The sequence below is a fragment of the Hippocampus zosterae genome, chromosome 10 (assembly GCF_025434085.1).
Source record: "Hippocampus zosterae strain Florida chromosome 10, ASM2543408v3, whole genome shotgun sequence".
Taxonomy (NCBI): domain Eukaryota; kingdom Metazoa; phylum Chordata; class Actinopteri; order Syngnathiformes; family Syngnathidae; genus Hippocampus; species Hippocampus zosterae.
The window spans coordinates 6,266,453-6,338,541 of record NC_067460.1 but is presented as its reverse complement, the minus strand read 5'-3'; the positions used below and the strand labels follow the sequence as shown (position 1 = coordinate 6,338,541).

Here is a 72,089-nt window from a genome sequence, read left to right as displayed (position 1 = left end):
TTTCAGCCAGAAATAGATTTACTCCCATTCATGATGTTGACCTGGAGGAGCACGTCAGAAGATTGGACAGTCAATTTCCCAGATCAGGCTCGGAAGGAAGCGTTCTGCTACATACTCTTGTCCCTTCATGTACCGTATTTTTACGACTATTCGACGCACCGTACGGTTTGGCGCAGTCTCATTAATGGGTGACATTTCTGTATTTTACACATATACAGACCGCACTGTACCAATGGGCGCAGTTTTACAGTGGTAAAACATACGCCAGCTTAAACATACGGCATGCATGCGCGCACGCTAACACGTTAGCTTGAAACATACGGTAGCATGCCAAGACATACAGATACACGCTAAAAACACGTTTTTAAAAAGGCAACGAAAGCAGAACTGAGTTCGGGTGTATTTTATTTAGCCATCGTACAATGTTCTCACGTTTTTCGATCAATCATCACCCAGAAATCCATCAAAGTCGTCATCCTCTGTATCAGAAGCAGAGGACTGCACATCCCAGTTGTCATTGAACGCATCACATGCTAGTGTGAGTTGCTACGCATTGCCGAGCGGAAAGAAAGAGCAGCAACAGCAAAGTCAACATTTCTCTCGTGTGAAGCTTTCCCGCATTTGAAAGTAAAGAACAGAGCGAAACATGGTGGTGGCAGTGCGTGTGCCTCTTTCATCTCAAACTGCTTCAAACAACCAAGCGTGTGACGGAAAAGTGGTTAGGACTGCACGACTGTCCATGTTTTATGTTATGTGTTGTGTTTATTATTTTACTTTATGTTAACTGTTTTGTAAAGCGCTTTGTAGCAGCTGCCACTGTTGTGAAAGCGCTATATAAATCAGCATGTATTGTATTGTATTGTGTGTGTAGAAAGAATTGAACAATTGTGCAAGTACCGTAATCCATCAAAAACGCCGCGCTCCCTCTCGTTGTTGCGTATTGTGGCGTAACTCGCCAAGCGCTGCCTCTCACTCTTTGTAAAGTTGTGTTTGCCACCGATCATCCATTGTTCCCATGCCGTTCGCAACTTTACTTTGAACGCCCGGTTGATGCCAATGTCCAGCGGTTGGAGTTCTTTAGTCAAGCCTCCGGGAATAAGGCAAGCTCAGAGTTCATTTGCTTGACTTGGTTTTTCACCGCTGCTGTGAGATGGGCACGCATGCCAAAAGCATAACCAGTGGCTTTAAGTTTGAACTGAGCTTCGTAGGCGTGTCTCTTTGTCGAATTTATTTTCAGGGGTTCTTAGAAACCAAAACCGGAGTTGTTTTGCAACAATGCACATTGCCACACTCTATACAAGTGTTGGTACTGGCTTGCGGCATCCCTTTAGCGTCCACTTACACGCCCACCCTTCACCATTCATTGGCGGACTGATCCCCAGCTTGCCTTTTATTTTTTCCGATATGTGGAAAAATTCACATCTTGCACCTTGGACACCTAATGCAATGTGACCAGACAAACTAAACACTCACCTGGGCTAGTATTAGAAGGGTACGGTATGCATCTGTCACTTGTACAATCCCAAATCCAACCGCTGACGCAAAGTTTCCTGGAATTCTCGGCCTCTGAAAGCTGTCCAATCAGAGAACAACTGAGAAAAAAAAGTAGCCTACATTCATACAGCATGTACATCAACCATGGTTTATATCCATTTGAGAGCCTGAATTGACAGTTTTCAGACTCACCCACTGCCCCTGTGAGGCTGAGCATTACGTCGTACAATGGCGGGCTCCATGCATTTGCATTCTGTATGATTCACAACTTTTATCAGCACAGGCTCTGATACAAACTTGAATGGAATCACGCTAAGGACCTGAAATGCACGGCAACATAAAATGTATTGGATTTAATTTGCTCAAGAGCACAATGTCATTGAGAAATGCACTTACCGTTTTGTTGACCAGCACTGTACTTGTGTTTCTGCATGTGACACCTTCTTGATTGCAGCAGCCACCACACCTGTCAGCAGGAAAATGAAAACATCGGTGGAATAACGTCTGTCCAGTCGTGCACCGAATTGTCTTACTAGTGTGGACCAAGAATGTTGTAGTACATGGACCTCTCGCCGGATATCAAGGATGGCAGGTAAATGATGGGTGATCCATACGACGGTGAATATCAAGTGAATGACGTGGAGGCGGTTTTGTGATAGACAAACCTGTGGACGGACACACAAGGTGGCTTGAAGAACATGGATGGGTCAGTACCCAGTTCTTTGGCCACATCCACACAAGTCTCTCTTGGCATGCATTGTGTCCGCTGCCACTCCTCATCTATGGCTGCATGGGAAACACAACACGCTATGAGGGGCCGTCAGACACACAATTGACAAGTTTCTCTCTCTCTCTCTCTCTCTCTCTCTCTCTCTCTCTCTCTCTCTCTCTCTCTCTCTCTCTCTCTCTCTCTCTCTCTCTCTCTCTCTCTCTCTCTCTCTCTCTCTCTCTCTCTCTCTCTCTCTCTCTCTCTCTCTCTCTCTCTCTCTCTCTCTCTCTCTCTCTCTCTCTCTCTCTCTCTCTCTCTCTCTCTCTCTCTCTCTCTCTCTCTCTCTCTCTCTCTCTCTCTCTCTATATATGTATATATACACGCCCACCCTTCCCTGATTGGCCGACTTCTTTCCCGCATGCCTGGCCACAGTCACTTCCGCCTTTTCTCTATATAAACAGCGTGTCGGCTGTCAGTCAGATTCTGGAACTCAGCGCATATAAAGGACGCTCCGCACCATAAGGCGTCCTGTCCATTTTGGAGAACATTTAAGACTTTTAATGGCGCCTTATAGTCGTGAAAATACGGTATATATCATTATATTCATTGTGAAAGTGTACTTTCTTTATTGTGTTGTTTTATGAACCTGTTGCAGATGATGAGGGCATACCTGCGTGCTGATGGTATTGTCGTACAAAGAAAAAGACCTTGAGAAATCCTCAACCGTATTGACCCAGCTGCTGCAGCCCAGAGATGGAGCCAGACTGTGGCTAGAAGAACATACATACTATGTGCCATTCCCCAATAGTTTATGGCACATAGATGGGCATATGCGTCTCATTCGGTAATAAGGGATCATCTTATATTTGTACTCGTGGGAGCATTAGAAAGCCATATTGTATGGACAGCACAGATTAAATTGAATTTTATCATATATCATTATATTTTATCATATATCATTATATTCATTGTGAAAGTGTACTTTCTTTATTGTGTTGTTTTATGAACCTGTTGCAGATGATGAGGGCATACCTGCGTGCTGATGGTATTGTCGTACAAAGAAAAAGACTTCGAGAAATCCTCAACCGTATTGACCCAGCTGCTGCAGCCCAGAGATTGAGCCAGACTGTGGCTAGAAGAACATACATACTATGTGCCATTCCCCAATAGTTTATGGCACATAGATGGGCATATGCGTCTCATTCGGTAATAAGGGATCATCTTATATTTGTACTCGTGGGAGCATTAGAAAGCCATATTGTATGGACAGCACAGATTAAATTGAATTTTATCATTTGTATATCCAAGTTACACAAACTCCAAATTGCCTCCATGTAGTCTTAAGTGCACAGCAATATCATCTCTACCGAGATGATATTTCAAACAAGAACTACGCAACTATTCGACGCACCGTACTAATGGCCGCAGTCTCATTAATGGGTGACATTTCTGTATTTTACACATACACAGGACGCACCGTACTAATGGCCGCAGTTTTACAGTGGTAAAACATACGCCAGCTTAAACATACGGCATGCATGCGCGCACTCTAACACGTTCGCTTGAAGCATACGGTAGCATGCCAAGACATACAGATAAGCTAGAAACACGTTTTTAAAAAGGCAACGAAAGCAGAACTGAGTTCGGGTGTATTTTATTTAGCCATCGTACAATGTTCTCACGTTTTTCGATCAATCATCACCCAGAAATCCATCAAAGTCGTCATCCTCTGTATCAGAAGCAGAGGACTGCACATCCCAGTTGTCATTGAACGCATCATATGCTAGTGTGAGTTGCTACGCATTGCGAAGCGGAAAGAAGGAGTAGCAACAGCAAAGTCAACATTTCTCTCGTGTGAAGCTTTCCCACATTTGAAAGTAAAGAACAGAGCGAAACATGGTGGTAGCGCGCGTGTGTGTAGAAAGAATTGAACAATTGTGCAAGTACCGTAATCCATCAAAAACGCCGCGTTCCCTCTCGTTGTTGCATATTGTGGCGTAACTCGCCAAGAGCTGCGTCTCACTCTTTGTAAAGTTGTGTTTGCCACCGATCATCCATTGTTCCCATGCCGTTCGCAACTTTACTTTGAACGCCCGGTTGATGCCAATGTCCAGCGGTTGGAGTTCTTTAGTCAAGCCTCCGGGAATAACGGCAAGCTCAGAGTTAATTTGCTAGACTTGTTTTTTCACCGCTGCTGTGAGATGGGCACGCATGCCAAAAGCATAACCGGTGGCTTTAAGTTTGAACTGAGCTTCGTAGGCGTGTGTTTTTGTCGAATTTATTTTCAGGGGTTCTTAGAAACCAAAACCGGAGTTGTTTTGCAACAATGCACATTGCCACACTCTATACAAGTGTTGGTACTGGCTTGAGGCGTCCCTTTAGCGTCCACTTACACGCCCACCCTTCACCATGGGCGGACTAGCTTGCCTGTCCTCTCTCTCCCTCTCTCCCTCTCCATATATGTATATATACACGCCCTGCCTTCCCTGATTGGCCGACTTCTTTCCCGCATGCCTGGCCACAGTCACTTCCGCCTTTTCTCTATATAAACAGCGTGTCGGCTGTCAGTCAGATTTTGGAACTCAGCGCATAGAAAGGACGCTCCGCACCATAAGGTGTCCTGTCCATTTTGGAGAAAATGTAAGACTTTTAATGGCGCCTTATAGTCGTGAAAATACGGTAATCATTATTCTTTTCATGTTTGTTTTACAGGTGGGGGTTTGTGACACATGCTGGCATTGATGGGAATTCCAGGCTAATAATGTACCTCAACTGCAGCACAGACAACACAGCTTTGACAGTGTTGAAATATTTTGTCCAAGCCACCTGCCTGTATGGGTTACCCTCCAGAGTAAGATCCGACCATGGTGGTGAAAACACTGGTTGCTCTTTTAATGACCCTACTGCAGGGATGGTCCTTTCCTTTATGCAGATATATTATGCAGCAGGAATATTTAAAGGGGAAGTCTTTTTTTATTTTTAATGCCTTTACAAACATACATTCATACACACACACACTGGTCTAAACATGGTATTCAGATTAATTTTACCTTTGTGGAATATGAATTATGCAGAAAATCTCACTTGTTTTTCTCCAAATCAGGGGGCTAACATTTTGTACTTGCTATAGACCGAACAGTACATCACAGTTTCTGTGAGGACAAAATTTCTGGTTCTGTCACAGTCCACCGGAAGCAGAAATTGCTTTCACATCGCGCAGGTGTAACTTGGGCCGATCACAAGTGCTGCTTAACTTTGTTAAACTAAATGAAGAGATGCCTCCGTGCAATACTCAGAGTAAGATGACGTGTAAAGTATGTGGCATGATGTATAGAAGTTAATGGAGTGCTGTGTCTGTCTCCTAAATACAATAAGGACTTTTTAAATGGGTTTTCAATTTTTCTTGCAGGGAAAAAAAAAAAAAATTTTATATATATATATATATATATATATATATATATATATATATATATATATATAAGAATCCTCGTCTCACCCCTCAGGTGGTGTCCATCCCTCACTCATCGGTCATCGGTATCATCATCGGTCTCATCAAAGACGGCGACGAGTCTGCGTACCGCCAACAAGTGGAGCAGCTGGAGCTCTGGTGCGGCCGACACAACCTCGGGCTGAACACGCTCAAGACTGTAGAGATGATTGTGGACTTCAGGAAACATTCTTCTCCTCAGTTGCCCCTCACACTATCCAACTGCCCTGTGTCAACCATCGAGACCTTCAAGTTCCTGGGAATCACAGTCTCCCAGGACATGAAGTGGGAAGTCAACACCATCTCCATCCTGAAAAGGGCCTGACAGCGGATGTGCTTCCTGAGGCTGCTGAGGAAGCATGGCCTGCCACAGGAGGTGCTACGACAGTTCTACACGGGAGTCATCGAATCAATCCTGTGTTCTTCCATCACGGTTTGGTTTGGGGCCGCCACATAAAAGGACAAAATCCGACTTCAACGGACAGTTAGGACGGCAGAAAAAATCGTTGGCACCGCCCTACCCACTCTTGAGGACTTGCACACTGCAAGAATCAAGACAAGGGCACGGAAAATCCTCCTGGATCCCCCGCACCCTGCCCACCACCTTTTTCAGCCACTCCCCTCAGGCAGACGCTACAGATCCATGCGCACCAAATCCAGTAGACACTTAAACAGCTTCTTCCCTCTAGCCATTAACTCCTTAAACAGTCACTGACATAGTCACTCTTCTTGCACCACAAAATGGTACTACAAAACTACTGGTATACTCTAAAATGGTTCAATGATTTTGTTGTTTACGATGATACTAGTGCAGCGTGTTATACCGGAGACAAATTCCTTGTGTGTTCTACATACTTGGCCAATAAAGATGATTCTGATTCTGATTCAGCTGGGGTCCTCTACCAGAGGCCAGGAAGCTTGAGGGTTCTGCGCAGTATCCTTGCTGTTCCCAGCATTGCACATTTCTGGACTGAGATGTCCGATGTTGTTCCCAGGATCGGTTGTAACCACTCATCATCTAGTTTGGGGGGTCACTGCCCCGAGTGCTCCGACCACCACAGGCACGACTGTCACCTTTACCTTCCAGGCTCTCTCCAGCTCCTCTCTGAGCCCTTGGTATTTCTCGAGTTTCTCGTGTTCCTTCTTTCTGAGGTTTCCATCACTTGGGACCGCTACATCCACTACAACGGCTTTCCTCTGCCATTTATCTATGATCATGATATCTGGTTGGTTCGCCATTACCATCTTGTCAGTCTGGATCTGGAAGTCCCTGAGGATCTTCCCTCTGTCATTCTCCACCACCTTTGGAGGCGTTTCCCATTTTGACCTTGGGGTTTCGAGTCCATACTCCGCACAGATGTTTCGGTAGACTATGCCAGCCACCTGGTTATGGCGTTCCATATAGGCTTTCCCTGCCAGCATCTTACACCCTGCAGTTATGTGTTGGATCGTCTCAGGCGCCTCTTTGCACAACCTACACCTTGGGTCTTGGCTGGTGTGGTATATCTAGTCAAGTCAAGTCAAGTCAACAGTATTTATAGAGCACTTTCAAACAGCCATCGCTGCATACCAAGTGCTGTACATGGAGCGATTTAACATATACAATAAACAGTAAGACGAATCAGTAATAAGTAATAAGGCGGTAGAAAGCACCAAGCAGTAAAATCAAGAGCAAATCTAAGTCATGCTGAGTCAAACGCCAAAGAATACAAGTGAGTTTTGAGGAGGGCTTTAAAGATGGGCAGCGAGGAGGCTTGCCGAATGTTCAGTGGGAGGTCATTCCAGAGAGATGGACCAGCAACAGAAAAGGCTCGATCCCCTCTGAGCCTCAGTTTAGTTCTTGGTACGTCTAGCAAAGACTGGTCCACAGACCTGAGGCGCCGGGCAGGGGTGTAGGGGCGTATGAGCTCAGAGAGGTAAGGTGGCGCGAGATTATTCAGAGATTTGAAAACAAAGAGGAGGATCTTAAAAATAATTCTAAAATGAATGGGGAGCCAGTGAAGGGATGCCAAAGTAGGAGTTATATGCTCCCTCTTACGAGTACCAGTCAAGAGGCGAGCAGCGGCATTCTGTACCAGCTGAAGGCGCTTGATGGAGGACTGGCTGACTCCAAAGTACAGGGCGTTGCAGTAATCGAGCCGGGATGTGACAAAGCCATGAATTACTGTCTCAAAGTGTTCATGTGAGAGGAAAGGTTTTATTTTGGCCAGCTGTCTAAGGTGAAAGAAGCTGGATTTAACAACGGCACCAATTTGCCGATCGAGTTTGAAATCACTGTCCAGTTTAAGTCCCAAGTTTGAGACCGTTGATTTCAGATAAGGAGATAGGGGGCCCAAGTCTACAGGATGGAATGTACAAGGTCCACTGGGGCCAAACAATATCACCTGTCTTCTTTTCGTTGAACTTCAAGAAATTTTGTGCCATCCAGGTTTTGATTTCTTCCAGACAGGATAGGAGTGGCCTTAATGAGAAGGTGTCTTTCTTGCTCAGTGGGACATAGACCTGGCAGTCATCTGCATAGCAGTGGAAAGGAATACCATGTTTCCTTAAGATGGAACCCAATGGGAGCAGATACAGCGAGAACAGCAGAGGCCCCAGAATTGAGCCCTGTGGAACACCACATGACAGGGGAGCAGTGCGTGATTCAGAGCAGCCAAGGCTGACACAAAAGGTCCTGTCAGCTAGATAGGACCTAAACCAATCAAGAGCACTCCCGCCAATGCCCACCAAGTGCTGCAAACGAGTCAGCAGAATACTGTGATCCACTGTATCAAATGCTGCAGTTAAGTCCAATAAGACCAGACACACGTGGTCTCCAGAGTCATTTGCCAGGAGGATGTCATTAGAAACGCGTAACAGGGCTGACTCCGTGCTATGCATCGTCTTGAAACCTGACTGGAAGACCTCCAAGATGTTATGTTCATCCAAGAAAAGTTTCAACTGCATGTGCACCACTTTTTCCAGAATTTTGGAAATGAAAGGCAGTTTGGAAATGGGTCTGTAACTTGACAGCTCATCTGGATCAAGACCAGGTTTCTTGATCAAGGGTTGGACCACAGCATGTTTAAACTGTTGGGGAACTACACCAGAAGAAAGGCTGCTGTTGATGATATCCAAGACCGATGCACCAACACTCGGGAGAACCTCCTGAAAGAAGCGTGGGGGAAGAGAGTCGCAAGGGGAGCCAGATGGCTTCGTCTGGCGAACTACATCCTCCAAAAGCGCCAAGGACACAGTATCAAAAGAATTTAGGACAGCTGAACATGGAACATGGACAGAGGGGTCAGATGCGGTATTTGGGACCGGAATCCTAGCTGTAGAGACCTTATCAATAAAGAACTGAAGGAATCTGTTGCACATCTCGGCTGAAGAATCCGAGCAATGAGCCTCAATGGCTCTGGTGCTCAGGGCCTGCTCCTGAGCAGCCAGGATGAGTGCCTCTGTGCTGTCCTTCAGGCCAGCCCTCTCTAGAACTCTGATAGGACTTCTTGAGATTGGCCACGTCAGTTATTGTCCGGTGGTACATCCCTTATAGGGGCTTGTCCTCCCATGATGGTCCCTCTTCCAGCACCTCATCTTCTGTTCCCAATTGTCTGAGACATTCTCTGAGTACATAATCCATTGGTGCCTTCTCCTTGATGTATTTGTGGAGCTTGGATGTTTCATCCTGGACAGTGGCTCTCACACTCACTAGTCCCCGGCCTCCTTCCTTTTCCATTTTTTTTATGCAGGTATGAAGAGGAACAACCCAACATCCCCGTGATGGCTCTCACTGTAAAGCACTGAGTGGGGAGCAGTTCAATTTGATCCCTTGTAATGTCAAGTGCTGGTCTTCCTCGTCTACCTAAAGTATGGAAATAAAAGGATTAAGGAATTCAAGCAAATGAATCACTACGTGTTTTTTCTATACTGTATACAGTACAGGCATATAGACACAGATGTACATAAAAGTATATGCAGCTTCAAAACCACGAACAGCTATTTTCTCTAACCATTTTACTCAAGAAAAAAATAATTTAAACGTATAATTGAATAACTAAAAGATCACTAGTTATTGCTTAAAAGTGTATAGCCATCGCGTTACTTAATAGTCTACTGATTTGCAGGAAAACAAGTGGTATAAAACGACGTTTGACAGGGTGATAGAAGGTAAGTCACAGCAAGTCGTCAGTAAAACCCGTGTGTAGTTCGAATAAAAATACATACAAAAAAGCAATGACAAAAAAATGGTAGCCATTTTACCTGTGTGCAAACGATGTGCCACATGGGAACAAACACGTCCACCATAAGGAGCGGGTCCCGCAATGATGACAGATCGGAGATCTATTAGACTTTGAATCAAATTTTGAATAGTATCAGCGCTAAACTGGTCACTAACTCTTCTTAAATTAGCAATTGAAATGTTTATCGCGCGTGCTTCACTTTCACCGGCAGACCCTTGACTACAGGCACTCTCTATCGCCCTGCACCTTCGCCGAATACATCTCGGACGCTGTCCGCCATTGTTGTTCTAAAAAACTAAGTGGGCACAGAATTTCCAAAATCATGAGCCCTGACTGGTGGGATGATACTATTTTGAAACGTACAGCCATCCGTCCAGAAATGTGCAGTGCTGGGAACAACAAGGATACTGCGCAGAACCCTCAAGGTTCCTGGCCTCTGGTAGAGGACCTGAGCTAAATGAGGAACGGACACCACCCGAGGGGTGAGATGAGGATTTTTTTTTTTTTTTTAGAGTACAGTACTGTATATGTTGCTCTATGTGACTCGCTGTGGTTTTTTGCAGCTTCTCGCGGACCCTTTGCGGACTTAAATTTTTTTTTTTTTTTTTAACCTGTTTATGTTATTTGGACGCTACTTCGTGAATTTTCGTTTATCGCGGGTGGTTTTGGTCCCCATTAACCGCGATAAACGAGGGATTACTGTATCTCACCAAAACATTAAATCAATTAACACAGCACTTTGACATGCGTGAAGTCCATGAAAAACAGATGTAACAGAAGAAATCCAGTCATTTTTCAAACTAAAATATTTTTCAACTTCACATAAATAAACTGTCAGTACTGTAAGGTTTTTTTTATCTTATTTTTATTATTTTATATTATTTTCATTTGCGTGGCGGGACCGTTTCTGTAATGAGTATCCCACGAGAGCTCCACATCATCTCTCCATCCATCTATCCATCCATTATCTGAGCCGCTTATCCTCATGAGGGTTGCGGACGTGCTGGGGCCTATCCCAGCTGTCATCCAACAGGAGGCGAGGCCCATCCTGAACTGGTTGCGAGGCAATCGCAGGGCACACATTGACAAACAACCATTCACACTCACAATCACACCTATGGACAATTTAGAGCACAAGTGTCAAACTCCAGTCATCGAGGGCCGTTGTCCTGCATGTTTTCCATCGCTCAACTGCTGCATCACACCTGATTCAAAGGATCAGAATCGTTACCAGGCTCCGACAGAGCTTGCTGGTGAGTTTGGCAGCTATGGTTGAGAGTGATCAATTAACTTACCATGCAGCTTTTTGGAATAAATGTGTGTGTGTGTGTGGTTGTGTGTCTGTGTCTGTGTGTCTGTGTGCGTGCATGCGTGTGTGTATATATATATATATATATATATATTAGGGATGTGAATCTCAGCACTGAGGACGATTCGATACACATCTCGATGCACTACCAGCGATGCGATACTTAAACGATACATGGAATTTTCTGGCGACACGATTCGATACGTTTCACCGTCTTCACGATGTGATACGACGCGATATACATTTAGTTCAAATCAATGCGATCCGATACGATACAGTACAATTTGTTGTGATATTGTGTGTGCAATTAAACATGATGCAAATACGCAAAGAAAAAAAGTTAAAAAAAAAGATGGAATTCAGTATGGTATTGCAAAAAGTAGACCACTTTATTCCTTATAAATAGTAGAACGTGTAAAACATTTTAGCATTTAACATTTAAGCCCTTTCACAATTGGGTTTTGTGCAAAGAAAATGCAAACAATTTGGCACCTGAGACTCACAGCTGTTGCTGTAGTGTAAACACAAACAGACTACTCACTGAGTGTCTTATATGAAATATCCATCTCCATAGGACAGAAAAAAAATACAATTGAAACAAGGTGGCAGTCACAGCCTCAAAGCTGCTGTGTGTATTGTAGCGTACACAGACCACTCTCACTGAGTGTCAAAATGAAATGTCCAAAAGAGTCATCCATATATAGTTTTTCCTTGCGCGGTCACAGTGAGCTGCAAGGGACCCCCAAAATATGTCCAACGAGGAACTGGATGTGGAGGCGGGGGAGGTAGCGGGAAACTTGTCGGTGATCTGGTGCCATCGTTTTAAGTGGTCTGCATATTTGTGGTGCTGCCGTTGTATGGCTTCGTAGTGCGACTTTCTTTGCAAATTACGGAGCTTTTATCAATCTTTCCGTCTTTCTTTTCGAAGCCGTAGTATTTCCAAACATAAGATCTGAATGTTGCGGAAGCATTAAATACAGTAGTTTCCTCGCTGCTGCTTGCGCGAACTTCGTAGTGTTTCGCTAGTTGTGTACTGGACTGTATGTGACGCACGGCTACCGTCCGTATTCAAAACAAAACGCAAAACAATGATGGTGCATTCATAGCGCCTCGGAATGGTCAGATAGATGACGTTTAACATGAATAAAACGGCGCTTGAATCGGATTTTACCGATACCCACCAATGCATCGTGATGAATCGCGATTTCACCCGTCAATCGCGTCGTACCCAGTGAAAGAGCCGATGCACTCGCATCGCGCACGTGCGCATCGATGTATCGATTAATATCGATTATTTTCCACACCCTTAATATATATATGGAGTGGAGTCGTGTCTCTTAAACCTCTTTACCCAGATAGAGGGACACAGAATGCATCATATCAATAATTAAACTACAAAAATGGAGAAGGACAAAAAGAGCAACAGGAAGCGACGGAGAAAGAAGAGTTAAAGGTCAGAGAAGCTGATTAAAATAAAACATGCTTAAAGACATCTGATAGATGTCAGAGGTACTGCATAATCATGAAAAGTAACACTTACGTGTTTCATTGATGTTATTGAGAAGAAGCAAAAAAATGAAAAAGACGACCTGGACCTTTATTTTAGGAAGGTGACGAAATGACAACCTGTTTGCTGTATGTCATCTGGTGATCAGCCCATTGTCAATCAGATAGATGGGCAGCAAGGGGGCTTGCAGAATGTTCAATGGGAGGACATTCCAAAGAGAGGGACCAGCAACGGAAAAGGCTCTGTCCCCTCTGAGCCTGCGTTTAGTTCTTGGTACCTCTAATTATGTCTGGTCCGCAGACCTGAGGCACTGGGCAGGTGTGGAGCTCAGAGGAACTCAGAGAGGTCAGGTGGAGCGAGGTCATTTAAACATCCATCCATCCATCCATCTTCCGAACCGCTTGATCCTCACTAGGGTCGCGGTGGGTGCTGGAGCCTGTCCCAGCAGTCATCGGGCAGTAGGCGGGGGACACCATGAATCGGTAGCCAGCCAATCACAGGGCACACAGAGACGAACAACCATCCGCGCTCACACTCACACCTAGGGACAGTTTAGAGCAGGCATGTCCAAAGTCCGGCCCGGGGGCCAAATCCGGCCCGCGGTCGAATTTCATCCGGCCCTCGGCCCCCGTCATAAAATCAGTGCCGTCTGGCCCGCAGGTTGGACGCAATGGAACACGTGTTGCATTGACTGAGGTCTCGTAGACTGGTGAGTGATGTTTCATAGATGCTTCCCTCTAGTGGCTAAATGAGTAATAGCATTCACTAAATGAGTAATAGCATTTAGACACTAGAGGGCATCACTCACGAGTTAACAAGACATCACTCCGTGATTATATTGACTGATATGTCATATTTAAATTGATCCTTGCAGTTGTAGATATGTGTATTGCTTCTTCATTTCCCCGTTATTCGAGTCAAAGGTTTTGTGACTATTGAAAAGTCATGCTGATACATTTTATGTTTTAAATCAATCAATTTGCACTCAGGAGACTTCTGTTTAAGAAAAAGTCAAGTGAATAAGCAGTTGCATGTGATATACCTGTTTCAAATGAACCAAAAGAAATTCTTAAGATTGTTGAAATTAAAATAAAAATGGAAATGTGAAACAGACTGGCTTACTAAAATTTGTTGAACAATATTGTTGTTCAATGTAAAGAATGTCAGCCAAGGTCGGCCCCCCGACATTTTACCACATAAAATCTGGCCCCCTTGGCAAAAAGTTTGTACACCCCTGGTTTAGAGTGTTCAATCAGCCTGCAACACATGTTTTTGGAATGTGGGAGGAAACAGGAGCACCCGGGGAAAACCCACGCAGGCCCGGGGAGAACATGCAAACTCCACATAGGGAGGCCGGAGCTCTAATCGAACCCGGTACCTCTGCACTGTGAAGCGATGGCTGTTTGAAAGTGCTCTATAAATACTGTTGACTTGACTTGAAACCGACGTGCTAACCACTGGACTACCAGTCCGCCCTACCAGTACAACCAGTTACGGGATTATTGAGAAATATACATATGTCGATAAAATCTCACAGATTTACCTTAACCTGGAAAAATATATACAGTATTTGTAGTCTTTTAATGTCTCTGAACCAGTCCCTGCTGCGAATAGTAAACATCCAAAAGTAATCGATGCCCTTAACCCCTCAAGAAAGGTTTAGATTCCACAAGATAGTGGCATAAACAACTCCTCTATTAGACAGGTCAGTTGTGCGGCTAACTGAAGCTCCTCTGCTCACTTCAAGTTAGTTCCTTGGCATCGCTGTGCCACAAGATGGAGTCAAAGCAATACTTGACTTGACTTGAATAACAGAGGACTGCGAATTTGTGAATGCCGAAAACGTGACAATTTGGAGGTTAATGTATATTATTTCAAAATCCATATTTGTTCAGGCTAAAACATCTGGAATGAAAAACTGTGTGAGGTTTGAGCTCATTTGAGCATATGTAAAAAACAAAAACAAATAATATTCAAGAAGGGTTTTTACAAGTAAAACCATTCATAATCATCCTCCAACTTTAGGACATTGAAAAAATATCTTCACATTAATTTTGTTGAACTTCGTGTCTATCTGGTTGGCACCGATCAATTTGTTAAGGTCATGGAATATCGAGCAAAAAACAAAAAATGTCAAACATATATTTAGAGATGTTAATCATTTGAGTTCAAATTTACCTCAAACATAACGGCAGCATAAAAACAGTATTCGACACGTTCCTCATTTTAGTTATTATAAACTTCAACATTTATTTGTATTATTAAAAGCTGGTGGTAATTTGGTAAGCTTTGAAGATAAAGTAAGCTTTCATCATGTGTTTTTTTTTCATGCTCACCTACAAACTTGCTTTTTGCCACAGATTGGCATGGCATTTCTCCTCTAAAATTCAGCCCAATAATGTTGGAAAATAATTACTTGCAGATCGCCAGGTTTCAGTCGCCCTGAATGGCCACAGAAGTCTTCATGGGCTATGGCCCCTTCCAACACATATGTTACCTGTTGGGGGAACAACACAGTGAAGGTGTAGAAGACAACACGGCAAATGTTGACGCGGCAACAATCTACTGCCCTATCAATCTTCCTAAAACTGAAAAACGGTCAGCAGAACAAGCTCACTTGACAGATAAGACCTCCACCATCTGGAAGATTAAAGGAAGTTTCCTCTTTATCCTGAGGGCAGTTTCAAGGGAACAAAATGTCATAACATCGAACATAAGCACAAAAGGCGGCTTTCTCAGTGAGCTTGACCGATGGCGATGGAGAGGGAGTCAAAATATCGGAAAAGTAGGTTCTTGAATTTGCGCTCTGGGAAAGAACTTGAAGTGTCCCTCGTCACTGCTGGTGCTGCAATCACAGCAGTGATGGGATAAGAGCAGTGGTCCAGTTTCGTGAAAAAGGCAGGATCTGATCTGAGCGCTTTCTCTTTCCAACAACAATAAAATGAAGACGATTAGAACACACCTAATTTTATTAAAATGCTATTTTTAAGTATTCGTTATGACCTGTTCACACTCTTTCTCGCATAGTTCTGCACATAAGTGCCAAAGCGTGTTTGTTTCTTGTTGTTTCTAACTCCCATTTTAAAATGTATATCACATCACTGACACACAAATCAAAAGAGAATTACAGTTTAAACACTTGTAGGTTCAACCAGTCACACAATGTAAACATCAAATCTGGGTGACAAATGGTGTTTTTCTGAGCTTTGTTCTCCATCCATCCATCCATCCATTATCTACCGCTTATCCGGGGCCGGGTCGTGGGGGCAACAGCTTTAGCAGGGAAGCCCAGACTTCCCTCTCCCTAGCTACTTCTTCCAGCTCTCCCCGGGGGATCCCGAGTCGTTCCCAGGCAAGCTGGGTGACATAGTCTCTCCAGCGTGTCCTGGGTCTTCCTCGGGGTTTCCTCCCGGTGGGACATGACCGGAACACCTCACCGGGGAGGCGCTCAGGAGGCATCCGAATCAGATGCCCAAGCCACCTCATCTGGCTCCTCTCGATGTGGAGGAGAAGCGGCTTGACTCTGAGCCCCTCCCGGATGACTGAGCTTCTCACCTTATCTCTAAGGGAGAGCCCGGACACCCTGCGGAGAAAACTCATTTCAGCCGCTTGTATCCGGGATCTCGTTCTTTCGGTCACGACCCATAGCTCTTGACCATAGGTGAGGGTTGGGACGTAGATCGACCGGTAAATTGAGAGCTTCGCCCTTTGGCTCAGCTCCTTCTTCACCACGACAGACCAATACAACGTCCGCATCACAGCAGACGCTGCAGCGATCCGCCTGTCGATCTCTCGCTCCCTCCTGCCCTCACTCGTGAACAAGACCCCAAGATACTTAAACTCCTCCACTTGGGGCAAGATATCCCCCCCCCGACCCGGAGGGGGCACTCCACCCTTTTCCGACTGAGGACCATGGTTTCAGATTTGGAGGTGCTGATTTTCATCCCAACCGCTTCACTGCGAAATGCTCCAGTGAGAGTTGGAGAGCCCCGTTTGAAGGAGCCAACAGCACCACATCATTGTCACGTTCCATGCCGTGCCATATTGCACCCGCGCTCGATCTCGCTATTGTCAATTGACCCGTTGCCTTTTTGCCTTACGGCCGTTATTCGCGTTTTGCTCCTAGTTGTTGTATTGCTCTTATCTCCGCCAAATTCAGGTCCTCCTCGCGTCGTGTTGTTTTTCCGCGAGCGTTTTTTGTTAGAGTACCCTTCTTGTTATTTCCTGGTCCTTATTTGACCAGCGTTTTGTGTTACCGTTTTTTCCCTGTCGGGCTCTTTCTGTTCTTTTGTCATTAAAGACACTTTTTCGTTGACAAGATTTTTTCGTTGTCTGTTCTCCGGGGATCCAACCTTTATTTCATTTGTTCTGCACGAAGCGATAGCTATCGCTTCGGACAGAACGTGACAGAATTCTCCGGCCACCATGGATCCCGCAGATGTCGAAAAAATATTGTCCGCTCTTGCACGACAAGAGCAACAGATGAGTCAGCAGGGCCAAGCCATTTCGGAACTCCGAGGCGCGGTCTCCATGCTGGCTCATCGGCTCGACGATTACGAGCCTCGTCTAACACGGGTGGAGGAACGGAGACCCCATTCCTCCGGGGGCCATCCAGCCACCCCGGAAGCGTTCCCCTCTCATACCATTATGTCGAGGGAACCATCGCTTCCACACCCCCCTCGCTATGGGGGTGAGCATGGGCAGTGTGGTCACTTCCTTCACCAGTGCTCACTCGTATTCGACCAACAGCCGTCTGCCTACGCTAATGATGCTGCCAAAGTGGCCTATATCATGAGTTTGTTAACAGGTCCGGCGGCGTCATGGGCGATTGCGACCAGCGAATCCAAGCCGAGTCTCCGATCATCGTTCCCTGAATTCGTGACAGCCTTTCGCCGGGTGTTCCACCATCCCGTGCGGGGCCGAGAGGCAGAGGGTCGGCTACTTGCCCTCCACCAGGGAAGACGATCGGTCGCCGACTACTCGATCGAGTTCCGGATTCTGGCAGCACAGAGCGGATACGGTGATCGAGCATTGTGTGGACTGTTTCGACGCGGCCTGAACTCTCAGCTCAAGGACGAGCTGGCGACCCGCGACCACAGCACCGACCTGGAGGAGCTGATTGACCTCGCTCTCCTCATGGACAATCGCTTGAGGGAGCGGGGCCGGGAGCGTGGGGGAAATCGTTTCCCGTATCGACACTCTCCACATTGTGAGGAACATCGGGGAGTATTCCGGGAGACGGCACCCGCGGCGGAACCTATGCAGCTGGGTGGCAAGGACGTTGGCGGAGAGGAAGGAAGTCGCCGTGCCAGCCGTCGTACGACCAGAGACAACACCCAAACCTCTCCTCACGCCACAACCAGCCTTCCGGGATCATCTTTTCACGGCTATCCCGAGTACTGTGAGTCACGATCCCGCGCGTTAACCCCCGAGCCTAGACAAGCCGACGCGCGATCGGGACACCCCAACAGACTGGAACTTGAGGGGGAGATATTTGGTGACTCCCGGTCGAGGCGGGTTCGGGCCCTGGTAGACTCAGGAGCAGACGATTGTCTGATGGACACCGAGCTCGCCTCCGAGTTGGGTTGTTTCTTGGAGGAGCTTATTGATAGAAAGCGGGTTCGCGATCTCGATGGGCGTCTCCTGGCGGTCGTTACGCACAGAACGGAGCCATTGAAACTGCAACTTTCGGGTAACCATGTCGAGCATCGGCGTTTTCTGGTAATGCGGTCCCGCAACGCTCCTATTATCCTTGGGTTACCCTGGCTTAGGGTACACAACCCCGTAATTTCCTGGGCGCGCCCAGCAATAGATAGTTGGAGTCCGTACTGTTATCAGCACAGTTTACAGTCAGCCGTCGGGGGGTATAAACGCGTCACACCCCCCGAGGATATCTGCCTTGACGGAGTGCCGGATTGCTATCGGGACCTCAAGGGGGCTTTTAGCGAGGACCGCGCGCGCTCCTTACCTCCACACCGCCCCTATGATTGCGCAATAGACCTGCAGGCGGGCGCTCCGTTGCCGACCTCGAGGCTGTATCAGGTGTCTCGGCCTGAACGCGAGGCGTTGACGGAGTACATTAACAGCTCGCTCGCCGCAGGTCTCATTAGACCTTCGCGTTCACCGTTAGGGGCGGGGTTTTTTTTCGTGGGAAAGAAGGACAAGTCCCTGCGACCCTGCGTCGACTATCGTGGGTTAAACGAGATAACCATAAAGAATAAATACCCACTACCTTTGTTAGATTCCGCCTTCGCCCCATTGCAATCCGCCACCATTTTCTCCAAGTTAGATTTGCGCAGCGCTTATCACTTGGTCCGTATCAGAGAGGGAGATGAATGGAAGACCGCTTTCAAGACCCCTCTAGGCCATTTTGAGTACTTAGTGATGCCTTTCGGTCTCACTAACGCTCCTGCCGTCTTCCAAAACCTCATAAATGACGTGCTAAGAGACATGATCAACATCTTCTGCTTTGTCTACTTGGACGATATATTGATTTTCTCCCGGTCGTTACAGGAGCACAAGCAACATGTTAGGCGGGTGCTACAGCGCCTATTAGAAAACCGGCTCTTCGTCAAGGCAGAGAAGTGTGAATTCCATGTTCCCGTAATCTCCTTTCTGGGGTTTATCATTGAGCGGGGTAGGTTACGAGCAGACCCCATCAAGACACAGGCAGTCACGAACTGGCCGGTTCCCACTAATCGTAAAGAACTGCAGCGTTTCCTGGGGTTTGCCAATTTCTATAGACGGTTTATCCGGGCCTATAGCCAGAAGGCGCTCCCCTTGACCCGCCTGACGTCTATTAAGACCCCGTTCAAGTGGGATTCCACCGCGGACGCTGCGTTCACAGACTTAAAGGCGGCGTTTACCAGTCCCCCTGTTCTTCAACATCCTGACCCTGATCTTCCCTTTATTGTAGAGGTGGACGCCTCGGATTCAGGGGTGGGGGCGGTGCTGTCTCAACGCTCGCCCATCGACCAGAAGCTGCACCCCTGCGCCTTCTTCTCTCGCCGACTCACAGCGGCCGAATCCAACTACGACGTGGGCAACCGCGAACTGTTAGCTGTTGTCTCCGCCTTGCAGGAGTGGCGGCACTGGCTCGAGGGGGCAAAGGAACCTTTTACCGTTTACACCGACCACAAGAACCTTGCTTACCTCCGTACCGCCAAAAGACTAAACCCCCGTCAGGCCCGGTGGGCCTTGTTTCTCACCAGGTTCGACTTTATTCTCACCTACTCCCCCGGGTCGAAGAACACCAAGCCCGACGCCCTCTCCCGTCTCCACGACCCCACGGGAGGGGACCGGCCCCCGGAAACCATCCTCCCAGCTCAGTGCATCGTGGGGGTCGTCCAGTGGGAGGTTGAGCAGCGGATCCAGACTGCCCTGGAGGGGGTTCAGGTGCCGGCGGGGTGTCCGGCGGGGAGACTGTTCGTGCCTCCGTCCCTGCGCTCGGAGGTCCTGCAGTGGGGGCATGGTTCCAAGGTGGCATGCCATCCGGGGGTGAGCCGGACGGTGCAACTCGTCTCCCAGCGGTTCTGGTGGCCGGAGCTCCGGAGCGACGTGACGGAGTTCGTCAGGGCCTGCACCTCCTGCGCATGCGGCAAGTCTTCCCGTCAACCTCCGGCGGGATTGCTCCAACCGTTGCCCGTTCCGCCACGCCCCTGGTCCCACATCGCTCTGGACTTCGTCACGGGCCTTCCCCCCTCCCGGGGCCGTACGGTCGTGCTCACGATCGTGGACCGCTTCTCCAAGGCGGCTCATTTTGTGCCCTTGTCCAGGTTACCGTCGGCGCTGGAGACCGCCGACCTCCTGGTCGAACACGTTTTCCGCCTCCAAGGCATTCCGACGGACATTGTGTCTGATCGGGGGCCCCAGTTCGTGTCTCGCGTCTGGAAGCGGTTCTGCCGGTCCCTCGGAGCCACTGCCAGCCTGACCTCCGGCTACCACCCCCAGTCTAACGGACAGGCGGAGCGCGCCAACCAGGATCTGGGGGCGGCCCTCCGCTGTGTGTGTCTCCACCGTCCCGCATCATGGGTCGACCACTTGCCATGGGTGGAGTATGCGCACAACACCCTCGTCTCCTCCGCAACCGGCCGGTCACCGTTCATGTCTGCCTACGGCTACCAGCCGCCGCTGTTCCCGTCACAGGAGGGGCAGGTGGAGGTCCCTTCCGTCCAGCATCATCTCAAGCGGGCCCATCGTGTGTGGAGGGAGGCCCGGGCGGCATTGTCCCGCACGGCGTCCCGGAATCGTCAAATCGCGGATCGTCGTCGGCGCCCGGCCCCCTCCTATCTGGTGGGGCAGAAGGTATGGCTGGCTACTCGGGACCTTCGCCTGGCCGGCTCCTCGGCGAAACTGGGTCCTCGATTCACTGGGCCCTTCGAGGTTGAGGCCGTCATCAACCCGGCTGCTGTCAGGCTCCGTCTACCTCCTACCATGAAGGTCCACCCCGTCTTCCACGTCTCCCTTCTCAAACCCGTCTCTTCCAGTGGCTTGGCTCCTCCTCCCACGCCGCCGCCCCCTCCGCGGGTCGTCGACGGTGACCCGGTGTACACGGTTCGTGCCATCCTGGACTCTCGGCGCAGGGGCAAGGGCTTCCAATACCTGGTCGATTGGGAGGGCTACGGGCCTGAGGAGCGGCAGTGGGTGCCTCGCTCCTGGATCCTTGACCCGTCCCTTCTGCGCGACTTCCACACCGCTCACCCTTCCAAACCGGGAGGTCCGCCGGGAGGCGTCCGTTGAGGGGGGGGTACTGTCACGTTCCATGCCGTGCCATATTGCACCCGCGCTCGATCTCGCTATTGTCAATTGACCCGTTGCCTTTTTGCCTTACGGCCGTTATTCGCGTTTTGCTCCTAGTTGTTGTATTGCTCTTATCTCCGCCAAATTCAGGTCCTCCTCGCGTCGTGTTGTTTTTCCGCGAGCGTTTTTTGTTAGAGTACCCTTCTTGTTATTTCCTGGTCCTTATTTGACCAGCGTTTTGTGTTACCGTTTTTTCCCTGTCGGGCTCTTTCTGTTCTTTTGTCATTAAAGACACTTTTTCGTTGACAAGATTTTTTCGTTGTCTGTTCTCCGGGGATCCAACCTTTATTTCATTTGTTCTGCACGAAGCGATAGCTATCGCTTCGGACAGAACGTGACAATCATCTGCAAAAAGCAGGGATGTAATACTGAGGCCCCCAAAACGGACCCCCTCAACGCTTCGGCCTCGCCTAGAAATTCTGTCCATAAAGGTTATGAACAGAATCGGCGACAAAGGGCAGCCTTGGCGGAGTCCTACCCCCACTGGAAACGATTCCGACTTACTGCCGGCAATGCGAACCAAACTCTGACATCGGTGGTATAGTGACCGAACAGCCCGTATCAGGGGGTTCGGTACCCCATACCCACGAAGCACCCCCCACAGAACTCCCCGAGGGACACGGTCAAACGCCTTCTCCAAGTCCACAAAACACATGTAGACTGGTTGGGCGAATTCCCACATACCCTCAAGGACCTGCTAAGGGTGTAGAGCTGGTCCACTGTTCCACGGCTGGGACGAAAACCACACTGCTCTTCCTCAATCTGAGGCTCGACTTCCTGACGGACCCTCCTCTCCAGCACCCCCGAATAGACCTTACCAGGGAGGCTGAGGAGTGTGATCCCTCTGTAGTTGGAGCACACCCTCCGGTCCCCCTTTTTAAAAAGAGGGACTACCACCCCGGTCTGCCAATCCAGAGGCACTCTCCCTGTTGACCACGCGATGTTGCAGAGGCGTGTCAACCAGGACAGCCCCACAACATCCAGAGCCTTGAGGAACTCCGGGCGGATCTCATCCACCCCTGGGGCCTTGCCACCGAGGAGCTTTTTAACCACATCGGTGACTTCAACCACAGAGATAGGAGAGCCCACCTCAGAGTCCCCAGGCTCTGCTTCCTCCAAGGAAGGCATGTTGGTGGAGTTGAGGAGGTCTTCGAAGTACTCTGCCCACCGGTTCACAACGTCCCGAGTCGAAGTCAGCAGTGCCCCATCCCCACTGTACACAGTTCTTAGTGGTGCACTGCTCCCCCCTCCGGAGACGTTGGATGGTGGACCAGAATTTCCTCGAAGCCGTCCGGAAGTCGGCTTCCATGGCCTCACCGAACTCTTCCCACGCTCGGGTTTTTGCCTTGGCGACCACCGAAGCCGCGGTCCGCTTGGCCAGTCGATACCCGTCAGCTGCTTCTGGGGTCCCACAGGCCATAAAGGCTCGAGAGGACTCCTTCTTCAGCTTGACGGCATCCCTTACTGCTGGTGTCCACCAGCGAGTACGAGGGTTGCCCCCACGACAGGCACCAACCACCTTATGGCCACAACTCAGATTAGCCGCCTCAACAATAGAGGCACGGAACATGGTCCACACGGGCTCAATGTCCCCCGCCTCCCCCGGAACATGGGAAAAGCTCTGTCGGAGGTGGGAGTTGAAACTCCTTCTGACAGGGGATTCCGCCAGACGCTCCCAACAAACCCTCACTATACGTTTGGGTCTGCCAGGACGGACCGGCATCTTCCCCCACCATCGGAGCCTACTCACCACCAGGTGGTGATCAGTTGACAGCTCCGCCCCTCTCTTCACCCGAGTGTCCAGAACATGCGGACGCAAATCCGATGATACAACTACAAAGTCGATCATCGAACTGCGGCCTAGGATGTCCTGGTGCCAAGTGCACATATGGACACCCTTATGTTTGAACAAGGTGTTCGTTATAGACAATCCGTGACGAGCACAGAAGTCCAATAACAAAACACCACTCGGGTTCTGATCGGGGGGGCCGTTCCTCCCAATCACGCCCCTCCAGGTATCACCGTCATTGCCCACGTGAGCATTGAAGTCCCCCAGCAGAACAAGGGAGTCCCCAGCAGGAGTACTCTCCAGCACACCCTCCAAGGACTCCAAAAAGGGTGGGTATGCTGAGCTGCTGTTTGGTGCATATGCACAAACAACAGTCAGGACCCGTCCACCCACCCGAAGGCGGAGGGAGGCAACCCTTTCGTCTACCGGTGTGAACCCCAATGTACAGGCACTGAGCCGGGGGGCAATGAGTATGCCCACACCTGCTCTGCGCCTCTCACCGTGAGCAACTCCAGAGTGGAAGAGAGTCCAACCCCTCTTGAGAGAACTGGTACCAGAACCCAGGCTGTGTGTGGAGGCAAGTCCGACTATATCCAGTCTGAAATTCTCTGCCTCACACACCAGCTCGGGCTCCTTCCCTGCCAGAGAGGTTACATTCCATGTCCCAAGAGCTAGCTTCTGTAGCCGAGGATCGGACCGCCAGGATCCCCGCCTTTGGCTGCCGCCCAGCTCACATTGCACCCGACCCCTTTGGCCCCTCTCATGAGTGGTGAGCCCATGGGAAGGTGGACCCACGTTGCCTCTTCGGGCTGTGCCCGGCCGGGCCCCATGGGTGTAAGCCAACGAGCCCCACCTCCAGGCCTGGCTCCAGAGGGGGGCCCCGGTGACCCGCGTCCGGGCAAGGGAAACCTAGATCCATTTATTTCGATCATCATTGGGGTCTTTGAGCCGTGCTTTGTCTGGCCCCTCACCTAGAACCTGTTTGCCATGGGTGACCCTGCCAGGGGCATAAAGCCCCAGACAACTTAGCTTCTAGGATCATTGGGACACACAAACCCCTCCACCACGATAAGGTGACGACTCACGGAGGGGTGAGCTTTGTTCTGACATTGAATATACATAGAAGCATTTTAAAAGCATTTTTTTAAATGCTTGAGCTTTGTTCTGACATTGAATATACATAGAAGCATTTTAAAAAAATATATATAATAATATTACTTTTTAATATCCAAATGAACAAGCCAACAAACTGAACCTTTGTTGGAGAGAATCACATTAGGTGAAGTGTCATGTTTTAGGTCTTGTTCATGCAGATCGTGCCGCATGTGTTTTGCGTGTGTGCGTGTGTGTGTGTGTGTTCTTTTTGGCTGCTCCAGTGGCCAAGAGAAGAGCTGAGCTCGGGGTCGGGAATTCAATAGGGAAAGAATTTAATGGGGAACATCTGAAAGCTCGGCTTCCTACTGCGAGCCTCCTGTGTTCTTTCAGCACAGCTGTATCTTCTCCAAAGTCACGAGCATATGAGCAAACACACCTGCAGAAAGGCATGCTGGGAATACAGCCCAAAACACCCACACTGGGAGATTAATCTGGAACGTTTGCTATAAAGCTGTTTTAAGTTTGTGTTTGTAGATCTAGTGAACCCCCTTGCATGCTCACTAACCATTGCCACAGTGATTAATGTCCAGCCCATAAGGCTTAGAATTAATAATAATAATTAATAACAATCAATTTGATTTGCAATGTACTTGACATTACAAAATGCTACAGAGAATTTAAAGACAAAGTAAAAAACAGAAAAGGCTACAGCTGATAACTGGTGAAAATAAAAGCACACTTGGAGTCAGGAAAAAAGTTGAGGTTTAACATCTAAAATGAATGGAAAGGTTTTTAGCTTCCTTTTGAAGATCGTCAAAGTTTGAGGAGCCCTCAGGAACTCAGGGAGTGCATTCCAGAGTCATCGTGCCACAGATTTGGAAGGCCTTCTCTCCCATCATGATGACCTTAGCTTAGACCGGAGGCTCCTTGTAGAGTGACGTGGGCTGAAAAGCTTGCTCAGGTATAAGAGGGCATTTCCATGAACACACTTGTGGGTAGGAAGGTAGAGTTTCTAGTGGAATTGGGAGAAAGCAGGTAGCCAGTGGAGAGTCTGGAATAGGCGTAAACTGGTTGTATTTATGAGTCAGGATCCTGGCAGCGCAGTTTTGTATGCGCTGGAGTTTGAGACCCAGACAGGAAGTGAGATGCAGTAGTTCAGTCTGGATGAGATGAAGTCATGGACCAGTTTATTAGCATAAGACAAAGAGAAGAAAGGGTGGAGTTTGGCAGTGTTGAGAAGAAGGAAGGAAACTCAGGTGAGATGGCGGATGTGGGTGTCAAAGGAAAGATGAGAATCAAACTTGACACATAGATTTGTGGCAGTGGGGGAGAAGAGAATGTTGCGGCCAGAGATAGTGATGTTTGTAATGGGGAATGACTGACTTTGGCGCTCTTTAACTTGAATGTCAGCCATGGCTTCATCTCCTCCAGGCCAGAACTGAAAGCAGTTGTTGTGGCTGAGGGTGATAAGCGATAAGATGAGGGTGTCATCAACACAACAGTGATAGTAAACACCATGCCTGCTGATGAGCTGACCCAGGGGAAGCCTGTACTGTAATTGGTAAAAAGGACTGGCCCGAAAAATGAACCCTGTGGCACCCCACCCATGCGGCAGTGTAGGGTAAATTATGTGCCACTATTTCTCTGCCTCCAAAAGGATTGGTCTGCAGGTTGTCATACTTGCTGCTATTTGGGCCACTTGCATCTGCCATTAGGAGAGAGAAAACATCCATGCATTAGGACACAAGTCCACATGGGAACCTCTCTTTGTGTAAAAGTCCCATGCGTTTCATACCTGCAGGAGAAGGGGTCAAAATATTGACGTCTGTGAGAACAGATGGAGCTGTTGAGGTGACACCGTAGGACCATTCTTAGTTGGGGAGTTGGATCAGCTTGTGGAATACAGTCACAATGATCCACGTCGATCTCACAGTTGGGCATCCATGAAGTCATTGGAAAATCTAAACAGGAGGTAACAATTATAGTTGCAAGTCAGTGATGAGAAAGCCAATTTGAATATTTATTTGATCCGGTTTATGTGGTTCTGGTGACTGTGTTTGCTTTTATTTTTTCCGATATGTGGAAAAATTCACATCTTGCACCTTGGACACCTAATGCAATGTGACCAGACAAACTAAACACTCACCTGGGCTAGTATTAGAAGGGTACGGTATGCATCTGTCACTTGTACAATCCCAAATCCAACCGCTGACGCAAAGTTTCCTGGAATTCTCGGCCTCTGAAAGCTGTCCAATCAGAGAACAACTGAGAAAAAAAAGTAGCCTACATTCATACAGCATGTACATCAACCATGGTTTATATCCATTTGAGAGCCTGAATTGACAGTTTTCAGACTCACCCACTGCCCCTGTGAGGCTGAGCATTACGTCGTACAATGGCGGGCTCCATGCATTTGCATTCTGTATGATTCACAACTTTTATCAGCACAGGCTCTGGTACAAACTTGAATGGAATCACGCTAAGGACCTGAAATGCACGGCAACATAAAATGTATTGGATTTAATTTGCTCAAGAGCACAATGTCATTGAGAAATGCACTTACCGTTTTGTTGACCAGCACTGTACTTGTGTTTCTGCATGTGACACCTTCTTGATTGCAGCAGCCACCACACCTGTCAGCAGGAAAATGAAAACATCGGTGGAATAACGTCTGTCCAGTCGTGCACCGAATTGTCTTACTAGTGTGGACCAAGAATGTTGTAGTACATGGACCTCTCGCCGGATATCAAGGATGGCAGGTAAATGATGGGTGATCCATACGACGGTGAATATCAAGTGAATGACGTGGAGGCGGTTTTGTGATAGACAAACCTGTGGACGGACACACAAGGTGGCTTGAAGAACATGGATGGGTCAGTACCCAGTTCTTTGGCCACATCCACACAAGTCTCTCTTGGCATGCATTGTGTCCGCTGCCACTCCTCATCTATGGCTGCATGGGAAACACAACACGCTATGAGGGGCCGTCAGACACACAATTGACAAGTTTCTCTCTCTCTCTCTCTCTCTCTCTCTCTCTCTCTTCTCTCTCCTCTCTCTCTCTCTCTCTCTCTCTCTCTCTCTCTCTCTCTCTCTCTCTCCTCTCTCCTCTCTCTCTCTCTCTCTCTCTCTCTCTCTCTCTCTCTCTCTCTCTCTCTCTCTCTCTCTTCTCTCTCTCTCTCTCTCTCTCTCTCTCTCTCTCTCTCTCTCTCTCTCTCCTCTCTCTCTCTCTCTCTCTCTCTCTCTCTCTCTCTCTCTCTCTCTCTCTCTCTCTCTCTCTCTCTCTCTCTCTCTCTCCTCTCTCTCTCTCTCTCTCTCTCTCTCTCTCTCTCTCTCTCTCTCTCTCTCTCTCTCTCTCTCTCTCTCTCTCTCTCTCTCTCTCTCTCTCTCTCTCTCTCTCTCTCTCTCTCTCACACACACACACAAACAAACAAACACACACACACACAAAAATGAAATGCTGCACACAGAGCAATGAAACACTCTCATACACAGTACTGAAAACCCTTCCACACCAAATTAATGAACTGCGATCATCTTAATGGACTGAAATATTCATTTCAGTTACGAGTTTAAAAGTAGTTCCATGAGAACGTTTTAGTAATATACAGCATAGGAACCAAAAAATTACAACTACAGTGTGACAGTGATTCAGAAGTCTGCCTTAGAATTTTATTAATGGATGATGTGAGCTTTTCAGTAGTCTGCACGAGAGCATTTTAGTCACGTGTGTGTGTGTGTGTGCGTGCGTGCGTGTGACAGTTTCAGCAGTGTGTAAGAGAACATTTCACTGGTGTGCCAGAACATTTCATTAGCGTATGAGAGTGTGAAAAAAGTCAGTGCGGTGAATGAGAGTGATTCAGTAGTTTGCGCGTGTGTTTCATTTGTGCGCATGAGAGCATTACAGCAAAGTGTGAAAGTATTTTAGTAGTGTATGAGAGCGAAAATAATCAGTAGTGGCTGTGAGACTGTTTTAGTAGAGTTTTTGTGAGTGTTTAGTGGTTTTGTGTGAGAGCATTGCAGTAATTATATGTGCTCAAAAATTCAGCAGCGTGTGAGAACGGTGTTAGTAATTCGAGCAAAAATCAATCAGTGCAGTAAATAAGAGAGTTTCAGTAGTTGGCTGCAAATATTTGATTACTGCTCATGAGAGCATTCCGTTATGGCCTACATCATTTTCGTAGCGTATCAGAGCAGGAAAAAAAAACTTGTGGTGCATTTGAGAGTGTTTTAGTAGTAGCTGTGAGTGAATGCGCAAAAGCAAATTTTATTCAGATGTGTGTGAGAGCCCATTAGCAGTGTGTGGGAGTGTTTTAGTAATGTGCTTGAGAAAAAAACATTTAGAGTGTGAGCATTTTACTAAGGTATATGAGCGGGAAAAAATATCATTCAATAGTGTTAGCGAGTGTTCTGTTGATGAGTGTTTCAGTAGTTAGTGTGACGATGTTTGATTTGTGTGTGTGTGAGAGTAGATCTAAAATTCATAGCCTACTTGTACACAAGCACTGGACATGACTTGCTGTCCTACCTTTGAGTATCTCCAAGCTGTATGATTCTGCAGCGTAACGTGTCGAGCGGTGGGAGCCGGCCGAAGGTGGCGAAAAAAGAGAGTCCGACTGCTGCAGTCTCATGCTGCACTTCCACAACTTCCAGTCGGGGAAGTCTGCAAGTCTGAGCAGCTCGTCAAGGCTGGAGGCTGAGCGTACCTTCCTCTCCCACTGCTTCATTACCTGTAAAGACTGCACTCTGTCATCTTTTCATTTACGGTACATGGTCACATATATGCTAAAACCTGAATTCATACAAGGCCTCAAGATTATGTAAAGACTAAATTAATGTCTAAACTCAAATGTCTGACTTGTATTAAACCTTTATTGATTGTTTTGTTGTTGTTGTTTTTTTGCCTGATAGTAAGAAACAGAAAAGAATCAAATCCCCCACTTCCAATGAAGTTGAAGACAAAGATGATTCGGGCAACATTAAAGGGTGAAAAGAAACAGCATCTGGCTGGGAGGGAAAATAAAAACAGATTACAATGATTTGCAAATCCTTTTCAACTTGTCTTCAATTGAATACAGAAGAGGACAAGAATTGTTGAGTGTTATTGCTTTTTGGAAATATTCTCTCATTTTGAATTTTATGTCTTCAACATATTCCAAAAATGCTGGAATAGGAGCAAGAAAAGCTTTGGAATTGACGCAAAAAAACGCCCCTTTTGGAACATTCCACAGGTGAACAAGTTAATCGGAAACCAGTGAGTGTCAGGATTGGAATATAAAAGGACCATTATCAAGCAAGGATGGGGTAAGGTTCACACAACAACGTCTTGAGCAAATAGTCCATTAATTTAAGAATGATTCTAAATGCGCAATTTAAGGAAATTTTGCTATTTGGTCATCCATCGTCCATAATACCATCAAAAGACTTGGAGAATTTGGAGAAATCTTTGCACGTAAGGCCGAAAACCAACATTGAATGCCCGTGACCTGTGATCGCTCAGGCATCATTGCGTAAAGGACTTTGCCACGTGGGTCAGAAATGTTTCAGAAAACCACAATCAGTTATCATGGTTGGTCGCTACATTTACAAATGCAAGTTAAAACGCTACAATGCAAAGCGAAAGCCATAGATCAACATCGCTGGCTCCTTATTTGAGAGGAACTGACACAAAGTGGAAAAGTCTGCTGTGGTCTGACGAGCCCATGTCAACTTGTTTTGAGAAAAGAAACCATGTGGGTTAGTTCAAAAGCCAGCATCTATGAGGGTTTGGAAGTGTGTTTACGCCCATGGCATGGGTAGCTTGCACATGTGTGAAAATGGTGAAAGTTGCAGAAATGTTTTGGAGCAAGATATGTTGCCATCCAAGCATTGTCCTTTTTAGGGACATCCCTGCTTTATTTCAACAAGACAACGGCAAGCCACATTCTGCACATGTCCTGTGTGGCTTCGTAGTAAAGGACTGGACAAGACTTGCCCGCCAGTAGCCCAGACCTGTCTCCCATTGAAAATGCACTATGACAATGGAGACTACGGACTATTGAGCAAATAAAGATGTACATCAAACAAGAATGGGAAAGAATTCCACCCACAAAGATTTCACCATTCGTGTCCTCAGTTCCAGATTGTCTATTGAGTGTTGTTAAGAGGAACGGAGACGTAACAAAGTGGTGAACATGCTCCTGTCCCATTTTTGTTGCAGGCATGAAATTCAAAATGAATGAATATTTGAAAAAGGACCCCCCCCCCCACCCCCAAATGATCAAGTTTAAAATGAAATTTCTTTGTAATGTATTTAATTAATTCTAGGTCGAAAATGATTTCCAAATCCCTGTATGTTTTACACAATGTCTTAACTTCACTTGAATTGGATCTTGTCAATTTGCATGCACGCACAAGGCTGAAACAATTTATCTTTGAGGGCTTGGTCAGTACTCCGAATCTCACAAACGTGCAGCCAAGAGTCTGGTCTCCAGTATGTCATCACCTTCACAGCTCACTATGTCGACACTCTCGTGTTGCGTGTGCGCACTTACATAACACAATATAACCTGTGAGGCGGAGACAGCAATTCTCTCAAATCAAAAAATAGCTTTACTCCTCCAGCATGTACAAGAGAGCCACGTGTGCTGTATGATGGGCCATCAGGGACATAATTCCTTTCACACCCACTTGTGATTTTTTTTTTAAACAAATACGAATGAAACATTCTGACACACTACTGGAAACTGTCTTATACACAAAACATTTTCAAATACAGTACATGACTGATTTTTTTTGGTCACAGAAACACACTACTAAAAAAAGAGTTTATTCCCTACTACTGAAAAGTGTCTTTCACTATGTGTATTTTGATAGTAGCATTTCAATTGTGTGCAAGAGTGTCAGTAGTGCAAGTGATAGAAAATGCGATCATGTGTGTGCAAGAGATAAGTAGTGTATGAGAGCATTCCGGTAATGTACCGTACCCATCTTTTCATTTTCAACACCGCTTATCCTGAAGAGGGTCAGAGGGTTGCTGGAGCCCATCCCAGCTAACTTCAGGCGAAAGGTGGGCTACACCCTGAACTGATTGCCAGTCACTTCCAGGGCAAATATACAGACGAACAACCATTCACACACACATCCACACCCTAGGAAACAATCCCACGCTGCCCGTTCACAAGTCATGCAAGTGTACCACTATACCATCAAGAATGTACTGTATATAGACTGAGAAAAAAAAATCAGTTGAGCATGTGCAAACTTTTCAGTGGTGAGTGTGATTGCATTTTGATAATTTTTTCAGCGTTTCACTCGTGAGTGTGAGAGTGTTTTTGTAGGATTTATATATATATATATATATATATTCATTCATTCATTCATCTTCCGAGCCGCTTGATCCCCACTAGGGTCGCGGGGGATGCTGGAGCCTATCCCAGCTGTCTCCGGGCAGTAGGCGGGGGACACCCTGAATCGGCTGCCAGCCAATCGCAGGGCACACATAGACGAACAACCATCCACTCACACCTAGGGACAATTTAGAGTGTTCAATCAGCCTGCCACGCATGTTTTTGGAATGTGGGAGGAAACCGGAGCACCCGGAGAAAACCCACGCAAGCCCGGGGAGAACATGCAAACTCCACACAGGGAGGTCGGAGCTGGAATCGAACCCGGTACCCCTGCACTGTGAAGCCGACGTGCTAACCACTGGATACCGGGCCGCCCTTATATATATATATACACACACACACACACACACACACACACACACACACACACACACACACACACACACACACACACACACACACACACAATGATCCGACAAAGACGGAACCCCGGGAACTAAATACAAGCAAAGTGATGAGACAATGTGAAACACCTGGACAAAACACAAAGGGTTGAGGGAGCTGATTAGTTCAACACAAGGGACACAGATGACGAGAAGAGGCGGAGACAGAAAAGGCACGAGGGAACAAAACCAAATGTTATCCAAACAAAAACATAACAGAAATCCTTTTTTAATCAGAAATGAAAACCAACTTTTCTCGATGTTTATTATTTCATTTATTTATTTCTGAGTCTTTGCACCCACATGTAATTTAAAAAACATACTGCAAACACACACTTTAAATTGCAGCTCACATTTTTCTCAAAGTGCTTGCCTTGACTATTTCATTCCTACATTCCTACAAAAAAAAACTGAAAAAAACCCAAAGCAAAACCAAGACACCAAAATGGTATATAAGTTTCTTTCATGATCCCCTTAACCCTCCAGATGTCGACATACAATTTGGCTTTCTAATCGCCTAGCAAAGCTATGAGCATCATTTTATGTAAATGGCCAACACATGGCGCTGATGGGGGTCATCGGGGCTTATGGAGAGAAAATGGCAATATGGAAAGTGGTCACTACTGAGCACTAACTGCCATTCAGCTTTGAGTCAGCTTTCATTCAAATCTTATGGCCATATATTTGTCAAGGATGCATTTCTTTCACTGCTCGAAACTAAAATATGGTGCATTTTGAAAGGTCTGTTCCTGAGTGGTGATTATTGCATGCCTGCAGGGGTTCACTGCATTTGGACTCTACTGCCATAGAGATCTAAGTGGAAAAAAAACACAAAACAACTTTTCACAAACTTTAGATAAAAGGATATCTGCTGAGCTCAATTATAGGCTAACACACACAAAAAAAAAAACGGACAATGTTTAGTCAAACACCATTTGTGTTGGTCTCCTTCAGTGGTCACCGCCACTCATTTGGTAAGAAGCATGTGCTGTTGACAGATGTTTCATCAGATTCTACGCTGGGAAGCACATCAGTGGCGTTCTGTACATGATAATAATCACAATACATTTTCTTTATAAGCGCCTTTCAAGAAACCCAAGGACACTTTACAATTACAAATAACACAAAACAATACGGGTTGAGCAGCGGCAGCCAAACGCGCTAGCGTTCACTCAACCCAGAAGTCAGAAAGAAACCACGAGGGAGGGAGAGGGGGAGAAAAAAACCCACGCTCGAAATACCCTCATTTTGAGGATAACTTGAGTTGGGCAAAACACTCCTGCACAAGCATATGACAGTTACAACAGGTCACAAGACATAAAAAATGAAAACGATGATGTACAGTATACATTTTGTCCTTTCATTTAATTTAGTGAAAAGTGGTGTCTATGCTTCCAGTTAAAGACTGCGTTTCTGATCGAACCGGACACACCATTGCACTTCAATTTTCGTTCCTCAGTTGGGCTATTTTTATATGTCCCATAATATGTTTAATATCGTGTCCTGACACAATTCTCCTTCACAATACCTTATTATCAATTGAGTGTAGCATTGTCAACACGGTTTATACTCTCTTGCCCCGGAATCTTGCTCCAAGCAAATAAAATCTGAAGTTTCAGCCAATTTGGAGGTAAACCGTAAGTAACTTGCGGCATTAGAAACTGACACTCAAGATGCACTTAATACATACAGATGACAAAATAACCTGAGGCACTAGCCATTTCCCCCCCATCTGTTACAAATTGCTTCGACAGAAATTGTCAATAGTCCATCATTCATAATGCATGTGACAACACGTAATGCATCAAGGGGAGGTTGGCGACGGGTGTCTGGATGAGACACCGTCATATAAATACAGTCATGTTTTAGCCAGATAGGTTGATTTTGCGAATCTGCACTTGAATGATACTGGGATGATGTACTTACTGTCAAAATAAATATAATACCCTCACATACATACAAAAACAACAAACACATTGATCACTGAATAACTTTAGCATTCAATTTGAAGTTTAACTCGGGATAGGGACTTTAAGGTCAAAAATTAAAGTCTCTAAATCTGTTAGTTGAGAATCTACAGCTGTCAACGGTTGTGAATATTCCGTATTTACAGAAATCTCTGAACACTACGTTGTAATGGCTATAACACTGTGCCATGAATATTTTTTTAAATTAAAAATTAAGACTCACAGATCACATTGCTCAAAAAGGTTGAAAAAGTGACACGCTGCAGACTTCAGTGATGTAATTCATCACTGTTCACTCATAGGTAGTGGAAACCAGGAGAGGAGTCACACGTTGGCAGAAAGCTACTTGAGGAGGACTACACTCGCCGCTAGTCTTCATTAGATTTTAATTAAGCACAGAATGAAGTTTCATTGTGAGATTATTACGTCCAATGATGCACAGACAACAACTGTTTGCAACAACTTTATTTATCATAGAATTATTGTTGAACTAATTCCGTTTGGAAATCAAAACAAACCTAATTGAGACGCAAATTATGTTACTGTGAGGTAGTGAACTGTGCTAAAGTGTGAACAAAATGTAAACTATAGGAAAAGTGTCATCCATTTGCCTCGTACAGTTCCCTCATCAGGGTACCAACGGCCTGAAACGCTTGCTGGGCTAACTTCAGTTGAGCCAACAACTCTTTGTGGCTCTTCTGTGCTGGTTTTAGCTGAGAGTTCACGTCTTTTCAGGTCTTTTGGAGACACTGGGATTTTGTCTACGGGTGTTGGCACATCAGGTCAATCAGTAAGAGAATCTGCTTCCTCTTAAAGCCTTTATTTTCAGGCATGGCGGGCAGTATTCTCCTCAAGCTCTCTGCAATACACATATGAATAGAAGGCTATCAAACATCATAGACATCATTTTTGAGACTAGAATTTTATTTTCGTCGAACCAGTCGTGGTGTCTACAGCCATAACCAGGTTTGGTCGTGCCGTCTGTGTTGTTGTCGTACATAAATGCAGCAGGTGCCCCTCCTGTGTGTATCCTAATACAGGCCAGCTTTGTTGTCCACTTACACACGCTGGAGGAAGGGAACACATTTACATCACAACTACTTTGTTTTTTTTACATCACCAATAGACTACTTTGGCGCATTGAAGGCGCACCCTCAATGAATGGCCTATTTTAAAACCGTTTTCATATAAAGGGTGCACCGCATTATAAGGCGCATGGGATAGAAGGCACGATAGTGGCTGCGGTTTCATTATGCATCCACAAGATGGAGCTACGCCAAAGGAAATACAATATGACACAACACAGCTTTGTCTATTTCGAGCTTTCACAACCGCGGCAGCGCTAACAAAGACCTATACAGAACATTTAAAATACTACATCCAAGAAATCAGAATATTGATCCACATATCAGGCGCATCGGATTATAAGACACACTGTCTGATTTTTGAAACGATAGCGTGCGTTTAGGTGTGCCTTATAGTGCGGAAAATACTATATATATATATATATATATATATATATATATATATATATATATATATATATAAAGGGCAGAGGAAAGCTGTTGTAGTGGATGTAGCGGTCCCAAGTGATGGAAACATCAGAAAGAAGGAACACGAGAAACTCAAGAAATACCAAGGGCTCAGAGAGGAGCTGGAGAGAGCCTGGAAGGTAAAGGTGACAGTCGTGCCTGTGGTGATCGGAGCACTCAGGGCAGTGACTCCCAAACTAGATGAGTGGTTGCAACAGATCCCGGGAACAACATCGGACATCTCAGTCCAGAAATGTACAGTGCTCGGAACAGCAAGGATACTGCGCAGAACCCTCAAGCTTCCTGGCCTCTGGTAGAGGACCTGAGCTGAATGAGGGACGGACACCACCCAAGGGGTGAGATGAGGATTGTTTTTTTTTTTTATTATATATAAAGAGAGAGACAGATGCTTATATCTCATATTTTGTATTTTTATATTGCATTCTGCACTGTGTACAGTTCATTTTTTTAAATCATTTAGTGCATGCATTTTCTACTTTTTCTACTTCTTCCCTCCGAACTTTGCTGCTGTATATTGCAAATTTCTCCATTGTGAGACAATAAAGGTTTTATTATCTTATCTTATACACACACACACACACACACACACACACACACACACACACACACACACACACAACTCAGTAGTTTGTGATGACATTTCAGTACTGTGAATTATTGAAGGGGGAAGTGAAACGACAGATTTCTGGCTAGGAGTGAAAAATAATGGAATCAAGGTAGAGATATTGGAAGTTGAAAAAAAAAAATCAAAGTACAGTTGTCACTGATTCAAACATCGTAGCTTCTTATTTCAGTTATTCAAGAGAATCCTCAAATAGTATCTTTTAGGACATTAATTTTTTCGACCAAAAAAACCCCACTTAGGTGCCATCGGTACGTGGTCGGTGTGTGACTGCTTTTTACTGAGGTTCTTTTATCATTGGTGACCGTGAATGGTGTTTTTTTATTTTTAACGCAAGACTTCTATTTAAGTACAGAGTGAGAGTGCCACTTCTGGTTACAGTGAAGTATGCTTTGCAGGTTAACATGCGCCCACCTGAGGACCGCATCTATCTATCCATCATCCATTCACCCAACGCACTCCAACCGCACTCCAAGCTCTTGTGACTTTTGTGTATAAAGACCAAAAGCTCCATGCGCCACTCACCCTACTTCCAACCTGTCTTTGCAGGCCGAGGCCCCCATTGATCCAGCTGAGCTCCACCAGCAGTGTCACCAAGCAGGAGGTTCGATAAAGAGTCCGCTTCATCTTCACCAGCATCCCCCGGATCCTCTGCTCTGGCCTCTGAGAAGCACTCGCTATGAACTTGTCTTCCTTTTCACAGCTGGCTACGTCTCTGAGTGCCAGACCAGCTGATCTCCTCCGTGTATGTGCTGCATAAATTCTCAACCCTGCTCTGTGGGCGTGTCTGTGTCTGCGTGAGCCAGACGTAACCTGTCACAAAAGCAGCCCCCAGACACCCGCCAGCCAAATGGAGGGGCTTTACAACTCGAACGTCTTATTTGTGCAGCTTTGATGCGGTGTTCACTTGAGTAAGTAGGCAATGAGCTGGAATCTGAAAAGGACCTCATAAAATTCTGAGTCCCTTGAAGGCTTCTTATCACCCACCTTCTCCTTTGTCCAAATGGAACCAGCAAAAAGCTCGGAGAGCATTTCAGTCTGTTCCCTTTCTCTTTGGTTATGAATCTAAGTTAGTCGTTGGCTGCCTTACACCTACTGTACCTCGTAATCCACAAAATGCTTTTTGTCTTATTGGCTTTGAGCTCTCAACCCTTTCAGTGCTGTTAAATCCCCTCATCGTGAATTTCTTCTGCACACACACAAACATGTGTTTTAAATGTGATCCAGACATGAAAGGGTCCCACAGATGATACCCCTCCTTACTTGGAGGAAATCACCATGAAGGAAGATATTTCATTGAAGCCCGAATCCCATCAAGCAACGAAGGTTTGAGTGTTTGCAAAGGTAGCAATTTTTTTTTGTCGGGGTTCGTTCAATGTCGCCGACTTTTGCAAAGACATTAAAAAAAAAGAAAAACGTTTTTCTTGTCACCAATAATTTTTTAACATGTTCAAAATTCGTTTTGCATATTATTAGAACGTCATTGCAAACATTTGCGACCTTGAATGAACTCTGATGAAAACATTCGTTACCTTCGCAATCACTCGCAAACCTCAGTGGTATTGATTGACTTGGGCTTGTAGAATCTAATGAGATCCAGCAGAAGAGTTGAACAATTTCCGATATAAAGGACAACACACAGTAAGAGTCATCAAATTATCAGTTGTAAGTGTCCTGAATTCAATACAACTTTAATATTAATAAGTAAACCCCTGCCCCCCCCCCAACCCCAAAATCAAGTGAGGACTAATACAAGACAGAATAAAGAATTAATTAAACATAATGCAGTTGAGAAATGACACATTTAGTAAAATTATAATTTCTTTTAGTTCTATATTATTATATTTTAACACATAAAAAATGTTCAAGACAATGTTGGATGCACCGTCCTTCAGGGTAATTGCAAAAGAATACCGGTAACTGATTTAAATGGACAAACCTTTATTTATGTTGAATATTCAATGTATTTATGGACAGTTCAGTTGTATTTGACTTGTTAGGACAATATATTTACTTGTAATCTTTTAGGACTGTTTGTTTAGGTGCAGTTTTTAATTCACCTTTTACGCGCTAAGCATTTTAAATGAATCATTATTTATAAGTAATTTTGTTTTGTTGGCATTTTCTTAAGTGTAGAGTTAATGTTCAAAATATACATGACATTAAAATAGCTTGCAGCAATATTAAATAAACCTTTTAGAAATAAAACATTTTTTCCATTTTTTTGGAACACTTGATGTTGGTAATTGTGGTAGCACTTCGAGAGCGAGAATATTATTTTCAGACAGCACACGGCATAGAAAGGTTGAAAAACTACTGTGCTAGTGTTGTTGCTCTAATAAAATGGAATTTAAAATGTAAATGTACTTTATGACCAAAAGAAGATTTCAAAAATAGATGCAAGCAACAAACAATATATTTTGTACAACATAATGGTTAAAGAGAATCTCGGATCTGAGATCGCCAGTTTAAGGCTCGCTCAAAGCCATTTTGACCATTTCTATAATCACTGATAGCCTGGTTGATCTCTTCCTGTGTGTTCATTACAAATGGACCTGAAGAGCAAACACATGAAGCCATTTGTTCCATTTAGTATACACACATCGGAATGTTGTCGACAAACAAATGAACATACGTACCGTGCTTCACCACAGGCTCATTGATGGGTTCTCCGGCTATCAGGACAAAATGGCAAATGTCGGAACCCTGAAGAGAAAATAAAAGAAGTGGACTGAAGTAGAATGACACAGAGAGTATATAGAGCAGGGGTGTCAAAATCATTTTTGGCGCGGGCCACATTTTAGTTAGCCTTTCACTTGGAGGGCCGTTCTGACTGAATCCATATAAAGAAGTCAAGAATAGCTGCTGATTGAACTATTGTTTAAGTTACTATCATGAGGGATTTGGCAACAAGAAAATGCTTAGAATATATCTCTTATTTATGACATATGATATTTTAAATTATGAGAATTTTGGTAGACATTTTAGAAAGGATCATGGAAGTTCACATGTTTGATCTGCTTTTGCGGGCCACATAAAATGAGGTGGCGGGGCAGATATGGCCCCTGGGCTTTGAGTTCGACACCTGTGATATAAAGTATCTCTTACCTTGTTTTCAAATCGAACACTGTCCCCATCTCCAAAAACCACCGTGTGACGGGGCTCCACCTTCTGCTGCTCGTCATCAGGGCCTTCAAGAGAACAATGTTCAACTGGAACATCTCAGTCTCATTAAATTGATCCCCAAAAATAATCCAAGTGACAAGTATTTGACTCATTGTTATTGTGCCCGTGAACATGTGGTGTTGGACGCTAATACCGGTGGCGCTGACGTCTCACCTGATGAAGACGCTGGAGAGACTCATCCTCGCCCACCTTCGACCGCTGGTGAGCCCGTCACTGGACCCGCTGCAGTTTGCCTATCAACCTGGCATCGGCGTGGAAGACGCCATTATCTACCTCCTCCACTCAGTGCCGTCACACTTGGAGAAGGCTGGGAGCACTGTGAGAATCATGTTCTTTGATTTCTCCAGTGCCTTCAACACCATCCAGCCCAATTTGCTGGGAGGCAAACTACAGAACGCCGGAGTGGACCACCATCTCACAGCATGGATCGTAGATTACCTCACAAATCGGCCGCAGTACGTGAGATTGCAGAGCTGTGAGTCGGACCAGCTTCTCTGCAGCACTGGAGCGCCGCAGGGGACTGTTCTGGCTCCATTCCTGTTCATCCTCTACACCTCGGACTTCAGACATGACACTCCAAACTGCCACCTTCAGAAGTTCTCCGATGACTCTGCGATTGTTGGCCTCATTACAGAAGGGGATGATCGTGAGTACAGGGGACTGACAAAGGACTTTGTGGACTGGTGCCAGCAGAATCTCCTCCAGATCAACCCGAGGAAAACTAAGGAGTTGGTTGTGGATTTCTGCAGGAAAAAGTCCTCACCAGCACCGATGAACATCCAGGGTATGGACATAGAGAGGGTGACCTCCTACAAGTACGTTGGTGTTCTTCTCAACGACAAACTGGACTGGTCCACAAACACGGACACCCTGATTAGGAAAGGACAGAGCCGACTCTTCCTACTCAGGAAACTGAGGTCTTTTGGGGTTCAGGGGTCACTCCTTAAGACGTTCTATAACTCGGTGGTGGCCTCGGCCCTCTATTATGGCATTGTCTGCTGGTCAGGCAGCATCTCGGCCCGGGACAGAAAGAGACTGGAGCGACTGGTCAGGAAGGCCAGTTCTGTCCTGGGTTGCTCCCTTGACACTCTGGAGGAGGTGGGCAACAGACGGATGCTAACTAAGCTAAAAGCTATGATGGCCAGTCCCTCCCACCCCCTCCAGCCCGCCCTGACAGCACTTGGTAGCTCCTTCAGCCAGAGACTGTTACACCCACGCTGCAAGAAGGAGAGATACCGACGCTCGTTCCTACCGACTGCTGTCAGGCTGATGAATAAAAAATAATCATAATAATAATAATAATTAAATGATGTGAAGGTAAATTGTAAATAGTACTGCGATTTATCCATTTGTGTTCATATTTAATTGAATTTATTTATTTATTTAATTGAAAGATGTTTGTTGTTGTTGTTTTTTTTCTCTTCTTCTTTCTACATACATTCTTGCTGCTGGAGGCTGTAAATTTCCCCATTGTGGGACAAATAAAGGATATCTTATCTTATCTTAATGCGATTAAAGTCAAATGCCTATTGTTTTGGGTTCATAAACACATCTGAGAGCAATTTTGCCCAATCTAAGAAAGGCTTGCTTGTCACTAATAAAACATTTGACATTTTTGGAGGGAGGAATAGATGTCTCACTGGAAATAGCAGCTTTTGTGTAAAAGTGTTTTGTCTCTCACACAAAACCAGATCAAGCGCAAACAGGACAACTCACATGAAAGGTAGAATCTTTAAAAGGTAGCTATGACATCTGAAGTTATACAGTGAACCCCTAGGAACATGCATACAATATCTGTGAAATCACTCTTTTGCGGGTATCAAGGAATTATATTGAAGTCGGTTAAGGAGCTTAATTTGCAAAGCCCTGTAGTATTTTGCTGTCCACCCATTAATCTATTTTCTTCTGCTCATCTGAGGTGGGGTCATGGGGTCAGAAGATTTAGCAGTTTTCCCTTTCTCTTGCGACTCCATCCTGCTCTGGCTGGGGAATCCCTAAGGCATTCCTAAGTCAGTCTCTCCAGCGTGTACCGAGTCATCCTGGTCCTCCCAGTCCTCCCAGTAAGACACCTCACCATGGAGGCGTACAAGAGGAACAACAACAAAGTGCCCAAGCAACTTCATTTGGCTCCTCTCAGTACGGAGTAGTAGCAGGTCGACCCCGAGTCCCTCCCGGATAACCGAGCGTCTCACACTATCTCTAAAGGAGAGCACGGAGACCCTGTCGTGGAAAGTAATTTCGGTCAGCTTGTATCCAGGATCTTGTTCTTTCATTCACCATGAGTGAGAGTAGGAACTTAGAATGACCTGAACATCATGAGCTTTGTCTTTCGGCAAAGCTCCTTCTTCATCACGACACACTGATACATAGTCCACGTCATTGCTGACGCTACACTAAATCGCATCACTGTTGACACTGCATCGATGCACCTGTTGATCTCCATTCAATTTTCACTTGTGAACCAGACCCCAAATCCTCCATTTGGCCTAGGATCTCACATCCCTGACCCTGAGAGGGCACTGCATCCTTTTCCGGCTGAAGACCATGGCCTTCGATTTGGAGGTGCTGATTCTTATTCCAATCACTTTACACTCCACACCAACAGCACCAAATGATTTGCAAAAAGCAGAAATGTAATACTTGTGGTCAACAAACCGGACCCCCTAAACATCTTGACTGCACCTAGAAATCCTGTCAAGTTTATGAACACAATTGCTGACAAAGGGCAGCATTGTCGGAGTCCACCTTTTACTGGAAACTAATCCGACTTACCTCCGTCAACGCAGACCAAACTCTGACACCATATGTACATGGATCGAGCAGCCCATACTGGGGCATTCTAGATCACCCCCCCCCCCCCCCAAGATCCTCTGGGGTATATGGTCGAACTTCTTCTCCAAGTCCATAGAGCACCTGCCGAGGGCGAAGAGCTGGTCCTCGACTTCACGGCCATAACAAAAACCACATGCTCCTCCTAAATCCAATATTCAATATTCAACTTCTCACGGTACCCTCTTTTCCAACACCGCTGAATAGACTTTACCAGGGAGGGTAAGATTGTGAGCGCCGTGTATTTGGACTACACCCTCTGGTCCCCCTTCTAACAAAGAGGAGCCAAGCCCCCATGCTACTATTCCAGAGGCATTGTCCCCAATGTCTATGAGATGCTGCAAAGGCATATTAACAAGGACAGCCCCACAACATACAGAGCTTTTAGGAACGCTGGACAGATCTCATCCACATTTGGAGTTTTGCCACTGAGGAGCTTTTTAACCACCTCGGTGACCACAACCACAGAAATAGGAGAGTGCACCTCAGACATGTCCCAAACATGCCATTCCAGGTCTCATCGTCGCTGCCCATTGAGCATTGAAGTCCCCCAAAAAAACAAGGGAGTCCCCAGAGTGGGTGCTCTCCACCAACCGCTTCCATGACTCCAAGAAGGTTCGGTACTCTGAACTGCTGTTAGGTGCATAGGCACAAACAACATTCGGAGCCCATCTCCCCACCTGAAGGCAGGAGGCTATCGTCTCGTCCACAGGGGTAAACTTGAAAGTAAAGGAACAGAGCCGGGGGAGCAATAAGTATGCCCTCACCTGCAAGGGCATCTCTCACCATGGACAAACAAAAAAACAATACCTGTATCGGTACTCGCCCATCCTTCAGTGAAACCATTCCCAAAATATTTTTTGATGTGGTCTCCATATCTCAGATTTTCACCTATAATTGCAGGTGAGCCTAAAAGGGGGTTGTCCGGGCACTATTAATTTTGATTCCATGTTAAGAAGAAAATGTTACATGACAGAAATAAAACAAGAGTTGTTCTTGTTTAAAGTCCAGGACTCACCAACATGAATGGTTCCTGAGAGAGTGTAAATGAAGGCAGTCCATCCTATGAAAATTCAAACAATTATTTAAGTGGTACGGCTTGCATGTGCCGAACAAAAGTAGAGATACTGTTGTTCCCTTTATAATGCATGGATCATCTAAGTGTAGAATAAACATAACAAATATTAACACATTACTCATTTGATAGCCAAATATGTGAAAAACTGACCTACAAAATTCTTTTTTTTATATATTTTAAAGCCCAATACTTCTCCATTTGGTAGAAACTAGGGCCCAACCAATCTGGATATTTTGAGGCCGAGGACGATTTTTAGCAGAGAAAAATATAGATGACCAATCAAGAGGCCGGTTCATTTAAAAAAGGTAGATATTTAATCACAATGCATAAAATAACATCCCTATTTAGCCGACTATTCTGGTTAATGGTTGAAGGGCCATAATCGGCTATTTAGTCAGTCATCCGATTAATTTTTTAAATTATTTTCTATGGACCACAGCAGAACGATTTCAATAACCAAACCTCTTCCATACATTCAATATACCTTATGACTATTATTTACCTGATGGAACTGGCTGTACATGTTGGGCTCCAATCTTCAGCACAAAATCCAAATACATTGTTGGTGTCCTTGTGTAGACCTTGGACTGCAATACGGCATAAATCAATATGCAAACCAATGGAACACACTGTATAGAAGAGACACAAGCAGAAACCTTTGCTCCTAAGGCTTCTCCGATATTACAGCCACAGTGACCCACCGTGAGTCACTTTGGGGATATCTGAGCTCTGCAATTCCTGATAGGCTGGTTGCACCATCTTATTCTGCCTGGACAGGTTCACCCACAGCTGCAAACCCACCAAGGGTTCCTCAGACATGGGCATCTCAGCATGAACCACTCCCCTTCCTGCAGTCATCCACTGGGCGCGCCCCCACACGCACACACACACACAGAAGTCACAATCCAGTGTTCTTTACAGGCGTAAAGTCAGGCAAGTAGAAACTTTGGTCACTTGATTAAACTAAGACATAGTATTTGGAAAAAGAACAAGCTGCAGGCCACTTAACAATATTTCAGAAAGACTGCCGGGAATACCAACCTGATCATCATTCAAGAGGCAAAAAGAAAACATTTATAAAACCTAATTTGGGCTTATCGTCACAAACCACGTGTACTATTTAAAACTATTGATTCTATACTTACGGTGGGTCACATCATTCTATCTGCTCGTTAGCAGCACAAGGTGGGCATTAGTTTTCATGTCATTTGAGTGGTTTATGTCCTATTTAGCTGACACAACTTTTTGCGTTAGCCTTGGTTGCTCGGCGTCACGAACTGCCCCATTGTAATGTGGTGTTCCACAAGGTTCAATTCTGGCGCCTCAGTTGCTCTGATTGAATCTGCTCCCTCTGGGTTCCATCTTAAGGATCTATTTCCCGCTGAGCCAAAAAGATGCTTTCTCACTGACGTCTCGTTTATCCTGTTTAGAGGATGGAGTTGCATTTCTTCAATTTCAATGAAAAGCAAGGAGAAGTGATGATGTTTGGTCCCAGTGGCCCTTACATACCATTCTTGCTGACTTGGGCCTCCTGACTACTTATCTAAAGTCAACAGTCTCAAAACTGTACAGTGATTTCAAAGTGGATCGGCAAATTGGTGCTGTTGTTAAATCCAACATTTTTTCAATTTAGGCAGCTGGCTAAAGTAAAGCCTCTCCTTTTTCAACAGCCCTTTGAAACAGTAATTCATGCCTTCACATTTCGGCTGGATTACTGTGATGAACGTTACTTTGCGATCAACCAGTCCTCCATTATGCATCTCCAGTTGGTCCAAAATGCTGCTGTTCACCTCTTGACTGGTACTCAAAAGGGAGCACACCGCTCCTAATCTTGCATCCCTTCACTGGCTCTCAATGCATTTTAGAGTTCATTTTACTATTCTATTATTTGTTTTCAAATCTGAATATAGCCACACCCGACCTTACCTCTCTGAGCTCCTCCACCTCTATTCACCTGCCCGGTGCCTCACATCTGCAGAGGAGACACTATTCAAAGTTACCTGGGGCTAAGAGAGGATTGAGCCTTTATATCGCTGGTCCCTCCCCGTCTTTGGAATGACCTTCCACTGTACATTTGACAAGGCCCCTTGCTGCCCATCTGTCAAACTCGTCTTAAAACGAATTTTCATTCTTTGGCTATTCACTCAGCAACGTTTAGGACTTGAGATTTTTTTTCGTTTCATTGATTTTGTGCTTTCTACTGTCTTATTTATTGTATGGATTATTTTTGCTCCATGTCCAGTGCTTGTATACAGCGGTGGTTGTTTTAAAGTGCTGTATAAATACAGTTGAGTTGAGTTCTGTCCACGGTGAGTGAGCACTTTGATCAAGTACAAAATCAAACAAGTACAGGCTCAGGCAAAATGATCTGACACATTTGTAGGTTAAATAAAAGGCAAACAAAGTAAAGAAACAAAATAGTGTTTTTATTTTGGAAAAGTACATATAATGCCATTCTGTTACATTATGTTTTAAAAATTATGTTTAGTTCTGGTGGAGAATAATGATAACGATAAAAGATATAGCACAACAGCTCGGATCACAAGCTGCAATTGCAGACTCCTGAGCGCTAACAACTTCGTCGGTTAAAGATTTACCTGCTTTATTTTATTTTATTTTGTGAAAATGAGTCTGATGTGATGATTAGGGTGCAGTGTACATTAACACAAAAATATATATCACTAACATGCACAAAGACACACAAATTGTCGTTTGTTTTTTTTCCTTCTCTACACCCCTCGCGATCAACTTGGGACCAGTTTGCGATCTACCGGTCGATCCTGATCGACGTAATGGGCACCCATGTTGTACAGGGTCAGGCAAAATGATCTGACACATTTGTAGGTTAAATAAAAGGCAAATTAAGTAGAGAAACCATTTTTTTTTTATTTTTGAAAAGTAGATATAATGCCATTCTGTTTCATCAGGTTTTAAAAAATAAGTGGAGTTCTGGCGTTGCGAAGTCAGCCGGTTGATATTCGTTTCAATGCAGATCCAGTAGCTCTGAAGTTGGTAACCCAGAACAAAATCGTGTTTTAAGCTGGTACGGGATCATGTCTACCAAGATTGAAATGCAAACGGAACGCTCGTTGTGTCGCAGTTACATACATATTTGTTTGTTTTGATAAACATTTCCACAATGAAAGTGTGATGCTCACCAGTCCAATTCATGGCAGCAGATGAAAAAGAAATGGGGGGGGGGGGGGGGGGGAGAAATGGCATTAAGAAACAAAGCAAAATGGCATTACATGAAAATGGCATTGTATGTACTTTTTGAAAATAAAAACACTTTTTTATTTCTTTACTTTGTGTACTTAAATGTGTCAGATCATTTTGCCTGACCCTGTAGTTTGAAATACAAGGGTATTGTGTACACATTATCGAAATGAGTTTAAACATTTGAGTCTTTAATAAATGTATCAATTGAAATGCGTGTTAGTGATTCACTCCAAACCGGAAGTGGAGCGCCGGCATGATTAAGCCCAGCTGCAACGCAATGTACTTCGTTCAAAATCAAATTACGGCTGGACAAACATGAAAACTATGCATAATGAGTTAAATAAAGACACCACTGTTTTAACAACACTTTAGCCCACGCTGTTTACATTGCCGATTGCGAGCGGTAACTGACTGTGTTTACAAACAAAGCACAACGGACATAATGCAAAGCAGACAAACAAAGCCACCGGTCACGATCAATCTAAAGCTAACTTTAGATTTCTGTTAAATAAAAGTACAAGCGTAGCTTACCATTGGGCCATGCCGACGACGAAGGGAGTGTATTCACTAACGCAACATAATGCGATTTTGCTTTTTATACCTCGCGCGAATGGTCGCCTGTCAGTGGCAGCCCCGCCCCTCTTAAAGCGCCAGGTGAATCCAACACTGTGGCTGTCAAATGGCTTGACTTAGGATACCAACCATTACCAAGATAGCTCCTCCATTTCACTAATGGAGTCTTCCCTGTGATGCCAACACATGCCAAACCAGTTGCTGTAGTACATGTTTTGCCTAAAGCAGTCTTCCTCAACTGGCTGACAGCGATCCACGACCGGACCGCCGACCTCCTCTGAACGAGCCTTCTCTGTCCAGACCCTCGGCAAATTGTATCAAATAAAAAATTATCAAGTGATTTTTATGTTATACATTTTATATGTTTGGACTATAATCTGCGCATTACCGCGATCGCTTGTTAAAATTATCCGTTGTATTCTTTGCGTGCACTAACAGATGTAATGCAGAGGACCGCAGCAGCGCGACTTTGTGTGTATAATGTTTGACTAACTGGAGACCCTGTCTGAGGAGGGCATGTGGCGATAACGATGCGCTGATTGGCTCCTCTGAAATGAAGGTGTGCCCATATAAGCGTCAGCATATACGATGCGCTGATTGGCTCATTTGAATTGAAGGTGTGCCCATACCTAAGCGTCAGCATATACGATACGCTGATTGGCCCATTTGAATTTAAGGTGTGCCCATATATAACCGTCAGCACGCGTCTATCCCAATACGCACGCATTCAAAATGGCGGATTGTGTCCGGAAACAGACGCATGCGCGACGCCATAGTGTGCTCACAGCTTCAGCCCAGGAGAGCCGCACACAGACAATTTAGACAAAACGAATCGCGGGAGGTTTCGATTGTTTGCAGTTGTGCTCCCGTCTACCCGGGGTTCTTTGCAGCTGTTTAACAGCAGAACAGAAGATGGCCGCTTGTGCGCCAGTGTGTTCGGCGACGCTCCTGCCATTTCGTTTTTTTTTTTTTTTTACTTTTCGCCATGCTTGTTACCTCCCTAACAGCGTCTCGGTTGGTTTATGATCGCCGATCGTTGTTATTGATTCAACAACACGTCGGAGATTCGGCCGCGTTTTGGCAAGACAGTGGTGAAAAGACGCTACCTCCGTTCTTGGCTAACCTGCCGGCTGATCTCTTCCGCGTTTGTTCCAACGCGCCACGGCATTTTTACCCTGCGGGCCTTTCTCGGGGAGGAATCCAGCGTAACCTTTTGAGGGAATTCCCCCGGGCTCGGCTATCGACAGAGGCAATCCTACCCATTGCTACTTCCACAAGGATCGCGTTGTTAAACGCCCGGTCGCTGACGAACAAGAACACCGCAAGGTAAATGAACGTCACAATGGCGTCCTCAAATAATATTGGCATGCCTCAGACATTGCATTCACTTATAGTGGAAGAACAGCACTGCACATTCCTGTGCTCCTTGTGTCAGTATTGAAAATGGTTCTTAACTCCTCTTCTGATATATTTTTAAGTGACTTAAGAGGGGATTTGAAAAGGGGAATTGTACACATGAAAAGGATATTTTTGTTTTCATGTTTAGTATTTATTTTGGTAAAATTAGTGTTTTGTGTTTGTTTAAGTAAGGGAAAAAAGACAACTACTGTTTATCAAAGTTAAAGTAAAAATGTCTTATTTCCCTAAAAGGGCTATTTGTATTATTAAGCAGGCACAACTTAACAAGATAAGAGTTCCTGTGCCTCAACACAATACCTCTCATTATTTGCTGTGTACTGGCAAAGTGAATAATTGTTATTTTCATGCACCCCATTGTTGATTGGTTGTGAGGAGTGTTGATTTGTATAAGCTTGGCTTTACCATAATAAATGGGCATATAGTGCCCTGCAACAGAGAGGCGACCAGTCCAGGGTTTATCATGCCTATCATCGGGATTGAGCTCGGATAGGATCCAGGTCACCTGTGACTCTCATGAGCAATATAGAAAATAGATGAACGAATGTTACAGTTGTTTCCTTCAATTTACACACCGTAGGCAAGTTATAAAATCATTTCCAGAACGTTTTAAAAACATGTTTTTACTGTGTTTTAACACATTTTTTAAATGATCAAACGCAGTTAAAATGTATCATACAGTGTATTAAGAGAGAAATATCAACAAATAAAAATATTTGGACGCATAATGACTCACGAAGGCGATGATGAAGCAGCCATAACACAGTACAGTCTTGTTACAAGGCTGAAATAAAGGTGTTTTCTTTGTAAAAAAAAATATGACCAACCTGGTATTGAAAATGTCAAGCATGCAAGAGCATATAGTACGTCTGCATATAAACATAGTCTCCGTGCTTTTTGATCGGTGACTTTTTTTGTTGTTATATTTCTCACAAACATCTTTTGGGGCAGGTGTTGGCTGCTTGTTTTTTTTTTCTGTTGCAAACCCGGGCGGCTCCGCCATTGTTTTTTGGAACTGCAGTGCATCACCATGTCAGCAAGCCACCACTCCGTTAACATTGCATTCCATAGGGAAAGGATGAACGCTGAAGTAATCAACAATGTTTGTGCTGTATCTCAAGAACACAACAGTCAATCAGGGCCTGGAAAAAAAAAATTCTCGTCTCACCCACCCTTGGACTTACTAGTTGACATGTAAGCCACAAAACGCCCACTAGTTCACTAGTAAGAACATTTTGAGGCTTACTAGTGAACATGTAAACCACAAAACGCTCACTAGTTCACAAGTAAGGTAATTTTGATGCTTACGAGTGAACATGTAAGCCACAAAACGCTCACTCGTTCACGAGTAAGGTCATTTTGAAACTTACTAGTGAACATGTAAGCCACAAAACGCCCACTAGTTCACAAGTAAGGTAATTTTGATGCTTACGAGTGAACATGTAAGCCACAAAACGCTCACTCGTTCACGAGTAAGGTCATTTTGAAACTTACTAGTGAACATGTAAGCCACAAAACGCCCACTAGTTCACTAGTAAGATCATTTGAGGCTTACCAGTTGACATGTAAGCCGCAAAACGCCCATTAGTTCACTCGTAAGATCATTTTGACGCTTACTAGTGAACATGCTAGGCCATAAATGTGCCCACTAATCCACTAGTAAGATCATTTTGAGGATTACTAGTTGACATGTAAGCCACGAAACGCCCACTAGTTCACTAGTAAGATCATTTTGAGGCTTACTAGTGAACATGTAAGCCACAAAACGCCCACTAGTTCACTAGTAAGATCATTTTGACGCTTACTATTGAACATGTAAGCCACAAAACGCTCACTAGTTCACCAGTAAGGTCATTTTGATGCTTACTAGTGAACGTGTAAGCCACAAAACGCTCACTAGTTCACTAATAAGGTCATTTTGACGCTTACTAGTGAACATGTAAGGCCATAAATGTGCCCACTAGTTCACTAGTAAGATCATTTTGAGGCTTATTAGTGAACATGTCAGGCCATAAATGTGCCCACTTGTAGTGCTAGTGACATTACACTGTACTTGCATTACATGCAATACTATTGGCTGTACGTTTCAAAATAGTATCATCCCACCAGTCAGGGCTCATGATTTTGGAAATTCTGTGCCCACTTAGTTTTTTAGAACAACAATGGCGGACAGCGTCCCGAGACGTATTCGGCGAAGGTGCAGGGCAATAGAGACTGCCGGTCGTCAAGGGTCTGCCGGTGAAAGTGAAGCACGCGCGATAAACATTTCAATTGCTAATTTAAGAAGAGTTAGTGACCAGTTTAGCGCTGATACTATTCAAAATTTGATTCAAAGTCGAATAGATCTCCGATCTGTCATCATTGCGGGACCCGCTCCTAATGGTGGACGTGTTTGTTCCCATGTGGCACATCGTTTGCACACAGGTAAAATGGCTACCATTTTTTGTCATTGCTTTTTTGTATGTATTTTTATTCGAACTACACACGGGTTTTACTGACGACTTGCTGTGACTTACCTTCTTTCACCCTGTCAAACGTCGTTTTATACCAGTGGTTTTCCTGCAAATCAGTAGACTATTAAGTAACGCGATGGCTGTACACTTTTAAGCAATAACTAGTGATCTTTTAGTTATTCAATTATAAGTTTGAATTATTTTTTTCTTGAGTAAAATGGTTAGAGAAAATAGCCGCTCGTGGTTTTGAAGCTGCATATACTTTTATGTACATCTGTGTCTATATGCCTGTACTGTATACAGTATATAAAAAACACGTAGTGATTCATTTGCTTGAATTCCTTAATCCTTTTATTTCCATACTTTAGGTAGACGAGGAAGACCAGCACTTGACATTACAAGGGATCAAATTGAACTGCTCCCCACTCAGGGCTTTACAGCGAGAGCCATCACGGGGATGTTGTGTTGTTCCTCTTCATACCTGCATAAAAAAATGAAGTTTTTTTCAGATTTCAGCCAGAAATAGATTTACTCCCATTCATGATGTTGACCTGGAGGAGCATGTCAGAAGATTGCACAGCCAATTTCCCAGATCAGGCTCGGAAGCAAGTGTTCTGCTACATACTCTTGTCCCTTCATGTATATATCATTATATTCATTGTGAAAGTGTACTTTCTTTATTGTGTTGTTTTCTGAATCTGTTGCAGATGACGAGGGCATACCTGCGTCCTGATGGTATTGTAGTACAAAGAAAAAGAGTTCGAGAAATCCTCAACCGTAGTGACCCAGCTGCTGCAGCCCAGAGATGGAGCCAGACTGTGGCTAGAAGAACATACTATGTGCCATTCCCCAATAGTTTATGGCACATAGATGGGCATATGCGTCTCATTCGGTAATAAGGGATCATCTTATATTTGTACTTGTGGGAGCATTAGAAAGCCATATTGTATGGACAGCACAGATTAAATTGAATTTTATCATTTGTATATCCAAGTTACACAAACTCCAAATTGCCTCCATGTCGTCTTAAGTGCACAGCAATATCATCTCTACCGAGATGATATTTCAAACAAGATATGAAACGTGATTGTTTTCTTGTATTTAGTAATTATTCTTTTCATGTTTGTTTTACAGGTTGGGGTTTGTGACACATGCTGGCATTGATGGGAATTCCAGGCTAATAACGTACCTCAACTGCAGCATAGACAACACAGCTTTGACAGTGTTGAAATATTTTGTCCAAGCCACCTGCCTGTATGTGTTACCCTCCAGAGTAAGATCCGACCATGGTGGTGAAAACACTGGTTGCTCTTTTAATGAACCTACTGCAGGGACAAGACACCAAAATTATTTCTAGCTCCAGCCAACACCCCCTCACAATTTACTCACACCTCCCATGGCCTGATTATCTACCAACAGGGGCCCTTTTTGGATTATCATTTTGGCATAGGAACTTTCCTTTCCTATCCTAACCGAGTGAGATGAGCCGGTAGCACCTGGAGCAAAGATCGTCTAAATTTTAATAATGCTTCGGAAAGGTTCTGACCATCCTTTACGAAAGGAAAGGAGATATATTATGCAGCAGGAATATTTAAAGGGGAAGTCTTTTTTTATGTTGTTGTTGTTGTTGTTGTCGACCCCACCCGTGCCCCGACATTGGGGGACCGGGCCCTCACTCCGTCTCCCGGATCCCCAGACCCCCCTCCTCCGCCCAGCGGGCGAGCAGGGCCGCCACTCCGCTTGGGTTTCGCCAGAGGTCCTCCGGAGTCAGTGTGGTGGGTATGTTTGTGCAGGTGAACAGGTGTTGTGTGTCGTGCACTTGCGTGCCGCATAGCGCACAGAGTGGTGTTGGGTGTGTGTCCGGTGTAATGTTGTGTAGGTAGGAGTGGAGGGCTGGTGATTTGTTGGTTCGGAGTTGTGCGAGGAGTTGTCTGGTTCTGTGTGGTAGGTCTTGCTCTGATGGGTCTATTTCTGGTGCTGGTGCATGTATTACTTTGTTGTGTTGTCTGGTGTCCAAGTGTGTTTGTACAAAGTGGGTGTGTATGTCTTTCATGTTCTGTTTTATGGTGTCGTTGTTGGTGTCCTGTGGTGCTGTGTCTTTGTTGTGTGTGTAGTTGTTGTTGTGGAAGATTGTTTGTTTCTTTTGTCTGGGTGGTGGTGGTTGTTGAGTGAGTGGGTGTAGTGGGTGGGTTGGGTGTTGGGCTTTTTGTCTGATTTGCGATGCGTGTAGTTTTAGATGGGTGTTCAGTGGGAGAGTTTTTGTTTCCTCATGCAAGTGTTGTATGTTTGTGTCTTGTGTGCATCCTGTTGCTATTCTGAGTGCGGTGTTCTGTGTGGTCTGGAGTTTTGTCTTGTTTGTGTCCGATAGTGTTGGTGACCATATAGTGTTTGCGTATTCGAGGCGTGTGAGTGTGGTTGCTTTGTATGTGGTGAGTATAGTTTCTTTGGATTTTCCCCAGTGAGTGGTTGTTAAGGCTTTAAGTATTTTGTTTGATTGCTTGGCGCGGGTTAGAGTGTGTTGTGTGTGTTTTGAGAAGGTGAGTTTGGGGTCCCATGTTAATCCCAGTATTTTGGGTTCGCGGACTGTGGGTAGGGTGGTGTTATCTATTTGTAAAGTGAGCCTGTTGCTGTATTCTGCCGGATCCGATGTGAACAGAGTGGTGGTGGCTTTGTCTGCGTTGAGTGTGAGTTGGTTCTGTTTTGTCCAGTTGTATATGTCGTGGAGATATTTTTGTACTTGTTGTTGTGCCTGTTGTGGTTTGACATGTGTGGATAGAATGGTGATGTCTTCTGCATATGTAACTGTGTGTACATTTTGGAGGTGGTTGTGGTAAGTCTGCCATGTATATGTTGAATAGTGTTGGTGAAAGTACTCCCCCCTGTGGTACCCCCGTTTTCGTGTTTCTATGTTCTGATGTTTCCCCCCGGTATTGAGTGTATTGTCTGCGTCCCCTTATGTAGTTGAAGATGTATTTGATGATGATGTTTGGGGTGTTAGTGTTGTTGAGTTTGTGAGTGTGTGTAGGTTTACCGTGTCAAAGGCTTTGGACATGTCTAGGGCTATGGCAACTGTTCGTTGTGGTGGTTTTTGTTGATTGAAACCTGTGGCTATGATGTTGTGTATGTGGTGTAGTGCTGTGGTTGTGGAGTGTTGTTTTCGGAAGCCGTGTTGGTGAGAGGGTAGTTGAGTGTTGTTGGTAATGAAGGGTAGTATTACCTTTTCCATTGTTTTGGCTATTGGGCTGAGTAGTGCTATTGGTCTGTAAGATGGGCCGAGTGCGTGGTTTTTGTTGGGTTTTGGTATTGGGATTATTTTTGCAGTCTTCCATATTGCGGGGATGGTGTTGGTGTTGAGTGATGTGTTGTAAGTGTGTGTGAGTAGTGTTATTGCTTTGGGGCCTAGGTGTTTCAGATGTCTGATGTTTATGTTGTCTGGGCCTGTGGAGTTGTTGCTTTTGGAGCGTTGTAGTGCTTGTTTGACTTGTTGTTCTGTGATGGTTATGGGCGTGGTGTTGAGTTTTCGTATTTTGCGTTGTAGTTGTCTGTATGTTCTGTTGGTTTTGTGTTGTATTATGTTGGTGAATTGTTTGGTGAATGCTCGTGCTTTCTGTTTGTTGGATATTGCCGTGTGTTGTCCGAACTGTATTGTGGTGTTTTCTGGTGCTTTTTGTTCTTTGTTTGATAGTCTTGTTACTGTGTTCCAGAGTATGTGTTGTTTGTGTCTGTGGTTCCATGCATCCATTAAGTGTTCTTTCCATAGCTCTTGTTTGTGTTTTTGGATTTGTGTGTCTATTTCTTTGTTTAGGTCTGTGATGCGTGGGTCTTGGTGGTTTTGTTGTCTGATGTTGTTTCTTTGGCTGATGAGTGTTCTGATGTGTTGTGGTAGGAGAAGTGATTTGCTTTTTATTTTTCCGTGGGGTATGTGGTGTTTGTCTGCTGTAAGTATGAGGTTTGTGAGCATGGTGTTGGCTGTGTGGATGTTGTCAGGTATGGTTATGTTCTCCAGTGCTGATTCTATTTCAGAGGTGTATCCTTCCCAGTCTGCTTTCCTGTAATTTGTGTAAGTTTGAAGGTGTTGTTGTAGGCGGAAAGGAGCACGCGTGTTGTGTGTGATTTTGATAGGAAGGTGGTCTGAACTGAGTGCGTGTATTGTGGTCCATGTTGTTCTGTTTGTGATGCTGTTGCTGGCTGTTGTGATGTCCGGTGATGTTGGTTGTTGGTTGATGTTTGTAGGTTTTCTGGTGGGTGTGTTTGTGTTTAGAGTGATTTGTTGGGAGTTTTGTAGTATGTCTGCAATGTGGGTGCCTCTGTGGTCGTCGTAGGGAGAGTGCCATTGTGTTGAGTGAGCGTTGATGTCTGCGGTTAGAATGGTGTTGTTCAGCGAGTTTATGTATTGGAAGGTGTTGGTGATGTCTGTGTCTTCTGTGGCGTGGTCTGGTCGGGTGGTATCTCTGGGGGGTATATACATGTTGCATATGTGTAGTCTTTTGTGGTTGGTTATGTGAATCTTTACGGTTTGAATTTCTGTAGTGTTGGTGTTAATGTTGTTGGGGATGTTCATGGGAGTGAATGTGTATCTACTGTATATCTATAAAAAAAATCCTCGTCTCACCCCTCAGGTGGTGTCCATCCCTCATTCAGCTGGGGTCCTCTACCAGAGGCAAGGAAGCTTGAGGGTTCTGCGCAGTATCCTTGCCGTTCCCAGCACTGCACATTTCTGGACTGAGATGTCCGATGTTGTTCCCGGGATCTGTTGCAACCACTCATCATCTAGTTTGGGGGTCACTGCCCCGAGTGCTCCGACCACCACAGGCACGACTGTCCCCTTTACCTTCCAGGCTCTCTTCAGCTCCTCTCTGAGCCCTTGGGATTTCTCGAGTTTCTCGTGTTCCTTCTTTCTGATGTTTCCAGCACTTGGGACCGCTACATCCACTACAACGGCTTTCCTCTGCCCTTTATCTATCATCAGGATATCTGGTTGGTTCGCCATTACCATCTTGTCAGTCTGGATCTGGAAGTCCCATAGGATCTTCGCTCTGTCATTCTCCACCACCTTCGGAGGTGTTTCCCATTTTGACCTTGGGGTTTCCAGTCCGTACTCCGCACAGATGTTTCGGTAGACTATGCCAGCCACCTGGTTATGGCGTTCCATATAGGCTTTCCCTGCCAGCACCTTACACCCTGCAGTTATGTGTTAGATCGTCTCAGGTGCCTCTTTGCACAACCTACACCTTGGGTCTTGGCTGGTGTGGTATATCTAGGCCTCGATGGCTCTGGTGCTCAGGGCCTGCTCCTGAGCAGCCAGGATGAGTGCCTCTGTGTTGTCCTTCAGGCCAGCCCTCTCTAGAACTCTGATCGGACTTCTTGAGATTGGCCACGGCAGTTATTGTCCGGTGGTACATCCCGTGTAGGCGCTTGTCCTCCCATGATGGTCCCTCTTCCAGCACCTCATCTTCTGTTCCCCATTGTCTGAGACATTCTCTGAGTACATCATCCGTTGGTGCCTTCTCCTTGATGTATTTGTGGAGCTTGGATGTTTCATCCTGGACAGTGGCTCTCACACTCACTAGTCCCCGGCCTCCTTCCTTTCGGCTTGTGTACAGTCTCAGGGTGCTGGATTTGGTATGGAACCCTCCATGCATGGTAACGAGCTTTCGGGTCTTAACATCCGTGGTCTGAATCTCTTCCTTTGGCCACCTTATTTTTCCTGCAGGGTATCTGATCACTGGAAAGGGCATAGCTGTTTATTGCCCGGGTCTTATTCTTGCCATTGAGCTGGCTTCTTAGGACTTGCCTCACTCGCTGGAGGTATTTGGCCGTAGCCGCTTTCCTTGTTGCCAGTTTGAGGTTGCCATTGGCTTGTGGTATACCGAGGTACTTGTAGCTGTCCTCAATGTCTGCTATTGTTCCTTCAGGGAGTGAGACCCCTTCAGTGCGGACTACCCTTCCTCTCTTAGTCACCCTCCGACTACATTTCTCCAGCACGAATGACATCCCGATGTCGCTGCTGTAGATCTTGATTGTGTGGATCAGGGAGTCTATGTCCCTTTCGCTCTTAGCAAACAGCTACATGTCATCCTTGTAGAGGAGGTGACTGATCGTAGCTCCATTTCTGAGGCGGTATCCATGGCCTGTCTTGGTGATTACTTGGCTTAGGGGGTTCAGTCCTATGCAGGACAGCAGTGGGGAGAGTGCATCACCTTGGTATATGCCACATTTGATGGACACTTGGGTAAGTGGCTTGCCATTGGCTTCAAGTGTGGTTTTCCACATCCTCATCAAGTTTGCAACGAAGGCTCTTAGGGTCCTGTTCACCTTATACACATCCAAGCATTCAGTGATCCATGTATGTGGCATCGAGTCATAGGCTTTCTTTTAATCAATCCAGGCTGTGCACAGGTTGGTACATCGGGACCTGCAGTCTTGTGCGACTGTTCTGTCAACCAGGAGCTGATGTTTGGCTCCCCTGGTATCTCTACCAATGCCCTTCCGTGCTTCGCTCATGTATTGATCCATGTGTGCACTTATCTTAGCCGCAACATGAGCTTCCAAAATTGTGGAGGGACAGGTTATTGGCCGATAGTTGGATGCGACTGCACCCTTTAGGGATCTTTCATGATAAGGATCGTTCGCCCTTCGGTTAGCCATCCTGGGTGAGTCCCATCCCTAGGCAGCTGGTTCATTTGTGCTGCTGGGCGCTCATGGAGTGCTGTGAGTCTCTTTAGCCAGTAAGTGTGGACCATGTCCGGGCCTGGTGCTGTCCAGTTCTTCATATTTGAGACTATTTCCTTTATGTCTGCCACTGTTATGGTAATTGGGTTCTGTTCAGGGAGGTGTCTGTGCTCCTCTCTTTGGGTGACCAGCCATTGTGCACTGCTGTTATGTGCAACCTCCTTCTCCCATCTGCCTCTCCAGTACCTTTCAGTTTCCAGTCTTGGTGGATCAGCTCTGTTGTTGGGACCCTGCCACTGAGCGTACACTTTCGCAGGTTGTGTTGCAAACAGCCTGTTTATTCGTCTGGCCTCATTCTCTTTCGTGTACCGCTTTAGGCGGCTGGACAAGGCTTGGAGCCTTTGTTTCGAGTGCTTCATATATGGTCATCTGGATTCACCTCTCAGGATCGGCCTTTTCATCACACCTCTCTGGACCTCAGTCAATTGACTCACATCTTTCCGAGCCGCCTTGATCTTAGCCTCCAACCGTCTTTTCCATGGTCGGTAATGTATCTCATGGCTTCCATGGTTGCTCTTATAGCCAAGCATCTCAAGGATCACTGATGCTGAAGCGTATATCAGTTCATTTCCGTGATCGTTACGGTAAGGATCGCCCTCAGTGCTGCATTCACACTTTCCAAGAGACTTTCAGGTGGTACTTCACATAGCCGTTGTAATCGGATTCTAGGTTTCCCAGCTTTCATTCTTGCCATGATCTTAGCTTTCAGGTCAGTTGCTGCCTCGCTCAGCATTTCATTCATTGGGGCTGGCCTCCCAATCTCATCATCTGCATTCACTCTGGTATGAACTCCTCCTCTGATCTGGCAGCCTGGGGCCCCTCACCATGGAACCTGCGTTGTACCTCATCAATCTCAAGTTGTGACAGCAGTTGCTGTTTGTGGATGTTGGAACACTGAGTTACGAGTTGTTTCGTGGCCACCCGTGACTGTGGGTTTCGAAGTAACCATTTAGCCCACATTCTCTCCATGTAACCTCTCTGACTAGGCTTGCTTGAGTAGTAGCATTCCAACAGAGCCATGTTATTGCATCTTGCCCATCTCTGCTCCATTTTTCATCAAGGTGCTCTGGTTCCCCAGCACCTGACGCAGACCTTGTTTGGCCGGGCGACGTCTGAGCTGGCATGTCATTCATTTTATTGTCTCTCATCATTGTATGAGGTACGCATTAGCGTGAAGGCTCTTGCCCAAGGACCCACACTGGATGGTGTTAATTGCTCATTTTTTGCCCCAAGTGGGTAGCGGAGGGACGGGCGCTGGGGGGGGGACCATCGTGGTGGGGCGGGCCCCTACGCGGGATGTGCCACCGGACCGTGGCTGAGGTGGCTGATCTCAAGAAGTCCTATCGGTGGCTGGAGGGGACTGGCCTGGGGGACAGCGCAGGGGCGCTCATCCTGGCTGCTCAGGAGCGGGCCTTGGGCGCCGGAGCCGTCGAGGCCCGGATGTGCCGCGCCGGACAGGACCCGGGGTGTGGGTTGTGCGGGGAGGCGCCTGGGACGATCCGGCACGTGGCTGCGGGGTGTGGGATGCTGGCAGGGGGGGCCTGCGTGGAGTGCCATGGCCAGGTGGCTGGCGTGGTCTGCCGAGGCATCTGTGCGGAGTGTGGACTGGGGGCCCCGGGGTCGGAGTGGGGGGCACCTCCGAGGGTGGTGGAGGGTGGCGGAGCGGGGATCCTGTGGGACTTCCGGATCCAGACTGGCGGGATGGTGGTGGCGAGCCAGCCAGATGTCGTGGTCGTGGATGGGGGGTGGAGGAGGGCCGTTGTGGTGGATGTGGCGGTCCCAGGTGGTGGAGGCATCGGGAGGGGGGAGCATGGGGGGCTCGGGGGGTACCAGGGGCTCGGGGAGGGGCTGGGGAGGGCCTGGGGGGTGGGGGTGGCGGTCGTGCCTGTGGTGGTCGGGGCGCTCGGGGCAGTGACCCCCGGACTGGATGGGTGGTTGCGACAGATCCCGGGACCAGCGTCGGACATCTCGGTCCGGAGGTGTGCGGTGCTGGGAGCGGCGGGGGTACTGCGCGGGGCCCTCGGGCTTCCTGGCCTCTGGTGGAGGACCCGAGCTGAATGAGGGACGGACACCACCCGAGGACACCTCCTATTGGCTCCATGATAAGAGCTCCATCCAGCAAAGAATTAACCCTTTAAAACCTGATTCTGAGCTTTCACAATTATTTACCGCCTTTTGCGTAATATCTACAGTATACAGAAGGAATCAAGCAATTTTTACCAATGTATCTGTAGGTGATGTTTATTTATTATGTACACAGAGATAAAGAGTAATGGCACAGCTCTGCAGTATCTTTCCACTTTTATATATGTATGCTATACTAAATAAAATGAATAGGGCACCATATAATGCAACAGTTATGCAACTCCCTAAATAATGATGTGAATTTTCAGTTGTTGCTAAATCAGTTAGGATGTTATAATTTGTGGTGTAGATGCGAATTTAGGAGAGCAGGACAATATATCGCATTGCAATTGGAGCAGCAGCTTGGTTGATGATGTCCCCAAACCGGCTCATCTATTATATTTGTCGTGCAATACAATGAAAATGAGCACAATTGCAAAACATAGGCTTCTTATATTTTAAAATAAAATAATCACATGTTTACCGTTCTGGGGTTTCTACAATCATGAATGGAGGCATTATTTACAGCAGGTTGATGTTGTTGTTGTTGTTGTCGACCCCACCCGTGCCCCGACATTGGGGGACCGGGCCCTCACTCCGTCTCCCGGATCCCCAGACCCCCCTCCGCCGCCCAGCGGGCGAGCAGGGCCGCCACTCCGCTTGGGTTTCGCCAGAGGTCCTCCGGAGTCAGTGTGGTGGGTATGTTTGTGCAGGTGAACAGGTGTTGTGTGTCGTGCACTTGCGTGCCGCATAGCGCACAGAGTGGTGTTGGGTGTGTGTCCGGTGTAATGTTGTGTAGGTAGGAGTGGAGGGCTGGTGATTTGTTGGTTCGGAGTTGTGCTAGGAGTTGTCTGGTTCTGTGTGGTAGGTCTTGCTCTGATGGGTCTATTTCTGGTGCTGGTGCATGTATTACTTTGTTGTGTTGTCTGGTGTCCAAGTGTGTTTGTACAAAGTGGGTGTGTATGTCTTTCATGTTCTGTTTTATGGTGTCGTTGTTGGTGTCCTGTGGTGCTGTGTCTTTGTTGTGTGTGTAGTTGTTGTTGTGGAAGATTGTTTGTTTCTTTTGTCTGGGTGGTGGTGGTTGTTGAGTGAGTGGGTCTAGTGGGTGGGTTGGGTGTTGGGCTTTTTGTCTGATTTGCGATGCGTGTAGTTTTAGATGGGTGTTCAGTGGGAGAGTTTTTGTTTCCTCATGCAAGTGTTGTATGTTTGTGTCTTGTGTGCATCCTGTTGCTATTCTGAGTGCGGTGTTCTGTGTGGTCTGGAGTTTTGTCTTGTTTGTGTCCGATAGTGTTGGTGACCATATAGTGTTTGCGTATTCGAGGCGTGTGAGTGTGGTTGCTTTGTATGTGGTGGGTATAGTTTCTTTGGATTTTCCCCAGTGAGTGGTTGTTAAGGCTTTAAGTATTTTGTTTGATTGCTTGGCGCGGGTTAGAGTGTGTTGTGTGTGTTTTGAGAAGGTGAGTTTGGGGTCCCATGTTAATCCCAGTATTTTGGGTTCGCGGACTGTGGGTAGGGTGGTGTTATCTATTTGTAAAGTGAGCCTGTTGCTGTATTCTGCCGGATCCGGTGTGAACAGAGTGGTGGTGGTTTTGTCTGCGTTGAGTGTGAGTTGGTTCTGTTTTGTCCAGTTGTATATGTCGCGGAGATATTTTTGTACTTGTTGTTGTGCCTGTTGTGGTTTGACATGTGTGGATAGAATGGTGATGTCGTCTGCATATGTAACTGTGTGTACATTTGGAGGTGGTTGTGGTAAGTCTGCCATGTATATGTTGAATAGTGTTGGTGAAAGTACTCCACCCTGTGGTACCCCCGTTTTCGTGTTTCTGTGTTCTGATGTTTCCCCCCGGTATTGAGTGTATTGTCTGCGTCCCCTTATGTAGTTGAAGATGTATTTGATGATGATGTTTGGGGTGTTAGTGTTGTTGAGTTTGTTTGTGAGTGTGTGTAGGTTTACCGTGTCAAAGGCTTTGGGCATGTCTAGGGCTATGGCAACTGTTCGTTGTGGTGGTTTTTGTTGATTGAAACCTGTGGCTATGATGTTGTGTATGTGGTGTAGTGCTGTGGTTGTGGAGTGTTGTTTTCGGAAGCCGTGTTGGTGAGAGGGTAGTTGAGTGTTGTTGGTAATGAAGGGTAGTATTACCTTTTCCATTGTTTTGGCTATTGGGCTGAGTAGTGCTATTGGTCTGTAAGATGGGCCGAGTGCGTGGTTTTTGTTGGGTTTTGGTATTGGGATTATTTTTGCAGTCTTCCATATTGCGGGGATGGTGTTGGTGTTGAGTGATGTGTTGTAAGTGTGTGTGAGTAGTGTTATTGCTTTGGGGCCTAGGTGTTTCAGATGTCTGATGTTTATGTTGTCTGGGCCTGTGGAGTTGTTGCTTTTGGAGCGTTGCAGTGCTTGTTTGACTTGTTGTTCTGTGATGGTTATGGGCGTGGTGTTGAGTTTTCGTATTTTGCGTTGTAGTTGTCTGTATGTTCTGTTGGTTTTGTGTTGTATTATGTTGGTGAATTGTTTGTTGAATGCTCGTGCTTTCTGTTTGTTGGATATTGCCGTGTGTTGTCCGAACTGTATTGTGGTGTTTTCTGGTGCTTTTTGTTCTTTGTTAGATAGTCTTGTTACTGTGTTCCAGAGTATGTATTGTTTGTGTCTGTGGTTCCATGCATCCGTTAAGTGTTCTTTCCATAGCTCTTGTTTGTGTTTTTGGATTTGTTTGTCTATTTCTTTGTTTAGGTCTGTGATGCGTGGGTCTTGGTGGTTTTGTTGTCTGATGTTGTTTCTTTGGCTGATGAGTGTTCTGATGTGTTGTGGTAGGAGAAGTGATTTGCTTTTTATTTTTCCGTGGGGTATGTGGTGTTTGTCTGCTGTAAGTATGAGGTTTGTGAGCATGGTGTTGGCTGTGTGGATGTTGTCGGGTATGGTTAAGTTCTCCAGTGCTGATTCTATTTCAGAGGTGTATCCTTCCCAGTCTGCTTTCCTGTAATTTGTGTAAGTTTGAAGGTGTTGTTGTAGGCGGAAAGGAGCACGCGTGTTGTGTGTGATTTTGATAGGAAGGTGGTCTGAACTGAGTGCGTGTATTGTGGTCCATGTTGTTCTGTTTGTGATGCTGTTGCTGGCTGTTGTGATGTCCGGTGATGTTGGTTGTTGGTTGATGTTTGTAGGTTTTCTGGTGGGTGTGTTTGCGTTTAGAGTGATTTGTTGGGAGTTCTGTAGTATGTCTGCAATGAGGGTGCCTCTGTGGTCGTCGTAGGGAGAGTGCCATTGTGTTGAGTGAGCGTTGATGTCTGCGGTTAGAATGGTGTTGTCAGCGAGTTTATGTATTGGAAGGTGTTGGTGATGTCTGTGTCTTCTGTGGCGTGGTCTGGTCGGGTGGTATCTCTGGGGGGTATATACATGTTGCATATGTGTAGTCTTTTGTGGTTGGTTATGTGAATCTTTACGGTTTGAATTTCTGTAGTGTTGGTGTTAATGTTGTTGGGGATGTTCATGGGAGTGAATGTGACTGATTTGTGAATGTATGTGAGCAGTCCTCCTCCTCCCTTGTGTTCTCTGTCTTTCCTAATGCTGGTGTAGTTGGTGAGACGAGGTGTGTTGTGTTGTTTTTCTAGTTTGGTTTCTTGTATGGTGATGATGTCTGCGTGCTGTTGTGAGGCGAGTTCTTCTAGTTCTGTTTTCTTGTTTTGGATGCCGTTGATGTTTATTTGTAGTATGGTCAGTGTGTGTTTGTTGTTTTTGTTGGTGGGTGTTGTTCTTTGTGGGTTGTTCGGGGGTTGTGGTGTTGGGGTGTTTGTTGTTTGCGTGTGTGTTCTGCATGTCCACGTGTTTGTGTATTGGCGGGTGGTGATGCCGGAGCAATGTCTGTGTATCCAGTGTGGGTGTGTTGAGTTGCATCTGAGTGAGGTTTGTCTGCGTGTGATGATTCTATTGCAGCTATTGCAGGTCCAGGTTTGGGGGGGTGGTCTTGTGTTTGTTGTATCTCTGTTGGAGTTGTCTGTCCGTGTTGCCTTTGAGGGTAGTGTTGGTGAGGCGAGTGTGTTGTTTTGGTCTGTTTGTGCTCTGCTGCCTGTTGGTGTCCTACGAGGTGTTGTTGTTCGTGGTGGTGTTTTGGGATGTAGTCTGCATTTCCATGTTATGTTGTATTGTCTAGTGTTTATGTTTGTGCAATGTTTGTGTACCCAGTGTGGTGTGTGGTGGTTGCATCTGAAGGATGTCTGTCTTCTTGTAATCTGTTGTGTGCAAATGTCGCATGTCCAGGTAGTTTGTTGTGTGTGTGTTTGTTGCGTGCGTGAGAGTGTCTGTGTGGGCCCCGGATTTGTCTCTATGTCCCCCGCCTGGGGCAAAAGGTCCGCCCGCCACCCTGCCAGGTTCAGGGGGCGGTTAGCCGAAAAAAAAAAAAACGGCCGTAAGGGCACCCCGTTCGGGGTGCAGGGATTGGTTCCTTGATTTGTCCCCCCGTTCGGGGGGAACCCTCCAACTGCGAGTAAGCCAAGGAGTTTGGAGGTACAGCAGGTTGACAGCAGTGTGATCGAGCAGATTAGATAGAGTAGAATTTGAATGGGGCTTCACTGATTTACTTCATACAATTCATATCTAAAACACAGTTGAAAAATATTTGATTGTTAAAATATTTAAATACAAGAACTATATCAAGAAATTAACAAAACATAGTTTTTTTAGTTAGGAGAAAAGTCTAAAAACATATCACAAATGACAAACGTTGTGCCTCTCCTCCTCCTGTTCTTCAATGAAGCTGATCACCCTCCAGCTCCCGTTAGAAACATCGTGCTGCTGAAGGTGTGCCGGCAGAATGGTTGTGATACAGGAGGTGCTGTGGACTCTCCCAGAAACGAGGACCTAGTTTAGTTGTAGATTCAGTAAAACATAGTGCAAATGTGACATTATTTATAATGCACAGTTACAGTCTTGTGAATATTAAAAAATGTACTTCATGTAATGCAGGAAGCGAATATTTCAAACGAACTAAGGCAGGAAACAGTAAGAGCAAAATCGTGTTCCAAACATTAACTCTTTTTTTAAATGTCAATTAGCTTGTGAGTAATAAGACAAAATGTGACTGTCAGACAGAGAACTGTCAGAGCAAACGGCAGATTTTAGAAAGTCCTGCCGAAATAAATCTGCACCCGACTGCGACTGTCAGCGTTGAACTGCCGCCATTGCTGTCAAAGTCAGACACATCTCCAAAATTGTTGGAGCAAATTTTTAAGCAGGCTTCATCTTGATAAATTGACCACGTATTTGACATTTACACCATAACGTTACCGCCTAAAATAATCGTAAAACAAAATTTTGTGTAACAACAAGAGTAATATGTACCCCAAAAGCTTTCAAAGCGTCTGAAAGTTTTCTCCTCCGTTTTTGTTGGGGCTTGGCTCGAAATGCATCATGATTGGCCGCCCGAAGTCCACGTGTCTGTCGGACGTGCTCTCATTGGTCTACAATACCATCACGGATGAATAAATACTCAAAGGGCTTGCCAGGCAAGCCCTTTGAACCCTTTAAATACTCAATGGGCTTGCCTGGCAAGCCCTTTGAGTATTTATTCCATATTGCCCACTAGTTCACTAGTAAGGTCATTTTGACGCTTACTAGTGAACATGTAAGGCCATAAATGTGCCCACTAGTTCACTAGTAAGATCATTTTGAGGCTTACTAGTTGACATGTAAGCCACAAAACGCCCGCTAGTTCACTAGTAAGATAATTTTGAGGCTTCTAGTGAACATGTAAGCCACAGAACGCCCACTAGTTCACTAGTAAGATCATTTTGACGCTTACTAGTGAACATGTAAGCCACAAAACGCTCACTAGTTCACTAGTAAGGTCATTTTGACGCTTACTAGTGAACATGTAAGCCACAAAACGCTCACTGGTTCTCTAGTAAGGTAATTTTGACGCTTACTAGTGAACATGTAAGGCCATAAATGTGCCCACTAGTTCACTAGTAAGTTCATTTTGAGGCTTACTAGTTGACATGTAAGCCACACATCGCCTACTAGTTCACTAGTAAGATCATTTTGAGGCTTACTAGTGAACATGTAAGCCACAAAACGCCCAATAGTTCACTAGTAAGATCATTTTGACGCTTACTAGTGAACATGTAAGCCACAAAACGCTCACTAGTTTACTAGTAAGGTCATTTTGACGCTTACTAGTGAACATGTAAGCCACAAAACTCTCACTAGTTCACTAGTAAGGTCATTTTGACGCTTACTAGTGAACATGTAAGCCGCAAAACGCTCACTGGTTCACTAGTAAGGTCATTTTGACGCTTACTAGTGAACATGTAAGCCACAAAACGCTCACTGGTTCACTAGTAAGGTAATTTTGACGCTTACTAGTGAACATGTAAGGCCATAAATGTGCCCACTAGTTCACTAGTAAGTTCATTTTGAGGCTTACTAGTTGACATGTAAGCCACACATCGCCTACTAGTTCACTAGTAAGATCATTTTGAGGCTTACTAGTGAACATGTAAGCCACAAAACGCCCAATAGTTCACTAGTAAGATCATTTTGACGCTTACTAGTGGACATGTAAGCCACAAAACGCTCACTAGTTTACTAGTAAGGTCATTTTGACGCTTACTAGTGAACATGTAAGCCACAAAACTCTCACTAGTTCACTAGTAAGGTCATTTTGACGCTTACTAGTGAACATGTAAGGCCATAAATGTGCCCACTTGTAGTGCTAGTGACATTACACTGTACTTGCATTAAATGCAAATAAGGATGATTACGAAAACATGTAACGGTATCCTATTGGCTGTACGTTTCAAAATAGTGTCATCCCACCAGTCAGGGCTCATGATTTTGGAAATTCTGTGCCCACTTAGTTTTTTAAAACAACAATGGCGGACAGTGTCCTGAGACGTATTGGGCGAAGGTGCAGGGCAATAGAGAGTGCCTGTCATCAAGGGTCTGCCGGTGAAAGTGAAGCACGCGCGATAAACATTTCAATTGCTAATTTAAGAAGAGTTAGTGACCAGTTTAGCGCTGATACTATTCAAAGTTTGATTCAAAGTCCAATAGATCTCCGATCTGTCATCATTGCGGGACCCACTCCTAATGGTGGACGTGTTTGTTCCCATGTGGCACATCGTTTGCACACAGGTAAAATGGCTACCATTTTTTGTCATTGGTTTTTCGTATGTATTTTTATTCGAACTACACACGGGTTTTACTGACGACTTGCTGTGACTTACCTTCTATCACCCTGTCAAACGTCGTTTTATACCAGTGGTTTTCCTGCAAATCAGTAGACTATTAAGTAACGCGATGTCTGTACACTTTTAAGCAATAACTAGTGATCTTTTAGTTATTCAATTATAAGTTTGAATTATTTTTTTCTTGAGTAAAATGGTTAGAGAAAATAGCTGCTCGTGGTTTTGAAGCTGCATATACTTTTATGTACATCTGTGTCTATATGCCTGTACTGTATACAGTATATAAAAAACACGTAGTGATTCGTTTGCTTGAATTCCTTAATCCTTTTATTTCCATACTTTAGGTAGACGAGGAAGACCAGCACTTGACATTACAAGTGATCAAATTGAACTGCTCCCCACTCAGGGCTTTACAGTGAGAGCCATCACTGAGATGTTGTGTTGTTCCTCTTCATACCTGCATAAAAAAATGAAGTTTTTTCAGATTTCAGCCAGAAATAGATTTACTCCCATTCATGATGTTGACCTGGAAGAGCATGTCAGAAGATTGCACAGCCAATTTCCTTTGTGAGAAGAAGTTCATCCATCTTAGTTGGCAGAGATCGTAGATTAGCAAGATGGATCGATGGGATGGTGAAAAAAGGCCGAGCGTAGCCTCCCCAATGCGCAGCAACTTTTCCCTCGTGTAAGTAAGCCGCTCAGGGTCGGCAAAAATAAACGAAAATGACAAAAACAGGGATAATACTAGGGAGCGTGTGACCGAGGCTGCCATACCTGTCGGCGCCTGATGGCGTTTATTATCCGTTGTATTCTTTGCGTTCACTAACAGATGTAATGCAGAGGACCGCAGCAGCGCGACTTTGTGTGTATAAACACGGACACCCTGATTAGGAAAGGACAGTTTCCTACTCAGGAAACTGAGGTCTTTTGGGGTTCAGGGGTCACTCCTTAAGATGTTCTATCCACTCGGTGGTGGCCTCGGCCATCCATTATGGCATTGTCTGCTGGTCAGGCAGCATCTCAGCCCGGGACAGAAAGAGACTGGAGCGACTGGTCAGGAAGGCCAGTTCTGTCCTGGGTTGCTCCCTTGACACTCTGGAGGAGGTGGGCAACAGAAGGATGCTAACTAAGCTAAAAGCTATGATGGCCAGTCCCTCCCACCCCCTCCAGCCCGCCCTGACAGCACTTGGTAGCTCCATCAGCCAGAGACTGTTACACCCGCGCTGCAAGAAGGAGAGATACCGACGCTGGTTCCTACCGACTGCTGTCAGGCTGATGAATAAAAAATAACAATCATAATAATTAAATGATGTGAAGGAAAATTGTAAATAGTACTGCGATTTATCCATTTTGTGTTCATATTGCATTTAATTGAAAGATGTTTGTTGTTTTTTTTCTCTTTCTTCTTTCTACATACATTCTTGCTGCTGGAGGCTGTAAATTTCCGTAGTGTGGGACGAAAAAAGGATATCTTATCTTATCTTAATGTTTGACTAACCGGAGACCCTGTCTGAGGAGGGCATGTGGCGATAACGATGCGCTGATTGGCTCATTTGAATTTAAGGTGTGCCATACCTTAGCGTCAGCATATACGATGCGCTGATTGGCCCATTTGAATTTAAGGTGTGCCCATACCTAAGCGTCAGCATATACGATACGCTGATTGGCTCATTTGAATTTAAGGTGTGCCCATACTTAACCGTCAGCACGCGTCTCTCCCAATGCACTCGCATTCAAAATGCCTCGGACGGCGGTCGGAACCGGTCAGCGGCGAAGGGCGCGCATCGGACGATACCCGCCGTCGAACCCGAGCGTCGCGGGGGGCAAAAACGAGACGGCCGAACATCCGCATAGTGCGCAGGATTTTACAGCAGGTAACATAACCGACGCTCGGGTTCGACGGCGGGTATCGTCCGAGGCGCGCCCTTCGGGTCGCCGCGCGCGGCGGGTCGACGGCCGCCCCTGGCCGGCTCCGACCGCGCCATCTTGCAACACACTGTCAGACGAGGGCTCGGAACGCCCCAGTGCGCATGCAAATTAGCCATGTGCGCGAAAGCCGCGCGCGGGTTTCGAAATGTACGCACCTTGTGTTGTCGTCCGAAATGAAAAATAAAATAATTTGCCCGCCCGCCGCCCCCTCTCTCTTAAAACTACTCGTCCGAGGCATTTTGAATGCGTATGCATTGGGATAGACGCGTGCTGACAGCTGACGGTTATGTATGGGAACACCTTGAATTCAAATGAGCCAATCAGCGTATCGTATATGCTGACGCTGTGTGCAGTTCCGGCGTCGCGCATGCGACAGTTTATTTTCCCAATAAACTGCAAGCCATTCTACTCGCCACGTGAGTTCACCTCCTTTTTACTAGTCGGTGTTTACATTGCGCCACAAGCTAACGCTAACACGGCGATTCAAAATGGAGGATTGTGTCAGGAAACAGACGCATGCGCAACGCCACAGTGTGCTCACAGCTTCAGCCCAGGAGAGCCGCTCACAGCCAATTGGACAAAACGAATCGCGAGAGGTTTCGATTGTGTGCAGTTCTGCTCCCGTCTACCCGGGGTTCTTTGCAGCTGTTTAACAGCATAACACCGCAAGCTAAATGAACGTCACAATGGCGTCCTCAAATAATATTTGCATGCCTCAGACATTGCATTCACTTTCCACTAAAATCCTCGTGGCGGCCCGAAGGGTGCGCCTCGGACGATACCCGCCGTCGAACCCGAGAGTCGCGGGGGGCAAAAACGAGACGGCCGAACACCCGCATAGTGCGCAGGATTTTTCCACTAAACTGCAAGCCATTCTACTCGCCACGTGAGTTCACCTCCTTTTTACTAGTCGGTGTTTACATTGCGCCACAAGCTAACGCTAACACGGCGATTCAAAATGGAGGATTGTGTCAGGAAACAGACGCATGCGCAACGCCACAGTGTGCTCACAGCTTCGGCCCAGGAGAGCCGCTCACAGCCAATTGGACAAAACGAATCGCGAGAGGTTTCGATTGTGTGCAGTTCTGCTCCCGTCTACCCGGGGTTCTTTGCAGCTGTTTAACAGCATAACACCGCAAGCTAAATGAACGTCACAATGGCGTCCTCAAATAATATTTGCATGCCTCAGACATTGCATTCACTTTCCACTAAAATCCTCGTGGCGGCCCGAAGGGTGCGCCTCGGACGATACCTCCACTGTCTTCCCGGGGTCCTTTGCAGCTATTTAACAGCAGGACACCGCAAGGTAAATGAGCGTCACAATGGCGTCCTCAAATAATATTTGCATGCCTCAGACATTGCATTCACTTATAGTGGAAGAACAGCACTGCACAGTCCTGTGCTCCTTGTGTCAGTATTTAAAATGGTTCTTAACTCCTCTTCTGATATATTTTTACGTGATTTCAGAGGGGATTTGAAAAGGGGAATTGTACACATGAAAAGGATATTTTTGTTTTCATGTTTAGTATTATTTTGGTAAAATTAGTGCTTTGTTTTTTGTTAAAGTAAGGGAAAAAAGACAACTACTGTTTAACAAAGTTAAAGTAAAAATGTCTTATTTCCCTAAAAGGGCTATTTGTATTATTAAGCAGGCACAACTTAACAAAATAAGAGTTCCTGTGCCTCAACACAATACCTCTCATTATTTGCTGTGTACTGGCAAAGTGAATAATTGTTATTTTCATGCACCCCATTATTGATTGGTTGTGAGGAGTGTTGATTTGTATAAGCTTGGCTTTACCATACTAAATGGGCATATAGCCCTGCTACCCATGATTCCCGAGCATGGAATTGGACCTTGGTCTTATTAAAAAAAACAAAAGTGGACCTACAGCATTTCTAGTTGAGGACCACTGGCCTAAAGTAACCATTACATCTTGCTGCAACAGCGGATAGAGGTAACCTTAAAAATAAAAAAAATAAAAAACGTGAGTAACTTTTTAATGCCTTTGAAAATTATACATTTTTTAAAAAGTATTTACAGTATGTGAACTGAATAAAAAAGTTACTCATTAAGGTGAAAGTAAAATTATATATAATATGTTGTGGTCACTTAACAGTCCTGAGGCCGGTTGTTAGAATCCGAGCTTGGGCCTCCAGAAGTTTGCATGCACTCTCCATGTTTGTTGGGATTTTATGCCTGTACTCTGGCTTCCTCCTGCATTCCAAAACCACACTTTTTGGGTTAATTGAAAACTAAGAACAAATCCTTAGGTGTGAATTGATGTTTGTCGATAAGTGCCCTGCAATAGAGAGGTGACCAGTCCAGGGTTTATCATGCCTATCATCGGGATTGAGCTGGGATAGGATCCGGGTCACCTGTGACTCTCATGAGCAATATAGAAAATAGATGAACGAATGTTACAGTTGTTTCCTTCAATTTACACACCTTAGGCAAGTTATAAAATCATTTCCAGAACGTTTAAAAAAAAAAGTTTTTACGGTGTTTTAACACATTTTTTAAATGATCAAACACGGTTAAAATGTATCATACAGTATATTAAGATAGAAATATCAACAAATAAAAATATTTGTACTCATAACGACTCGCGACGGCGATGATGAAGCAGCCATAACACAGTACAGTCCTGTTACAAGCCTGAAATAAAGGTGTTTTCTTGGTAAAAAAAAGTATGACCAACCTGGTGTTGAAATTGACCATTGAAAATGTCATGTATACATGAGCATATAGTACGTCTGCATATAAACATAGTCTCCGTGCTTTTGCATCGGTGACTTTTTTGTTGTTTGTATTTCTCACAAACATCTTTTTGGGCAGGTGTTGGCTGCTTGTGTTTTTTTTTCTGTTGCAAACCCGGGTGGCTCCGCCATTGTTGTTTTGGAACTGCAGTGTGGAGGTGACTGATCGAGCGTGTGAGTGTGGTTGCTTTGTATCTGGTGAGTATAGTTTCTTTGGATTTTCCCCAGTGAGTGGTTGTTAAGGCTTTAAGTATTTTGTTTGATTGCTTGGCGCGGGTTAGAGTGTGTT

At 45.6% G+C, this 72,089-nt stretch overlaps 2 protein-coding genes across 2 annotated transcripts; both read right to left on the bottom strand.

Moving 5' to 3' along the window:
- Window positions 1-26,034: 26,034 nt before the first annotated feature.
- Window positions 26,035-37,078, bottom strand: LOC127609234 (vascular endothelial growth factor D-like). The gene is made up of 8 exons (XM_052079073.1): window positions 36,851-37,078; window positions 28,941-29,142; window positions 27,245-27,365; window positions 26,976-27,045; window positions 26,772-26,899; window positions 26,559-26,677; window positions 26,208-26,373; window positions 26,035-26,117 (listed from the first exon to the last, which is right to left on the bottom strand). The coding sequence occupies exons 1-8, from the start codon at window positions 36,962-36,964 to the stop codon at window positions 26,099-26,101; spliced, it is 939 nt and encodes a 312-aa protein (XP_051935033.1). The 5' UTR covers window positions 36,965-37,078; the 3' UTR covers window positions 26,035-26,098.
- A 1,596-nt stretch (window positions 37,079-38,674) lies between these two features.
- Window positions 38,675-45,171, bottom strand: LOC127608525 (pirin-like). Its single transcript, XM_052077643.1, is given in 8 exon segments — window positions 38,675-38,880; window positions 38,965-39,031; window positions 39,434-39,516; window positions 43,359-43,403; window positions 43,921-44,005; window positions 44,075-44,114; window positions 44,116-44,331; window positions 45,149-45,171. Coding segments are annotated over 8 exon segments (678 nt in total). The 3' UTR covers window positions 38,675-38,761.
- Window positions 45,172-72,089: the final 26,918 nt, after the last annotated feature.

Excerpts from the sequence above, each read along its gene's own strand:
- LOC127609234 (XM_052079073.1), bottom strand. The coding sequence starts at position 36,964 with ATGCTGGTGAAGATGAAGCGGACTCTTTATCGAACCTCCTGCTTGGTG. Across the intron at positions 27,366-28,940 it reads CAGCTTGGAGATACTCAAAG|CCATAGATGAGGAGTGGCAG; the intron begins GTAGGACAGCAA and ends TTTCCCATGCAG. Across the intron at positions 26,900-26,975 it reads CAGTGCTGGTCAACAAAACG|GTCCTTAGCGTGATTCCATT; the intron begins GTAAGTGCATTT and ends CGTGCATTTCAG.